Source organism: Natator depressus, chromosome 16, assembly GCF_965152275.1.
Source record: "Natator depressus isolate rNatDep1 chromosome 16, rNatDep2.hap1, whole genome shotgun sequence".
Lineage (NCBI taxonomy): Eukaryota > Metazoa > Chordata > Testudines > Cheloniidae > Natator > Natator depressus.
In genome coordinates, this window is record NC_134249.1 from 16,033,022 (window position 1) to 16,103,798 (window position 70,777).

General features: G+C 48.8%; 2 protein-coding genes across 3 annotated transcripts; one reads left to right on the forward strand and one right to left on the reverse strand.

Annotated features, from left to right (window-relative positions):
• Positions 1–272: 272 nt before the first annotated feature.
• On the reverse strand, positions 273–17,866 carry FAM78A (family with sequence similarity 78 member A). The gene is made up of 2 exons (XM_074973642.1): positions 16,125–17,866; positions 273–5,090 (listed from the first exon to the last, which is right to left on the reverse strand). Exons 1-2 carry the CDS (start codon positions 16,385–16,387, stop codon positions 4,562–4,564), a joined length of 792 nt encoding a protein of 263 aa, XP_074829743.1. The 5' UTR covers positions 16,388–17,866; the 3' UTR covers positions 273–4,561.
• A 715-nt stretch (positions 17,867–18,581) lies between these two features.
• PLPP7 (phospholipid phosphatase 7 (inactive)) lies at positions 18,582–48,983 on the forward strand. Of its 2 annotated transcripts, XM_074973640.1 has the most exons (4): positions 18,582–18,596; positions 20,237–20,432; positions 27,162–27,635; positions 47,701–48,983. In XM_074973640.1, the coding sequence occupies exons 3-4, from the start codon at positions 27,185–27,187 to the stop codon at positions 48,063–48,065; spliced, it is 816 nt and encodes a 271-aa protein (XP_074829741.1). In that variant the 5' UTR covers positions 18,582–18,596; positions 20,237–20,432; positions 27,162–27,184; the 3' UTR covers positions 48,066–48,983. The 2 variants fall into 2 exon arrangements, with proteins under 2 accessions (XP_074829741.1, XP_074829742.1); XM_074973641.1 differs by lacking the exons at positions 18,582–18,596; positions 20,237–20,432; positions 47,701–48,983 and adding an exon at positions 34,076–34,647 and having other exon boundaries at positions 26,994–27,635.
• The last annotated feature ends 21,794 nt before the right edge of the window (positions 48,984–70,777 follow it).

Below are 70,777 nucleotides of genomic sequence, written 5' to 3' on the forward strand. Positions count from 1 at the left end.
CTCCAGACTAGGTTAGCCTGGCAGCTTTATCACAGGGCACATAGCCCAGATGGTGGTATGGGGAAGGTGGAAAGCTCCCCTGTATTTTTAAGCAGTACCTCCACACATTGTGGAAATACACACGCAAACAGCACATACACTGCACGCAGAGTGTTTAATGTAGAGATCTGAGCATGAATGCAAACACCATGTATTCTTTACCTTAAAAAAAAATCCAAACCCTCCTCCCTCTCTCAAAACCACTCCGGCAGACTTGTTTGAAAATTCCACTTTATTTCTCTCCATTACAAAAGCAGGGTTTTGTTTTTACATTTCTGTTAAGTGTCCAGAATGTTTTCGTTATGTTTTCACAGTATCTCTGCAAGACCCCAAGGACGGTTCATATTGCTGCGGCATGAATGTGGGCAGAATGCTAGAGAGGAACCTCTGCTACGGGGTCTAAGGTAACCCTTCTCTCCCCCCAAAGCACCATCCTAATCCGACTGCCTTTCTCTGAGCTGCCCTGGGTTGAACTGGTCTTCCTTCCCCTTGTTCTTGAGCAGCATTGCAGGCTCTCTGCTGCTTCTTGCCATGCTCACTGGTGCATACAATGGAGGAATGGAATCCACGTGCCATTGCTCACGTGGGGTTCTTTTTCACTAGCACACATGAAGTCCTGCCTCCTTTCAGTGTGTGAGAGATGGAAGTTAACGTGAGGGACCCCTTGCTATTTCCATCTTGGTCCCTCCGCAGCTCTGCCCATCCTCTCTCTCCTGACCTGCAGCAGAGACTGACCCAGTCCTTCCCCAGCAGAGACTGGCACATTTCAGCTCATGCAGTGGTTTGGGGCTGTAGAGAATTGCCCATCATGAGAGGAGTAAGATGGGACCACCAGAGCTACCACACTCGTGTTGCGCACAAGATCTGAACAGAGAGTTGCAATGGCTCGTGTTGCAATACCCAACTTTAGCTCTGCACTTTCTTCAGGACACGTCCCCTGTACAATCCCATCAATTGCTTGGCTCCAGAGCACCCTAATAGGGAGGTCGCTGTATTTCCCTCTGCTGATTGCAGCCACTTAATGCAGCATGAGCTGGTGCCCTGAACATTCAAGTACCAAAGGAGAGGCTAAGTGCTATCCACAGCAATTCTAAATATATGGCTGTTGAGTTATTAACCAGCCATATAAATAGCGGTGTGCATAGCACTTTCCATTTCCAGCAGCCACCTCTTTTGTGTTTGGCTCAATCTGTCCTCGGCAGTTTTTGTAATGAAGCAGCATTGGAAAAACATCACTATTTAATCACAAAGCATGAAGCCTCTAAAAAGGCAGTGTCCTTTTTCTACCCCCGCGTCTGACAGCACAAAGGGAGGAGGAAAGGATGTTTCCAACAAGGAAACGGGAGAGGCATTCTTGGGATGGAGTGAGAGTTAAAGGCCTTGCAAAGGTCATGCAAAACTCTGACCCCTGACGTGAACCTTCATTCTCACATTTACTGCACAGCCAGGTCTACTCAGTGCAGCAGGACAGTCTTTGCAAAGAGGTTAATGTCAAATTGCAGGGGTGTATCCAATCCAGCAAGATAGGCGGTGGGAATCTGGTTTGTTTAATGTACCCAGAGACTAAGCCTAACGCCATGCTAAATGGAATACGACCTGAGGATTCCCTGAATGTGATTTCTGGTGAGCAGGAGAAGAAAGCTTTCCTCCGAACACTCCTTCATATAGCTAGTTAAGGGTTCTGATTTTTTGTTCCAGAGGTGCTGAGAACCCACAAGCTGTACTGAAGTCAAAAGGAGCTGTAAATACTCAGCACTTCAGAAACAGGCTCAAAACAATGCCAGGCCTGAAGAACACCTCCCCTCACCCCCCACACACGCACACCAAACTTTGGGGCTGCTGAGAAATGGATGCAAGCTTCACCATTTGGGTCCATCCCAACTATCACCAGTCCGGCTGCAGCAGGAAGAGGTTTTGCTGTATTCAGTGATTTGCTATTGCGTGGTATTGCCCAGGGGAGGATATGGATAAGTCTCAAGGGTCTGTACAAGTCAAGCTATAGCTGGGAGCTGATTAGACATAAGAAAGGGGAACTTAAGAATGGTGGGGGCAGTTGCCGTGCACACCACAAGGTCTCACAAGCTTGATTCATCATCCTCTCTGGATCTAGGGCCTGGGTTTAAGCCTTCTTCGGCTGTTCATTGGCAAACTGCTTCTCATGAATGGCTCCCTGAGTCAAATATCTGCCTGCTGGGAAGAGTGCAGGCATCTGTGGACAATCCCATCCGGAGCAGTCTCTCCCAGAATGCCCATGAACACTGTTGCTGTTGGGAGTAAACTGAGTCTGGTGGTGTGGAGGATGACTATGGGTGCTGTCATGTGGGATGCCGGGGCTTTGAAGCAGGCACTGAGGCCTCTGGTCCCTGGGTGGGAGGGTGGCATTTGAGCATGCTGCCAAAATAAAGTGGTTGGACACAAACTAGGGAGGGTCCTGGTATACTGTAAGGCTGTCTTGCTGGTGAGCTCTTTAAAGAGCGTGCATGGAGGCTGGCTGCAATGCTAGCAGCTAGCCGATGAGTCGGGGGGGGAGAGACAGCTGCTTGGAGCATAGCGTGGGAAATGGCAGATCCAGATGGGAGTCTTGGGGAGTCCCGGTGAAACCAGCTGAGCAGGGACCAGCCAGGTACAGAACATTTGAGCACTCTTAGTCCCTAAGCAATTCCTCCGTAAGGGGAAGTGTCACTATCCCCATTTTACAGGTGCAGAGGAGAGGTGAGGTGACATCCATGAGGCCATACAACAAGAGCTGAAAACAGAAGGTAGGTCTTCTCATCCCAGCCCCTGCCCTGTCCTCCGGCCCACACTGCCTCCATCATACAGGTTCCTCCATTTCTAAACTTCCCTCAGCCACACGTGTCTCAGTCAAGCTGCCTCCTTTTCATGCCTCCAGTCTTTGGAGAAATACTGGTGGTGTCTCTGAGGCCACCAGGAGATCTACCAAATGATTTCTTAGGGCCCTGACTTATGTTCCAAACAGACCTGACTTCCCGGAGCATCCTCCCCGGAGGATGCAGATTTTGCAATATTTACACCTTCTTTTGGGTTGCCTGCTTACACATGTATGCTTCCACCATATCTCTGCAGCTATGTTATCACCTACAACCCTTATCACTGAAAGCCATCTGAATCCGGTGGGACCATGAAGCTGGTTCTCCATCAGCCCAGGTGAGCACTAAAGCTATAGTAAGAGGAGACTTTTTTGTTTTCACTGTTAATAGGAAGGGTGCATATTATTTTCACAGGTATAATTCTTCCTGAGTCAGAGACTCCAGTGGACAACAGCTTTCCTCATTTACACCCATGCAGCCCCAGTGATTTTAGATGGGTCCCTCTGTATCTTGCTTCTCACCCCACCCCGTTATGAATTCATTGGGGTTTCGTGGGAGTAACCGATGGCAGAATTTGACCCCACGTATATTACAGCTTGTGTGTGACCCACCAGTCACGATGCCCTAGGGGAAAATAATTGTGTGCTAGTTTGGAAGGAGAAAGTCATCTCCTCAGGACAAGCAAGATGAAACTAATTCCCCTGATTTGCATTTCTTTTTGAGTACCACATCTCCAGTCGTTCCCACCACTGGCTGGATTGTTCCGTATTCTCGTGCCAAAAGAGGCTCAGCTCAGAAGGCTTAAGCAATGCAAGGTTGTGACGACCCTTTCTATTGAGCAGCGAGGGGCCTGGCAGCTCTCGTCCAAAGACATTTCTATAACAAACTTGTTACTTGCATTGCAACTCTGTGTGCAATACTAGTCCCATTTCTGCTCATAGAGCAAAACAACTGGTTTTGAGCTGGGTTTATTTCCATGCTTGCTTCTTCCATGTTTAAAACCAGGAAGGTTTTCTTTTTAATCTGGTTTCTTCCATTATCATTCCTTCCTCATCCCTTGATAAACTGACAATCTATCCCTCGCTCCAGAACGCTTCCCCTGACCCTCCCTAAAATCCTGTAGAAAAGAGATTCTGCTTGGTGAGATTAAATTTTCTTTCAAACACAGCTTTAAGGCAAAAGTTTGGCAATGCAAAGCAAAGTCTACATAAGGCCGCATGACTTAGGTTTGCAACTCAGAACCTTTTATCATTTTAAAAAAAACCCATAATAAATAAATAGCATTTAGCTCCAGGAACTTGAGTTTCATTCTGGGGAGAAAAAAAAATCCCTTTCCTCCCGCCAAATATAATAAAATCCCAGATAAAAACCTTGTTTTGTTCTGGACAATCTGGGTGAGCTAATGAGACTGAAGTTCAAACAATAACTAAAGTCAGGAAGAAAAGAAAGCTACGGGGCTGGCAATAAAGTTTAGTTTGTTGATTCCTCCCTTAGGAATCAGGTGACGATACAAACCCTGGTCAAGGTCTTCTCTTTAGCTTTAGCACAGTGAGATCCGTCCCAATGGGAGAAGGTAGAATGGTTGCATTTCTGTTGAATGAATAAAAAGTGCATCTCAATTTTGCTTAGATTCTAAAAGTATCTAAGTGCAGGGTTATTTTCTTCCCTTCTGGTGCCAGGATGCCAGGTTGCTATTACCGATATTTTGAAGGGATCACCACTAGTGGTGGCCCATCCTTTGGCCTCCACATGAGTACCTGAGCATCATTGGCATTGGGTTTCACAAGGGCACTGGGTGGTATTGGCTCATTCTTGTTAAGGACCTGGGGCTGCTCTTGAGCAAAGGGTTGCCCCAGCGTGGCACGCTGCCCCAAGGGTCTGCTGGGATTCACCTCTATGCCCAACCTCATGCACCACTTGATAGTCTGCAGGATCACCATCTCGCTGGTGGCTGTGTTGGTGGCAACCAACCAGGTGGTGAAGCTTTGATTCCGGTGGATGCTCGTGAGTTTCGCCACGTTGCTCTCGCTCACAGGTACTGCCCACGTGACGCTTGGGTAGAAGTTATCATTCATACTGATGGTGAACTTGGATTCCTTCCTGGTGGGCCCCACAATCATGCACGTTTCTGTGGTGTTGCCGTACCAGGGGTAGTTCACGCCGTCTGAGTCACTTATAGCCTGGATCTTGCCATCTTGCAGATCCGGGAGCTCCCAACTTGACCTGCCGCAACCAAGAAGGAATCACAGTAATTGATTAGCGCAGGGACTCACTGGGCTGGGTTTTTTCATTGTACGGCCTGAGAGCGGGGGCGGCTCTGAGTGTGGCTTCCCTGTATCTTCCTCTATCGGGATTTGTGCTCACAATGTTCCTCTGCAATGAGAGCTCATCCCTTAAAACAGCATTGCAAATGCCAAGGCCCAATCGTAGAGGTGGGGGGCACCACTACACTGGTATCACACAGGATTGGAAACTCAGTCTCTAGGCTTGGTACCAGTGTGGTCACAACTTAACTACTGGGAGTGCTCTCAAATATATTGGTGTCTCTAAACTCCTACAGATGGCCCTTTATATCACTATCAGAGCCATGAGACCCATCCCAGTTCTCTTTTCTCCTGTCCCTTAAAAACCCTTTATTGCAACCGATCTTGTGCTGCTCCTTACTCAGCCTCTTACTCACTCCCTGCCTCCAGGACAAATAAGCTGCCTCCAGTTTCCTGGCCTCTGCTGGTTTTAAGTAAGAGCAGGAGTCAAACCCAAGTCTCCCAAGTAGGCAGAGCTGCTGCGAAGCAGGCAGGCAGGCAGACTCCCAATCCTAGGGGACAGGTGGAGCAGCCTCAAGTGGTGGGGAGAGGAGGTCCCCAGTCTAATAGCTTTCAGCGGGCCCTGCCGCTTGCTAAGTCCTGAAATAAATACTTGAGTTTAGCAGGGACCTTCCTATCTTCATTCAGTCTCTAACCACACACCACTGTTCAACGTTCTGGACAAGCCACTGTCCTCTCCATCTGCCCCTGCTATATACCAGTCATAGGTAGGGCCCTCCAAATTCACAGTCCATTTTGGTTAATTTCAGTCATAGGATTTTAAAAATCATAAATTTCATGATTTCATATATTTAAATCTGAAACTTCTCAGTGTTGTAACTGTAGGGGTCCTGACCCAAAAGGGCATTGTGGGGGGTGGAGTTGCAAGGTTATTGTAGGGGGGTCTTGGTATTGCCACCCTTACTTCTGCGCTTCTGTTGGTGGGGTGCTGCCTTCAGAGCTGGGCACCTGGCCAGCAGCCACTGCTCTCCGGCCACCTAGCTCTGAAGGCAGCACAGAAGTAAAGGTGGCAATACCATGACCCCCCCCCACAATAATCTTGCAACCCCCCTTTGGGTCAGGACCTCCTGTTTGAGAAATGCTGGTTTCGCATGTGAAATCTGTATAATAAGGGGTAAAAATACACAAAAGACCAGATTTCACGGCCGTCAATTTGGTAGGGCACTAGTCATGGGCAAGGATTGCCTTGTCCAGCATCCGGCACAATGGGGTTCTGATACGGACCAGGGGCTCTGGACACTACTTTAATACAAATTACATTAAATAAGGCCCAGCCTCTCCCTCTACCCCTTCCCCAGTCTCTCCACTTTAATCTAGGGCAACTTTCTTACAGCACAAGACTTGATTGTGCAGCTAAAAACCCAACCAAACCAATAATAATGAGGCAAGTTGTTCCAGTGACCCTTGGGCTGTTACTTTTGCAGTTCAGCTACAACAGAGCAGCCTTCCCTGTGGGGGTGGGGGAGTGGTACAGCTGGGCAGATTGTTCTTAATTAGGCAGCTGGAGAGTGCAGGGAGGTAAATGGCCCCACTGGCAAATTAAAAGGTGAGGTGTGTCTGTTCTGCATTCAAAAGGACCCCCCACCCCCACCCCCACGAGAGCAGGAGTAGGAGGGCAAATGTCACTCAAGGGAAGCCCCACCTCCTCCCCCTCTGCCCCCACCCCTTCACTCCCAGAGTGTTGCCATTTATTTTATTGTGGCCAATCAAAATGCAGAAATTAGCCCACACCCCCATCACCCCATTTTCTCATATGCCAAGTCTGCTAAAACATCTCAAAACTCATCACAAGAGAAGCAACACTAGCATTTAAAATATTACACCACTGGCTGGAGGTTTGCGTGCATGCTGGGTTTTGTGGTTTGTGTGTTGTTTTTTTAAGTCTGTGGATTGACTTACATGTATAGAGGATCTGAGTAGAATACTTTGCATTTCTAAATTCAGGGTGCTCACTGCATATTCCAAACGCTAATAAGCACCGTAGCCCGCCTCCCACCTACCTTGTGTTTTATCCATTTTACAGATGTTGAAGCACAGAGGGGTGAATGGTCTGATTTTCCCCCCCTCCCCCCTCCAAGTTGCAGAGCACTTGCAGAGCCCACTGATGTTAGTGGCGTCTGGGAGTGCTCAATGCTTCTGAGAATCTGGCCCTAAATGCCTGACCCAACATCACAGCAAGTTAGAGCGGTGAGAGAGAGAGTGCGGTCCAGTGGCTAGGCCCCTAGAGTGGGACTCAGGAGACCCGGATTCTGTTCCTCAGCTCCACTGCTGACCTCATGGCTGAGCTTGGACAAGTCCCTTCCCCTCCCACCTTTTTGTCTAGTTAGCCTGTAAGCTGTTCAGAGCAGAGACCTCACGTCTTTGTGGTGCCAGGCACAAGGTGGGTCCAATTTTGGTTGGACCCTCAGGCACTACCTACCAAAATACAAATGATAAATGTTAGTGGCAGAGCTGGGAAAAGCACCTAGAATTTCTGACTCCTCATCACCTGCTGTCACTGTTAGACAAAAGTGCCACACCGCAGACCCAAGGGTTTGGAGGCTATCACAGTAACCGCAAAAGCAAAGGCTAGGTGGTTCAATGCCCTCTAAACTGGGAGGGGGAGGGGAAAGCAGCTGCAGTCTTTCTGATTGCAAGTTTAAACATAATCACAGGACTCCAACCAAAAGGCTCGTGCTTTCTACTGAGAAGATGAACAAAAATGTTCCTTCCCCACCTGCACATCTGACATCAAATGCTGGAGTTTTGACCCTTCCAGCTGGATTTTTCAAGCCCATTATGAGAAGCTGATTATTGGGTAAGAGGGACATGATGCCAGAAGTAGCTGAGCTCAGCTGAGAGCCCGTTTTTTGGCAAAGTAAACCCCACTCGAGCGACCACAAATGCTGACAGGAGCCCAAAGGCCAAGATGCATTCTGGAGGCATGTTTTTACAAATTGGGCTGGCAACGCTGGTTCTCCTGTGCACACTGAATTCCTACTGGCTATCACACGCCAGAATTACTGTGTTTTGGGGGGATTTTCTTGCACTTCAGTACAAGTCCTATGTCCCAGCCTTAAAACAGCCCTTGGAGTAAATCAGAGAAATATGCTTTGAGCACAGCACTGGGAGAGGGAGACTCTACAGTCTAATCCAGGGGTGGCCAACCTGTGGCTCCGGAGCCACATGCGGCTCTTCAGAAGTTAATATGCGGCTCCTTGTATAGGCACCGACTCCAGGGCTGGAGCTATAGGCACCAACTTTCCAATGTGCCGGGTGGTGCTCACTGCTCAACCCCAGCTCTGCCACAGGCCCGGCCCCCACTCGCTGCCTGCCATGCCCTCGCTCCTCCTCCTCTCCCTGCTCCCAGAGCCTCCTGCACGCCACAAAACAGCTGATGGGAGGTGCAGGGAGGGAGGGGGAGGCGCTGATTGGGGGGGGCGCTGGGAGCAGGGTGGGGGAGCTGAAGGGGGGCTGCTGACATATTACTGTGGCTCTTTGGCAATGTACACTGGTAAATTCTGGCTCCTTAAGCTCAGGTTGGCCACCCCTGGTCTAATCCAAGCTTTGGTATTGACTCACTGTGTGGTTTTGGGCTAGTCACTGAACCTCTCCTTGCCTCAGTTTTCCAATCTGTAATGTGGGAATAATACAAGCTACCTCTCAAAGCTGTTCTGAGGACTAATTAGTTTAATTAGAGGGAAGCGATAGCTCACTGGTTTGAGCATTGGCCTGCTAAACCCAGGATTGTGAGTTCAATCCTCGAGGGGGCCATTTAGGGATCTGGAGCAAAAATTGGGGCTTGGTCCTGCTTTGAGCAGGGAGTTGGACTAGATGACCTCCTGAGGTCCCTTCTAACCCTGATATTCTACGATTAATGTTTGGAAAGCCCTATGAGATTTCTCTTTCACTAGTTAGCAGCAGACGTTTGACTCTAACCATCCTGCGGGGTATCTTTTACGATCCGAGGTTAGTCGTGGTCTCCTTGGTTAAAAGCCTTGCACTTGTGGTGCTGCAGCATGCTGTATATGGCGTGGCTGCATGTCTACTGCTGTAGTCTGTACAGTCTACAGGGGTGTTGCAGGATGGAAGACACGACATCAAAGGAAAATATTCAGTGCAAAGCATTATTTTAGGAAACTGCATAGGGCGTGAAGATCTGGGGTCAAGATCTTAAAAAGGGACTAGCAACTTTGGGTGCCCACCTTCAAGGAGCCTCATTCGCAGAAGGCAGGTGCTCATTACTTCCTGGAAATCAGGTCCCTTTAAGGTGTCTCAAGTTGGGCCCCTAAAAATCACTAGTCACTTCTTTCAGAGTAGCAGCCGTGTTAGTCTGTATTCGCAAAAAGAAAAGGAGTACTTGTGGCACCTTAGAGACTAACCAGTTTATTTGAGCATAAGCTTTTGTGAGCTACAGCTCACTTCATCGGATGCATTCAGTGGAAAATACACTGAATGCATCCGATGAAGTGAGCTGTAGCTCACGAAAGCTCATGCTCAAATAAATTGGTTAGTCTCTAAGGTGCCACAAGTACTCCTTTTCTTTTTACTAGTCACTTCTGAACATCCTGGCCTCAAAATGTCCAGGCCACAGAAACCTGGCATCCTGACCCCAGCCTGGTAAGTTCAGTGCCATGTTATGTTATCAGAGCCTGTAGCGGTATATAGCCTGATTCGGTTTTTCATGTGCTACAAACCTACTGGCTAACATACTGTCTGCGGCAGTTCTTGTTCTTCCAAGTATATTGCTAACGGACAGAGGGAGTCCTTTTCCCGAGAGCCACTTCTGACCTAAAACTGTAAAAAGAAAACCCGAGTGGATTCTAGCCATAACCCCTGTGGCACAGGGGAGACTGATTATGAGTGTCTCAAACAGCGAGGAGTCATTTCTCCCCTATGCCCCTCAACAACGGATGAGAAAGAAAAGCTCTAGGGATTTTTCAGTGAACTCTTCCCTGCAAGGGAAGATGAATTGGAGGTCATGTACTATAGCAACAGGTTTAGCCCTTGCAGCAGAGTCTCATCAAGTGTGATCTCTGAAATACTATATGGGAATCCTTTCTCTCCTTTTCAGCAGATGATTTAGGATTACTTTCCAATTAAATCATTGCTGATGCTCAGCTTGATTGAGGCCTGGGGATGAGATGTGACAATTTCCTGGACGTTCCTATACATTATGGATGTGCCCACCGCTGAGACGCTGGGGCTCTATAAACGTGGGCGTGCCACACTGGGACATCTCGTTTGGGACTCCGTCCGCTACTTAAGGTTTGTAACTGAATCCTGAGCTGTTTTGCCCTACCCTTGCCACAGGCCGGTGGAAAAACAGTCTGGCTGAGGATGCCACTGGAACTGTGAAAACGAGTTAATTGGTTCCACCTTAGTGTCTGATGGATCTTTTGTCTGCATCCCAAAACCACGATGTAAGAGTCTCTGGTCAGGAGCAGCTTTGCAAAGGTGGTTGCAAGTCAGGACTGAGAGGCCTAGACAGATCGGTGAGAGGTTTTTCGCAGGGGTGGGTGTGTGAGATTCTGTGGCCTGCGTTGTGCAGGAGGTCGGACTAGATGATCATAATGGTCCCTTCTGACCTTAGTATCTATGAATCTGTGCTGGGCCCTGGATTAGACCAGTAAGGAGTGTTGCCAATCAAGAGGTGCATCTGCAGAGTTTAGGGAGAAGGCTAAGGACTCAAACGGCAAGGGGTTCTATATGGCTAAGGTGCATTGGTTTAACTTTATAGACTGACTCGGGCTCGGGATGGGGGATTAGGAGTGGATGCTGCAGGGCAGGTGAGAGGCTTGGGGAGGAAATTTGCACAAACACCCAATGGCTCCATCCCTAATTCTAGCAAGTGTGACTAATCCTGAGGATTTCAATGAGCATCAAATTTACTCGCAAATGTTAGCGAGGGGAAGAAGTAGGCCTTCGTCGTCATCCTGTTACTGGAGCAAAGGGAAACTAAATAGCATAGTTCGTGAACCACAAACCCTGGACTTCCTGCCCCTTGCCTGCTTTTATCAAAGATCCCTTGCCATGAGGGATCATGACCTTTGCTTGTGTGGCTTGTCCATATGAAGTCAAATAATTCTCCCCCAACCAGCCATTTTGACATGATCAGAAGATGGTGCTGCAGAATGCCCAGTTGCTGCAAACGGATCTCTCTGGGATTAAAACCGTGCCATGGAAAGCCCAGAAACTTGCACTGTAAATTCTTCGACCCTAGGGAAGCTGTGTGAACTCCCAAGCCTGTCTGATTTCAGGCTGAGCTGCTCCAGAATCAATGGTTCTGGCTTGTAATGCTGACAGGTTTGTGGTTTACTCTGCTGCTCGGTTGTCCAGAATCCCCAGAAACTAGGGTAGCTGAAAGGCCTGCTTTAACTTACCACGGGCCCTTTACGAACACACACATACTCTTTCAGCTACATCTCCGTGGAACAATGGTGCCCAGGCTGTAGCCTGTCAAGCCATATTTTCCAGCCTTCCTAATCTGGGTTCTGACCCCCTCCCAATTTCCTTTTGAGGCATGTTTCTTTCTATTCCCTAACGAGGGGACCTAGTCGCTGGCTTATACAATCCCTCTGGATGTTCCCCTGCAGCATAACATGAGGCCATAAGTGCAGCATTGTGTGCAGTGACAGCAAATTCAAGCAAAGTGACCTCCAGCTTTCCGCAGCAAGCAGGATGACATGGGTGCATTAAATTTAACCTTTTCAGACAGGCATAATGTGCCATCAGTAAACACTCGGGTGCTAGCTCATCCTCGGACCTCAGTGCTTGAAGCCAGACCTTAATTAGTCACAGGACATTATGGCCTTGCATATCCTTTTTATAATAAAACGGGTGCGGCTTGCATCAGATCTAGACTTTGCTCTGCACGGATGCTCAAGGAATCCATTGGGGGGGGGGGGCAATGCAAAGCCATCCTGGGCTTTCCACCCATCCTTCCCCATGATTCATTGTGACTAACATCAGCAGCTAACCAAGTCTGTAGCTGGTGACAGAAACAGACTGGCAGCACTGTCCATTAGCAACAAGCGGGAATGATCCTGAACTGGATTTCTATGGATTTATACCCCTGATCCTCCATGTTCAATACAACGCCCTTTATAAATTGGCTTTTACCCTCTACCTCACCTACTTCAGCACTGCAAAGCAATTCAGTAGGGCTCCTGGTAAAGAACAAGAAGTGAATGAGAAAGTGGAATGGGGACAGACTTTCATGCGTGAGAGTAGCAGAGCTGTTACCGCTTTTAGACTTTGGGGGAACCTCAATGCGGGTTTTTTTTTTTTAAACAAACGTTGGTTTGCTGCACTCCAAAAATGTCACCGTTCTTTTAGTGGATTAGTCTCCAATCACATTTCTCCTCCTGGGGTCTTGGAAGTTTATTCTTCATATAGGCCTGTTTTTATAGCAGAGATGAGTTTAATTCTATTTCTGTTGTAGGCCCTGGAAGATATAATCTTTAAGGCATCTCTCTTTTAAAACTTCAGGGGACATTGTAGAGATAAAAATCTATATACAATTTTATTTTGAAAAGCCTTCGCAGATGACTCGAAAAGTCTGATTTATTTATCACAGTCTGTGTTTTGCTTATCACCATCTGTGCTGTTACCTGCACTTTACTCCATGGAGACAGTGAAAATAACCTGGTTAACTTCACATAAATTTTATATTCTTATTTGTATAGTGGTAGCACCTAGGAGATAGTCATGGCCAGGACCCTACTGTGCTAAGCACTGTACCAACACAGAGCAAAGAAACGGTCCCTGCCTCAAAGAGCTTACAATTTAAGTAGGGCCTGACCTTGCCGTCCCTGCTTAAGCAAAGCTTTCACTGCCTGAGTCTGATCACCCCAGTTGAGTAGCACCTTGCTCGATGAGTAGTCCCTCCTACAAATAGTGCTACTCCGGGTAAGCAATGGTATCAGAACCGGGCTCTCAATGCAACCTAATAACCAGTTCAAGTTGTCTGCAAAAGGACAGCAGAATAGGACCAGCAGGCAGTTTCACTTCGTAGTCCTTGTGCTCTGTTGCTCTGCTGTTTGTTTTCAGCTCATGACACTGCAGGAGGAATCTTCATGGCCAAGGAAGAGTTCAGTGACTTTTTAAGCAATGGCATTTCTCTTAGCATTAGGTTTTTCAAAAGACCACCTTTGTCTGTGTGTAAAACCTAAAAATGTGGCACCTAATCCCCGAGCTGCAGACATCCTTTTAAACAAGCGTGTGTTTGAAGGACTGCCTCTCTACCTCTCCTCCATCTAGTACTGAGGGGTACGCACAGCTCAGTCTGTTCCTGCGGTCCCCAGCCATGCCTGCCTTTTTCAGTGCAATGGGCAGTGTATCGATGACTGAGTGACAACTTCAGGATGTAAAAGCAAAAATGCTTCAGAGCCTGGTGCGAAGATGAGGCTCCCATTCTCAACCTGAATCCTTCCCGTGCCATCAGACTTCATTCAGGGCATGGACATTAATTTTTCTATTCAGAGTCATTAGAGCCTGTTTTAATGGTCCGTTGCAACAGTGATTTTTAAAAAAAATCCAGTTGTCCCTATTTAAGAGGGAGTGTTCCTTGAGCCAAATTCTCCACTGCTGTAAAACTCCAAAAATGGAACTCTGCTGATGGACACCAGCAGACGACCTGGCCCATTCTTTCAGCCAGATTTCCACTGGTAAAAAACTCTTGCAGTCCAGTGTACTGCAGTGGCATTAAGAGGTCTTTCTCCCCAAATGCCCTTTTTATAGCTTTATCATGTGGCAAGTCTGGGGGCAACCCTCTAAGGAAATGGCATGGAGAGGCTAACAAACTTTTAATCATGTTTTCATAATGTATAAAATCAGCTAAATATGGCTGACCCCAGAGGAAAGCATCTCTTTGCACACATACAATGATATTTTCATCCCTAAATTTGCATTGTTTACTGAATTATAGTTCATTGTTCCTCTGTATGTGCTGAGCTTAATTCCAGCTGCTCTGATAATACTTAGCTCTTATACAGAACTTTTAATCTACAGCTATAACAGCATTTTAGAAAGGAAGGTCAACATCATTATCCTCAATGTACAGGTGGGGAAACTGAGGCACAGAGACAAAGTGACTTGCCCCAGTTCTGTGTGTGTGAGTGACAGTCGGGTATAGAATCCAGCTGCCCTGTTAGTTTTGTTTTACTGAATACCCACCTATATTTATGTACCAGTGGATTTGTGTGTTTTCCTTCGCACCTGATCATCTAGGCTAAGATTGTCAAATGTGGCTATGGGAGTTAGGCACCCAATTTGTTTCAGCTCCTTTGAAACCCCCGGCCCTAATTTCCTGTTGCTGGGCCCTACCCTGCAGAACCCCATTTTAAAGAGCAGACAGTGAGCCCAACCTTCCAGGGCTCAAGGCCCACTGTGTACTTTAGAATCAGTAAAATCTTACCCCTTCCCTATCCAACCTAACTCCCAACATTTGGCTGTTGCCCATGTGTTGGTGAGGGAGCGCTTTCTGCTTGGGCAATGAGCTGGGAAAGGAAATGGGGACAGAAAGCAGGAACTGTTCTCCTTGGCAATCTGCTCCCCTGGGGCACTGGGCCTGTCAGGCACATATTCACTTCATGCCTGAAATGTCAAACTTGTGTCATTAGGCTGGGCAAATACTGTATGTAAGCTTGCTCTCTCTGGGTCCTGCAGTGCTCCTGGAGGGGAGAGGCACTGGAAGGTAGAGTACAGCAGAGATGCAGTTGGACCTTTTGGGAAGGCAATATGTTAGGTTCATCTGCTCTCTGGTTCTATCCTCTGTCCCCCTTCTTTTCCCTCCTCCCCACCTTTCATTTTGTAGTTGGCCTGTCTTTCCCCCAGCTAGGCAAGCATTTCCCTCATGCGGTGCTTGTTGAATTAGCAATCAGGAAGGTTGCTTAAGCCTGACCTTTCCATCCCATCTTCCTCTGTGAGACTGGACAGCATCAGTGTGTCCAGTCACCAAGCCACCTGCCTCTCCTAGCCTACGCTATGTTCCAACTTCAGGCTCTTGTACTGCTGGCTGGGCAAACCACTTCCGCTGCACCATGAGTCTTCTACTAGTTTTACCCATGAGCCACACACTTGCTATTCTGTGTGGGGGTATGTGTGTAATAGTTATTTATATATATATAGGTGGAGCTGCATTTCCACTTACATCACAATTTGGAGGTAGAGAGGTGTGTGTTTTTTTTTTCCCCCTGTTCTTTTCACTTCTTGTTCTTACGTGGTGTGAATGGGGATGTACATTTTTAACCGCAGCCCCAGGGTGATGCACAGCGTTAACCCTTCACTCTTGCAGCCAAATCCTGCTTGCCTCACCCATGCAGACAGCCTGTTGCAATGAGCAAAGCAAACAGGATTCAGCCCCCTAATGCTGCCATACATTCATAGCTGGTGTAATGTCAAGCACTCAGCCCTGCTGATAGCACATTGCAGGAATAGCAACCCAACTTGTTTACAACAGCAGAACGCTGTAAGTGTCAGCATTTGTTTGCATTCTGATTTGTAAAAAAACACCCTTTCCTTTTTTTTTAAAGGGGGGGCATCGGCAAAGATCTGGCATGGAAGGGACTCGCTTATATATGAAAAGCAACACCCTTGTCTTCTACCATATCTGCAATCTCGTGGCAGGGGTGACTTCTGCTTTCAGGATTTACAGTGTTGCTGGAACCCTCGGACTACCCTCTGTATAAATGGTATTGTATTTGGGTGGCTACCAAACCAAGCGTTTGTTTTAGGACCTGATTTTGTTCCCCTGGGAGTCAATGGAAAAACACCCACTGCCTTTAAGGGGGCAAGTTCAAGCTTTTATCTCTCTTTTAAAGAAGTGTACAGTTTTAATATTAGAGAAGCTAAATCAAATGGGCTAAATGGTGCTTCACCAACCAAGTCTTGCTTCCCCTGCTGCAACACACACATACACACACATGCTCTCGCACTCACTGGAAATACTTACATTCCCTGCTCCCCGTAGTGGTTGTAAAACTCCATATGGCTACACGCCTGAATCCAACCCACAATCCAGGTCTCTTTCTTAGGGATAGGGGGTACCAAGACCTGGGCAGAGGCTCGAAAGTGAGGGGTCCGGTATCGCAGAACCACGCTGGATGACTCGTCAATGCTGGTGGGAACGGGATCGATGGAGGCTTTCACTTCAATCACTGAAATACTTTCCCGGAAAACTTTGGATTTGCAGCTAATACTCTGAATACAGCCCATGGCATACAACACCAGTGCAATTCCTAGGACACTCCAGCAATCCTGGGGAAGATTTTAGGCATTGAAATGATATGGTGCTAGATCAAATATAGATCTTCCTGGTTTGTAATATCAAAATTGATATCCATAGGATAGAAAATTCATCATATAAAGTCTTTATTTGAATTTCAGTATTATCGCTGCTGCTTCGGCTCTTATGGAGTTAGCTGCACTTCAGAAGCAAAGGGGCCTTTTCTTATTCTCCAGTTAATGACACAAGAAATCTTTCATTCATATCTTCTTTGGATTAAAAAAAGTCTTGAGTTCAATAAATAATCCTCTCCTTTTTTAAAGATGAGATATTTAGTCCTTCCTTTTTCTTGAATGCCATCTGTTCACCATGAAACATCGGCAAAGCATTTCCCTTTATTCTTTGGATGAAAAAGCAGAATGCTGATAGACACATCTATATAAATAATAAAATACTTCTGGTCACAGCCCCTGTAGATTTCCACTTCCGGACTTGCAGTTGTTCATAACTTCCTTTTACAAAGAAAAATAGTACTGTAATTAAAAAATCAAGGTGGAAAATGTTAAATCAGCCACATCTCTCTGATTTGCAGGCTTCTGTAGGTGGCGGAGATATGGGTGTTGCTGATATATATATTTTTTTTAAGTAATAGCTTAAATAATAAACCACAGGTCTTTGTCACACATCACATTTCCCCGGCTTTGCATTTAGAAATAAAACAGGAGGGGAAATGACGAAAATGAGAGCAGTTCCCAAGGAGATATTTTAGCTTTTCTGTTGCACCACTTCGCTGATTTCTGTTTCAACGTTGCTCTCCCTTCTTCCCTCAATCACTGCGGATTCCAACTGCAAAAACATCACTGGAAGCCCGGCAGACGCCCTGTCTCCTCCCCTCCTGGGCTTTCCGCGAGCTGTGGGGAGGGGGGCTACCCCGCCTGGGTTTAGTCCTTCCACCTCTCCTCTCCGGACCTGGCTGTGGGATGGGGAGGAGCCGGCTCTGAGATCTCTAGAAGTTTTGTCAAACTTTCTCTGCGGCTACTGGTAGTTTGGAGCTGCTTCCTGGCTGCTCTCTCCCAGGTCACGATCCGCCGCGGTGACCCAGCCTGCAGCGAACAATCGCCCCCCGTGACATCGCCACTCACCCGCCACCTGGGCTGGGGAAGGATGCGAAGCCGGGAGGATACGAGCCCGGCGGTGGCTTCGCAGCTTGCCCCCACCCCTCCTCCTCCTCTTCCAGCGCTGGGCTTTTAGTTCGCTGTTGCAGTGGATCGCATGTCACGCCGCCTGTGTCCTCGGATGTCTCGGCAGCCCTGGCTCCGCAGCCCGCCCTCCTCCGTCTTGTCTCCGGGGACCAGGCTCGCCGTCACCCCCAGGGAATCACCTGCAGGCATCGGGCGAGGGTCCTTTGCATGTGTGTGAACAGAGAGAGAGAGAGAGAGAACAGCCTTCCCCCCAGTCTGTGCTTCCGGATCCTTGTGTCTTCAGAGCTTCACAGCATCCTGCACCTTGGGGGGACTTTGCATTTTCACAAATGCACCTCCCCCCTCCCCCCCCCCCTTGGACAAGTGTCATTCACAGTCTCAGATCGCTTTGGAGCTGCAGCTGCTGGGGGCTTCTTGGTGCCGGGACAGCAGCTTCTTCGTGCATCCGTTTGCGAGGCTTTTCCAGCCAGACCTGTATTTGCGTGTGGGGGGGGGGGGGGGTCGGGTTTTTTGTTTTTGTTTTTTTTGCTTTATGTCTCGGAAGGTGAGAAAAGCAGGAGCGATTCCCCCCTCGCTGCTGCAAGCCTCCTCTTGTTGCAAGAAATAAATGAGGGGGCAGGATCTGAATTGTATTTCAGCCTCTCCAGTGGATCAGTCCCTTGGACGGTGGGGGAACAAAATCCTGCTTCAGTTTCTGCTGCAGCATCAGAAAGGCAGCCAGGTCAAACTTTGCAAGAAACTCATTTTCATGCCCGTGGCATTCTCATGCAGCCCAGCTGTTCTTGCAGGCTTTCCAGGGAGGGAGCTCTGTGCATGACAGCTTCTTTCCCTCCGCCCCAGTCCAACTGCAGTATTAGCAGGTCTCTCTCTCTGCCGCTCATACCTCCCTCCCTCTCTCTCCCCGCCCTCCCCCTGTATTCCTCGCTTAAACTGCAGCTGTTGGAGCTAAACCTCTTTGCAAAACGGCATTTCCTTTCAACAGCTTCAGGCATTCTGGGTAATGTAGTTTTGGTTTTTTAATTCCACCTATTTAAAAAAAAAATGCAACGCATTTTCGGTCACTTTAATTTTGGCCCTTTTCTTTCCTCTGGAATATTTGCTGGCTGAAGTTTGGTAGGTGGATTCAATCAGGGGTACGACATCCCTTTAGTCCTAGGCTCTCTGGGCTGGGTGGGGATTCTGGCAGTGGAAAATCGAAAGCTCTCCCTAGTGGGAAAAGGACTGAGGAGTAGCTGGCACAAACAGAAAATTGAAAGTGGTTGTGAGGAAGCAGTGGCTGGTGGAAAGTTATTACCTTGTATTATTGATACTTGCCATGGTCTTGTTGTATAGCCAATGGCTAAGGTTGAGAGTTTTCCTCACTGTGTTGGGTGCAGAGCTCTGTGAAGATCTGAGCATGAACCCTGCTGGGTGCTAAACACAGCTGCAAACCTGGGGGGGGGGGGGGGAGAGGGTGTGCACACGTGTTTATAGAATTATTATAGGTCTTAGTGCTTTTCATCTGTAGTGCTCAAAGCTCTTTACAAAGATGGTCAGTATTATTATGCACATTTTATTGCTGGGGAAACTGAGGCACAGAAATGTGAAATGACTTGCCCAAGGTCAACCAGCAGTATAGTGTATTATATCAATATAATAAGATGGACACTTGTGTGTTGTTTAAATTCACAATTTAGCTCAGACAATGTGCTTTGCACTGCAATCTACCCAGGTACAATCTCTGCCCTTGATTCTACAGCCTTCTAATAGATACACAGAAGGTTGGGAGGCAGAGGGAAATTCAGACACGCAGATGCCTTCGGGACAGGGCGAGGTTGTATCTGCTCCTCGTGGGCAGTGCTGGAATTGCAATGGAGCCCACTGGATCTGAGACCCGAGTGAGAACACAAGAATTTCCCTGGGGTGTGCTGGCATAAAGTCCTGTCTCCAATGCTCAGTCGGACCAATAATGTTCAGGCTTTCCCCACCCCTCCTTCTTTTCAGCCAGGCTCCCTCCTTCTTCCACCTTTCTGCCCTGGAGAACAGAATGAAGTGCCTCAGCGTGGGTGGGATGCTGAGCCCACGCCCCTTCCTTGGCCTGCTCCCCCTCTTCATGCACCTTCCACTCTTCGTGCAGAATGGAGCAGAACTGGCCACCACACTCAATAGGTTGGGGCAGAAAGAGCCAGGGAGGGACAAACAGGCCCAGAGACCACCACAGAAGGAATTTCCCTAGCTGACAGGGTGATGGGCTGATGGGGAGGGGAGTGGTGAGCTGCTAAGCAAGCCCATGACTGTACAGGAGTGGGGAGTAGAGACCAGCCCCAGATGGAGCAGGCGAGATTGTGAGGTTGCTCCTATTTGACTTTAAAAGTCATTTACAGTCTACTCTCTCAGCAGAGATCACCTACAGATTAGCTAGGCATGAACACAGGCTTCCACGTTTTGCAGCCACACCCTGTTGTCTTGTGAAATTGTCAAATTAAGCTAAGCCGGATCAGAGCTGGTCAGTCTTTGGATGGAAGCTTCCAGGGAAACAGCTGCTAGAAGGGGGATTCATTGATCATTCAGCAAGTGGTAATATTTTCTTGCTTTACATTTTTCAAACTGCCATGCAAACATTGGATTCTTTACTGATTATTACTATCCCTGCAACAGATAGGGAAACGGAGCCGCACAGAGCGTACAAGGGAGTGATTTGCCCATGAGCTCACATCAAGTCTGGTGGAGGGGGAAGTAGAATTCAGAAGTTCTTGACTCCCAAGAGACTTCTTTCTACCAAGTCAGTACTGAACCAGTGCTCTGGACATTGTGATTCTGGGAGTGATGCTCTGCAGACAAGACTTAAAACAAGGTAATTCAAAATCCCATTGCACTTTTTGGAAGAATTGAGTAGAGCTGTGTGGCCAACAGAAGTTCTGTTTTGTGCAGGATTTTAAAATCTGGCTTTGTTCTGAAGGGGAACAGAAACTGAAAATTTCAAAATATATTATAACATAAAATTAAAAAAAAGTTGAAATAAAACCAAAATGATTCCATTGACCCAATCCTAATTTTGGGGGGAATTTTTCTGCACTAAGAATCTCCAATTTTTGAATATCTATTCCAATGCAGAACTATAATTTCAAAACAAAAAACTGAGATGTTTCATTCTGAAAATGTTGACAAGGGGACATTTCTACCTTGTTAGATTTCCCCTCTCCCCCCCCCCAGTGTTCTTCTGAAATTAACCCAGTTTTCAAGAAGCATTTTGATTTCAATAGAATCTGGTTCTGTTACAATTTCGCTGAGCCTGTTTAACTTTGCTGTCTTCGTCAATTTCTAATTTGGGTCATTATAGTCTACTTATAACTCCAAATCATCTCTGCAGCTTCAGTGGGATTCTTCTTCAAGTTTAGTAGTACGTGGCTGCATAGCATGCTGGGGACTGTTAAACAATTGCCACATTCCACTCCAGCAGTGGCTGCATGTGAGGACTGGGTAAAGCAATACCTGTGCTATAGTGTGGAGAAGAGCTTGAAGGTGAAAATGTTCACGCTGAAGGCCGGCCTTTGAGGCCCAGCAGTAACCCAACATAATGTAGCGCTTGGGGATATTTGCTGATCCCTTTGGTTGTCTATGCTTTTCCTTCTTAAATCTGTTTTTGTGTGCCCCAGTCTCACATTATAACATGCCCACTCTCCATTCCTCCTGGGGCTGTTTTCTCCTGGCAGCAGGGCTGATATACTGCACTATCACCTTGTTTCAGCAGAGGATGACGGAAATACAACACCTTCTTTTATGGGGTGGGGGGGAGGAAATATTGCAGTATTCTCCACTAAAGGACTCAAATACTGCAGCTGGAGCCAGCGTTGCTGTAGCATTTCGGGTTAATACTCCAGAATACTGTCGTTTATTTTAAATAAGGTTCCTTCCCCCACCTCCCATTCATCACCACCACCACCTCCTTCACTGCCACCTCCAAATCAAAAGCCTACTGAAAACCAGTCCTATTGTAGGAAGGCAGAAGGTTTTGCTGTTGAGCAGTTTGGCTGCAAGTGTCTGCTGCTGCTTCTTGGCTGTGGCTGCTGGAGCTTGGGGTGTGCTGAAGGTGTCGGTGATGCTGGTGTGGGTGGGGATGGGGAGGTTTCCAGAATCATGGGGACAGAGGCATTGCTGTTCTTCCCTGACTGCATCTCCAGTGCAGGCTGCGCAGCTGGGATTGCCAACTGAGCTGATAGGCAGCAACAGCTATGCAGGGGGTTTGGGCCGTCAGACCCCGCCAGCCCAGGGGAATGTGGGGCCAGCCTGGGAGGACAAGCCTGCTGGTTGGGGAGGGAGCTGGCAAGGAGGGGAAATGTGCTGGGCCTGGGCAGAGGCCACTCACAGCAATCAGCCACCTTAGGCAAAACTTCAGTCTGCTGCCCTCAACCTACTCTCCTAGAAGTTTGCAACAGCCCCTCTGCGCCTCCCCGACTGCTGCTACTCCCCAGCCCTGAGCCTCATGCAGCCGGGTCAGAGGCTGATGGGCCAGACCCCAGCCTGGGCCTCTGGGACAGACCCCAATCTGACATCCCAGTGGGTTGAGCTGGGCCAGGCCACCATGAAAGTCCCCTCAGGCCTGTGCCCTAGGCCTTGCAAGCTGCCAAGACCTGCTCTTTGGGCCCGCAGTATCCCTGCCTGCACCAGTCACCCCGCACCGCCCGGCCCACCCCCTGCACTTTTCTGGATTTGCATCTCAGTGTTGGGCTCGTAGCCGTGTCAGTCTCTCCAGAGCCCACACATGGGGGAGTTGAAGCAGAAGGTGGAGCAGGAGCCAGGCACTGCGTGGGCAGCAGGGGGGTTAGCTGCCAACCTGAAGCCGGGTGGGGCATTGCACTTGTGGCTGAAGGCCTAGCAGAACCTGTGGTGCTGTCAGGAGCAGCCCCAAGCCGCTCAGCACCGAAGCCACTGCTGTGATCACTATCTTACCTGAACTGGGCTCAGGGAATAGCGGAGTGAGGGCAGGAACACTTCCCCAGCAGCTCAGCTGGGGACCGCTTCCTGCTTCGTGGAGCCACGGCTGGTGGCTGCCCACATGTCTGGGCAGCCCCTCTGCCGCCACCACCAGTCTGCCGCCTTCCAAAACCTGCCATTCTAGCTAGCTGCCTAGTCTGCTATAGCTAGCAAGGCCTCTGAACTGTGGCCTCAGAGAAGGGATCTGGGGAAGGGAGCTGGAATCCATCAGCCTGGGAGTTCTCCAAGGTGCTAAAATAAACCCAGTGTGGATCAGATTGCAAGACCAAAATAACCCAGCAGCAGCAGCTTAGGAAATCTGAGCAGAGAGCACAGCGCTCAGCAGAACGTGTGTGAGGGAGGGAAGGCACATTTTAATGGTTTATTAATAATATTTCAAAGCCGTGTATTTCTGGTTAGCTTCCAAAACATGGTGTGCCTCTGTGAACCCTGCTTCACCTCTCCTGACATGCAACATGCAGGTGCAACATGTGTCTGTGCTCAGGGCAATCTGTGAATGATGCAGCCTCAGTGTGATCTGTAGGAAACCCAAAACTTTTCTCTTGAACTCTCCTTCCCCTCCCAGGCGATGGACCATTGCAGCCTTCCTAGTTGTAGGGCTGCTAGCAACAAGCTGCTAAAAGCAGAGTTCCCTGCCCAGTCCAGTCTTACCCCTGAAAAGGGGGGAAAGGGATGAGTTGCCGCCTCTCCTCCCTTTAGGAAGAGTGGGAACTGGACAGATAATTGCCTTCCTCTCCCATCAAGCTGCTAGGAGGAGGACATTGGGAAATAAGCTGCTAAATCTGTGGGGTACCCTAGTTAACCACTTGTGCTTATGTTTAAGGCTGGGACCCTGATTAGAGCTTGTGGAATGTGTGTATGTGTGAGAGAGAAAGAATGTCCCCCCTGTGTACTGGAAAGTAGTTGGCAGGAGAGAGACCTGTCAGATTTAAAATTAACCCCAAGTGTTTGCTTTCAAAGTATTTTTCCCTGTGATTACTCCACTAGGGAAACTGCCCAGTAACAACGTCCTCCTCCTCCCCACCCCACCCCCGCCATGGCCCAGAGAGACAGAACTCTTCCTCCTGATTGTTAGGACCATTGCTACAAAAATAACACTTAATTGCAAATGACCCCCCCCGCCCCCGAGCAACACCCCTGCAGCAGGGAGTAGGAGTGTCTGGGCCATTCAGAGCAAAAGTGACAGCTGTCATAAAGTTAAAGCGGTGACCTGTCTAGCCTATGGCACGTGGGTGGTGATTTTCCCATGCCGTGGAACCTCAGCACAGAGTAACGCAGCTGCATGACTCTCTGATCAAATGGGACCTACTGCGTGCCTGTGGTGTACTACTAACAGCCCTCCTGTGCTGCCTCTTGTCTGTGTCCGCACGAGTGTGTGGTTGTGTGTATTGTATATGCATATAAGTGGTAGCTGTCTTTACAAGCCAAGCTGGGGTGTGGCTCCTGGGATGGGATAGGTGTGTTTGGAGAGGGGAGGGGACAGAAAAGTTTGCTGCAACGCAGTGAAAGAGCTCTGTCCTCAGCTGGTCATCACATAGCAGTGGTTGATCCCTGGGGCAACAGTGGCTGAGAAGCTGCATTAGACTGAAATACATTCCCTCTCTATGGATAACAGGTAAAAAATATATCTGGTGGTCTGAGAAAGAGGCTAGGAGTTGGGACTCCTGGGTCCCTTTATTACCTCTGCCACTGATTTGCTTGGGCACATCATGGGCTAACCTCTCTGTGTCAGTTTGTCTGTAACAAGGTCTTATACCACCTCCCTCCACAGGGCTGTTGTGATGCTTAATTAATTCATGTGACACACTTTGAAAGACTCAGATGCAAGGTGCAATAGATGTGTAAAGTTTTATTATTTATTTTTTTATTTTATTATCCTCCAAAGCCAAAACCACCTCCTACAGATGGTCTCAGCTCTCCCGTGCAATGTATGACTTAATGCTTGTATTGATAAATAGTACTGGAACCAAGGAATGTGTGTGCCATAGGGCAATGGTAATCTGTAATTGCACTGCCTATCATCTGAGGATTTCGAGGCCTGTGACAAAGATGGGTGTGTGTTATATCCACTTGACAAATGTGGAAACTGAGGCATGCAAAGAGGCCTTGTGGCTTGAAGGGCAATCCAGCAATACTGTCAATATTGCTCCTGTCACCATATGGAGGGGTCAAAGTAGCAAAGGCATCCCCTCCAAAAGACTCAGCCTGGCCTACAGGGCTGCAGAGAAATGTCCCTGGAGACACCCCCTGTTCCTTTCCAAGCAGTGCCAGATTAAGCACAGATCCATTGAGCTGTAGATCCAAATCTTACATGGCAAAGGCTCTAGTTCCAACAGCATTTAGATCTACTGAGGTGTGGCTACCACCCGCACGGGGGGAGGAGGGGGGGGACTTGGTTGGGGGCTGGCCCAAGCTGTCCTCTGCTGTCCTGTTTGTATTGCATTAGAGAGCTTGATCTGAGCCCCTATGCAGATGTGGCCTGAAGCAAGAGTAGGGAACTTGCTGTTGACATCTGTCGGTGAACAGGGAGAAGAGCAGCCCAGAGCTGCATGAGAACTCCAGTTGGACAGGAGCTCTAAAGGGCAGGAAGCTCTCTGCTGGCATCTATTGGTGAGCAAGGGGAAATGATTGAATGGGCCAGGCCTCATTTGCATTTCAGTTATGTGACAGGTTGGTGCATTTTGGTTAAGACACAGTTAAGTTTTGAGTTTGGGGGCAGTAAAATGCTATTGTCCGTGATGGGAAATGAAGGGACAAGAGAACTGCATCAAATTTGCCTAGGGTGAGAAGTCACCCTAACCGCGATTGTGACCTGGCACAGCTGAATAGCAGTTACTGGACAAAGTCTAAGTAAGTAATTTGAATGGATAGACTGGGCTCTACCTTCTGTTGAGATGCCCTTCCTGGTGGTAGGGGCTTTGTTTAGGGATGCTATATGTCATTGACTTTTCCCTTACGGAGGTAGCTTCAAGACGGTGGTTGGCTTTGAGGTGGTGGACAGAGGTAAACTGAGGTGCTTCAAGACCGTGCAGGGAGCTGAGGTGGCTTGGGCTGAAGCCACAGAGAACCGCAGCTTACCGGAGGGACTCTGGTGCAAGCATCTCTACCTAGCAATCAAAGCTGAAATCGCTTCCGCTGGGTCAGGCGGTAGAAGACCCTTCCCCCTCCCCCTGGCAACCCAGGCAGCACTTCCCTTAGGGGCTGACGACTGAACTGAACACCTCCAACCCTGGACGCCAAACTGCAAGTGGGGGAGCTGCGGAGGAGAGAAGTGGCCAGAGTGCATTAGGAGGACTGAGTTTGGAACTACTGCTAAGACACCTTGGGGCAGGGGGGAAGAGTCTTGCCTAATACTGTTCATTTATTAACTGCTGCCTTTCCCGAGGTCATTATGTTGCCCCTCTTTCTTCTCTGCCCCATAAAGTACTCTTCGTTTTAAACCCCTGAATTCCCCATCCCTCTCAAAGCTATGCAGCATCAGTTGGTCTCCCAGTAACATGCCTGTTACCTATAACCACTTCAACACACGTCTCCCTAAGAAATCAATCACGTCCTATTCCCTGAGCCTGTCAGTTTTCCCATACTCCATGCTTCCCCTTGAATGTCGTGCCTTGTAGTGTCTCTGGTCACACCTTGCTCTGCTACAGATGCTAACTGCATTGCAATCTTCCACGCTGATTTGAGTTTGCAGGTGTCGCCTGCTGGGAATCAGGGTTCTGTGATTCTGTGTGATGCAGTACAAACATGTGCTACAATGAGGCGGGCGGGAGAGAAGGGGGAAATCATTAGCAATCCAGCATCTCTCTTAGTCCAAAGGCAGGTGCTGCTACACCTACGGCCCGGAGGCGAGCGGGTTGGTGGAGCAGTTACTGCAGGAGTTTAGAAAAGGTGGCTGGGTGTTGGGAATATAGGACTAGTGATATTTGAAGGCAATTAACACCGAGGAGTGATGGGAATTATTTAGGGCAGCACAAAGGGGGACAAGGGGGCCAGTTATGAGCCATGGGCTTGAAACTAAGTGAGGGAAAAGAACTGGAGAAACTCCCTGACAGTGCCCCAAGGAAGCCTCCTCTCCTGAGACTTCAAACCCAGGCTGCACAACAGCCTGCAGGGATCAGCCCTGCCCTGGTAGGGAGGGGGGCGGGAGGTGACGTTTTCCAGCTCTAATTCCTCCATTAAATCAAATGCAAGAGCACGGTGAAAAACTACATTTCCCAGTCTCCCCTGCAGCCCTGGGGATATAAGCAATTGGAAGATTTAAATAGACCAGGCCTGAAGCAACCAACCTTTGGCACATAGAATTTCCCCTCCTCTTCTCTGTATCCATTGGCTGTTTAACCTTTTTTCTGGTGTTGGACTGGCTGCCCAGCCTGGCATTAATTTTTCTTCCAAGCTTGCTAGGCCCATGAAGTAAACAGCCATGTGCATTCCTTGCTCTATATTTAACAGCTGCAGTCTGTGCTGGGGGAGACTGCACAAGAGGGGAATCTGTGTCGCTTACCAAATTCATATCTCTGAAGGGGGGCGGTGGGGAGAGCTGATTGGAAGGGGAGAGGGATTTCTCTCCTGTATGGTTTTTTGAAAGCAGGTTTCATCTAGGGAGACTCCACAATGCCAGCATCCCAAAGCCGGACCAGAGCCAGAGAGCGGAACAATGTCCTGAACAGGGCTGAGTTCCTCTCGTTGAACCAGCCCATGAAAGGAAACCAGGAGACCAGGAGCTCCAGCAGAAAGCAGGGCAGTCAGTCTGGTCTGGCTCCCACCCAAAACGAAGGCACCAAGGAGCGGAGGCAATCTCAGCAGCTTCCTGAGGAGGACTGCATGCAGCTGAACCCCTCCTTCAAGGGAATTGCCTTCAACTCCCTGCTGGCCATCGATATCTGCATATCCAAGAGGCTGGGGGTCTGTGCCAGCAGCGCCTCGTCCTGGGGCAGCGCCCGCTCCATGATCACACTCATCGGGATCACAGGGCATGGTGTACCCTGGATCGGGGGCACACTCATCTGCCTGGTGAAGAGCAGCACGCTGGCGGGACAGGAGGTCCTCATGAACCTGCTGCTAGGTGAGTAAAATACTCCACCTCCTGCACTCAAAGCCCAGCCCCTAGTCACAAGGGACAGCAGGCTTTCCCCCCTCCTCTGTCTTTTTCATCCATCTCCAGGGTTTTTAAAGGAAGAGGGAATGAACTTAAATTCAGAAAACTTATGTTTATGGGGTTCATGGCATTTATTGGCCATCTCTGTAGATCCAGGATGTGCTGGGATACCCCGTTGATGAGTGCAGTAGGGTGCTCAGATACCATGGTGATGGGCGCAGGAAGGTGCTCTGATACCATGATGATGATGGGCGCAACATAAGGACCTAGCGGGCACGTGCTAGGTTCTGTGCCTTCCTGCCTAAGAAGTCCAGCTGGCTTCCATTTGGCTACTCCTGGAGTAAGGACCTGTGCAATGTGAGACTAGCAGAATGAGACCTGGAACGGTTAACGACCAAACCTGTGGGCAGGAAAACCTTATGGCTTTGATGCTGTCAGCCAGATCCTTTATTTAAACTGTATCTGTCTCCCTCAGAGGCTTAGTTGGGGCAGATTTAAAGATGAATTAAGATTTCAGTCGAGGGTGGTTGAAGGCAAAATGGGGATCAGAGTCACCCAAGTTCGGTGCTCTCTCTGCAAATGTTTTGTGTCCCCCTTCCCTCTACCTTGGACAGACTCTGGCTCCTCTTCTCAGCTGCCCCAAGGGGAGTCTCGTCTCCCGCCTGCTCCTGCTTCTTTGATCTTCCTCCCTTCCTTCAGCAGGTGCCTACTCTGCACCATCACCTGCTGCTCTGCCTTGCCTTACTGAGCAGAGAGAAGCCCCTTTTAAAAGACTATGAGGACCAACTGGTGAGGAACTAAAGGCCCCTGGCAGGCCTGTACACATATCCTATGCAAGGCTAGCCTCTGGGGCCCAGGAAGCCTGCGGCTCTGGGCCTCTAAACATTTGCAATCCAATGAAGATCAAATGCTAATTTCAGCTTTCACATTTTTCCCCCCGTTGCTTGCCCTTTTCACTGCAAAGCTACGATTCCAAATACAAAGCAGTCCCTGGGCTGGCCCCCTTCTCACAGGTTATTCACACTTAGCCATGCAGCTGCTAGCACCTGGCCTCTTGGGAACACAAACCCACATTGGTAGGTCCCCTCAGTTCTGAGGTGGTGCCCAAAATAGCCTCTGCTGGGCTTCCCCCTAATCTTAGCTCAGCTCCCAGTGACCCACAAAAAAAATCATTATTTTTGATCTTGTTCTTCTTCATGGGAAACGTAAAGGCTAGTTTCATCCCTTATTGATCAAAGGATGGTGTACTTTGTCTAACACCCATTGCCATAGTAACTAGGCAGTTTCCAAATAGGGGCATATTAGGGAGATTGCAGGAGACTTGGAACAAGATGCACGGAGACATTTCTGTCCCCTGCGTCCCCCTTGTCACATTTCCATCATCTCCCCTCGTAGACTTGCCATTATCATGTACAAGGGGGTGGCTGATACAACAGGAGTGGCCAGTTAAATGCCCAAAATTAGGAGGGCAGAGATCTGCCTATTTATAGAGTGCCATTGCAATAATATCTAAGTGCTGTCAGGATAAAAGGCCATACTGGGGATGTGTGGTTGGTGGACCCAGCCAGTGACCGCAAGACCCATTGCGCCTAAGAGAATGAGACGGGCATAGTATGGCCAGCGAATGTGTGTCTACCTGCTCCTCTGTTTCGTGAGTTGCTTCTCACTGAGAGTCTGGAATTTTTCCCCCAAGACGGATCCTTGAATATTTCAGTGACCTTTTAATTTTCTCAGCTCTCCTTCAGAAGGAGACAGGGCTCCCGTCACAGACTTTACCTCCCCGCAAGAAACTTGGTTTGCTGATACTGTCCGACATCCTCTATCACCCTTTTGTTTTGGCTCAGCCCCATATGCATTCAAATCCAGCAGTACTTGGTGATAACAAAGCCCTTCTGGGTGGGGATGGGTCCGAGGGAATGAGCTCTTCCCACCCTCGTCCTGACCCTTTGGAAGGGGAAGCAGCGAGGCTGTTCACCCCACTTGGCTTTCCTCCCTTCCCCCAGCCCCCTCGGAGTCTGATACAGCGAGCAGAATTTCTGATGCAGTCTCTGGGCAGGGAGCCAGCCCATCACAAAGCGCTTGTTTAGGATTTGTAATCAGGCTTTGCAAAGGGAAGGAGTAAGGAGATTGTTGAAATGGGACTGGGGACCTGGCAGAGGCACAGCTGCAGATGGACAGCGGGCTGCATGCCCCGAGCTGTGTGCTGGGTGAAAACTTCCCGGCGGTATGATGGTCTGTTTGGGTGGGGGTGCTGAAATCTAGCCCTGCATCATCCTCTTCTCCCTCCCCATAGCATGGATCCCAGCTGTGGATCCCCTCCCTAGGCCCAGTGGACCCACGTTGGCCCACACATTTGCTGTCCATGCTGGGATTTATTAATTCACCTCTGTTTCATCCCCAGCCACAAATGCCAAGCAACCAAAGTAAAGAAGCAGAGTCATGGCCTGTGGCTAGGAGGAGCGTATCTGTCCCCATTATAAGGGCTGCGCTGCTAGAACACGCTTTCAGGAGAGCGAGGCCTGGGTGCTGCCAATCTCATCTGTTCAAAAATTACGAATCAGGCCCCCAAAATCATGATTGGCTTAAAAATCATGAGATTTAAAACCGTACAGTGTGGGTTCATTTTATTTGGAGCATTTAGAGGTCACATTTTCAAGTTTTTCTCTGCAATAAGGAGGGCTAGAAACTTACATTTTTAAAATCAGAGCTGAGATTTTCAGATAATCATCTGACTCCAGCAGCTGGAGAAAATCAAATATCCTGGGACTCACAATAAAATTGCCACAGTTGGCAAGTTGGGGCCAGTGCTTCAATCCAGATCCAAACTTTCCCAAAGCTGAAGGGAGATGGGATCTGGTGTTCTGATTCTAATCCACCTAACAGAAATGGGCCTAAGTTCATAGAATCACAGATTATAAAGCCAGAAGGAACCATTATTTAAGCTCAGTACCAATGTGGACACAAGAACAAATGGATATAAACTGGCCATCAGGAAGTTTAGACTTGAAATTAGACAAAGGTTCCTAACCATCAGAGGAGTGAAGTTCTGAAACAGCCTTCCAAGGGAAGCAGTGGGGGCAAAAGACCTATCTGGCTTCAAGACAAAGCTTGATAAGTTTATGGAGGAGATGGTATGATGGGATAACATGATTTTGGCAATTAATTGATCTTTAACTATTCATGGTAAATAGGCCCAATGGCCTGTGATGGGATGTTAGGTGGGGTGGCATCTGAGTTACTCCAGAGAATTCTTTCCTGGGTGTCTGGCTGGTGAGACTTGCCCACATGCTCAGGGTTTAGCTGTTCGCCATATTTGGGGTCGGGAAGGCATTTTCCCCCAGGACAGATTGGCAGAGGCTTTGGGGTTTTTCGCCTTCCTCTGTAGCATAAAGCACGGGTCACTTGCTGGAGGATTCTCTGCACCTTGAAGTCTTTAAACCACAATTGGAGGACTTCAATAGCTCAGACATAAATTAGCGGTTTGTTACAGGTGTTGGTGGGTGAGACTCCATGGCCTGCGTTGTGCAGGAGGTCAGCTAGACGATCATAATGGTCCCTTCTGACTTTAAAGTCTATGATTCTATGTGATCGTCTCGTCTGACATCTTAAGTACCACTGGACGTCCCTGAATTAATTTCTGTCAGAACTAAAGCAGATCTTTGGAAATGTTGGCTGTTTTTTAAGTGATAGAGAATCCAACACTTCCTTTGGCAAGTTGTTTCGATGGTTAATGACTCACTGTTTAAAAAAAAAAATGTACCTTTTTTCTAGTGTAAATTTAGTCTTGTCTAAATAATGTCAATAGCTTCAACTTCCAGCCTTTGTATCATCTTATACCTTTGTCTGCTAGACTGAAGAGCCCTCTGTTATCAAATTTCTCTTCCCCATATAGTTACATATAGATTGTGATCAAGTCATCCCTTAACCTTCCCTTTGTTAAAACCAAACAAATTGAGCTCAATAAACTGATGCTCTTTCTGGATCCAGAAATCTCTTAAGCCTGAAGAGGCTCGGTTCTGCTGCCCAGTGTTGGGCCCCTTTTTGTTCGAATGCAAGCTCTGATTCAAAGGACACTGCCTATTGGGCCCTGATAGTATCCGTTCCATCTTCACTCCTTTCCCCTACTCACAAATCCTCTTTAAGGGTAAGTGCTCCAGCTCCCTGGTAGTGAGTCAGAGAAGGCACTGGTTTTAAATCATTTCTTCCTGCAGAACGCCATACTTCTGAGGATAACAATAGAATAGTAATAGTGAACCTTCTTGTGGCACCATTTAATGCAAGGATGTTCAAATGCTGTACCAATATGAGTTTTAGTTCTCAACCCTGTTAGGAAGGAAGGAGCTGGTATCATCCCCACTTTATCACTGGGGAAGCTGAGCCACCAGAGAGAGGGGAGCTGACTTGTCCAAGGTCATGCTGAATGGTTGTCAGGGGCCCTGTCCATAAGGGAAGTTTGCTTGGGCCCAGGGAATTAGGTAATTCCCCCAGCACCCAGAAGTGGCTGATTCTGCTCTCGTTTACACTGTTGACTTCAGTGGAGCTACTCCTGATTTACACTGGTGTGAGTGAAAAGAGAATCAGGCCTGAGGTGTTGTGAAGGGTCTGGGCTGGCTGGTACCAGGGCTCATCCCTCTTGGAGATATGGAGAACACAAAAGTCCTCTTTTGAAGGACTCAGCCATTGGCTGCACAAAGCCCCCCTTTTGATTAATTTCATTTAGTAACCAGGCTGGGGGAGCCTGATGAACCTTCAATGTAAAACTCTGGCTGTGGGAAACCTGGTTTATTATACTGGGTTCTGTAACATCAGGCAGTTTAGCTTCTGGGGCCTGATTCTCCATTGGCTTGCTCTTGGTGCAGTCCTACACACCTGTGCAAGGCGTGGCAAGTGCTACCATGTGGATTTGGTAGCATTTTGCACTCGGCTTGCACAGGCATAAATGCTTATACAAGATGCATGTCAGTGGAGACACCAGCCCCCAGGTTCTGGGGCATCGGTGCCACATCTGATTGTGGCTTGCTGAACGTGCCACAAAAATCCAGGGTCCTGATTCCTAATCCCTTGCTCTGCCCATTAGTCTACGCTGTCCTTCCCCCTCCTATCCCTCAGCATTTGCCTCTCAGCCCATTAGGAGTCAACTGGATTGTGTTATTCATGAGGTTTGGTGGTGGTGAGAGTTTATTTACCTGGTCCAGAGTGGCATGGCTCCACTGACTTTAGTGACTTTAGTGAAGCGACAACAGTTGGGGACCAGGCCCTCAGATTTTAAATACGATGTTACCATTCGTTACGAGCCCTGCATGTTGTATCTAAGTCGTACGTTGGCTCCTTGGCTTTGTCACAGGGGGTTTATCACTGTCAAAGAAGCAGCACTGAATAAAGTGGACAGATCCTTCGTTTCTAAGGGTATGTCTACACTACGGAATAAGGTCGAATTTATAGAAGTCGTTTTTTTAGAAATCGGTTTTATATATTCGAGTGTGTGTGTCCCCACAGAAGTGCATTAAGTGCATTAACTCGGCGGAGTGCTTCCACAGTACCGAGGCTAGAGTCGACTTCCAGAGCGTTGCACTGTGGGTAGCTATCCCACAGTTCCCGCAGTCTCCGCTGCCCATTGGAATTCTGGGTTGAGATCCCAATGCCTGATGGGGCTGAAACATTGTCGCAGGTGGTTCTGGGTACATATCGTCAGTCCCCCCTTCCCTCCCTCCCTCCCTCCGTGAAAGCAAGGGCAGACAATCGTTTCGCGCCTTTTTTCCTGAGTTACCTGTGCGGACGCCATACCACCGCAAGCATGGAGCCCGCTCAGGTAACCGTCACCGTATGTCTCCTGGGTGCTGGCAGACGCGGTATGGCATTGCTACACAGTAGCAGCAACCCATTGCCTTGTGGCAGCAGACGGTACAATACGACTGGTAGCCGTCCTCGTCATGTCCGAGGTACTCCTGGTCGCCTGTGTGAGGTCGATCAGGAGCGCCTGGGCAGACATGGGCGCAGGGACTAAATTTTTAGTGACTTGACCAGGTCATTCTCTTAAGTCCGGCAGTCAGTCCTATTGAACCATCTTATGGTGAGCAGGTAGGCAATATTTCCTTCTGCACCGTCTGCTGCCAGCCAAAGATGTAAAAGATAGATGGAGTGGATCAAAACAAGAAATAGACCAGATTTGTTTTGTACTCATTTGCCTCCTCCCCTGTCTAGGGGACTCATTCCTCTAGGTCACACTGCAGTCACTCACAGAGAAGGTGCAGCGAGGTAAATCTAGCCATGTATCAATCAGAGGCCAGGCTAACCTCCTTGTTCCAATAAGAACAATAACTTAGGTGCACCATTTCTTATTGGAACCCTCCATGAAGTCCTGCCTGAACTACTCCTTGATGTAAAGCCACCCCCTTTGTGGATTTTAGCTCCCTGAAGCCAACCCTGTAAGCCGTGTCATCAGTCGCCCCTCCCTCCATCAGAGCAACGGCAGACAATCATTCCGCGCCTTTTTTCTGTGCGGACGCCATACCAAAGCAAGCATGGAGTCCGCTCAGCTCACTTTGGCAATTAGGAGCACATTAAACACCACACGCATTATCCAGCAGTATATGCAGCACCAGAACCTGGCAAAGCGCTACCGGGCGAGGAGGCGACGTCAGCGCGGTCACGTGAGTGATCAGGACATGGACACAGATTTCTCTGAAAGCATGGGCCCTGCCAATGCATGCATCATGGTGCTAATGGGGCAGGTTCATGCTGTGGAACGCCGATTCTGGGCTCGGGAAACAAGCACAGACTGGTGGGACCGCATAGTGTTGCAGGTCTGGGACGATTCCCAGTGCCTGCGAAACTTTCGCATGCGTAAGGGCACTTTCATGGAACTTTGTGACTTGCTTTCCCCTGCCCTGAAGCGCATGAATACCAAGATGAGAGCAGCCCTCACAGTTGAGAAGCGAGTGGCGATAGCCCTGTGGAAGCTTGCAACGCCAGACAGCTACCGGTCAGTTGGGAATCAATTTGGAGTGGGCAAATCTACTGTTGGGGCTGCTGTGATGCAAGTAGCCCACGCAATCAAAGATCTGCTGATATCAAGGGTAGTGACCCTGGGAAATGTGCAGGTCATAGTGGATGGCTTTGCTGCAATGGGATTCCCTAACTGTGGTGGGGCCATAGACGGAACCCATATCCCTATCTTGGCACCGGAGCACCAAGCTGGCGAGTACATAAACCGCAAGGGGTACTTTTCAATAGTGCTGCAAGCTCTGGTGGATCACAAGGGACGTTTCACCAACATCAATGTGGGATGGCCGGGAAAGGTACATGACGCTCGCATCTTCAGGAACTCTGGTCTGTTTCAAAAGCTGCAAGAAGGGACTTTATTCCCAGACCAGAAAATAACTGTTGGTGATGTTGAAATGCCTATATGTATCCTTGGGGACCCAGCCTACCCCTTAATGCCATGGCTCATGAAGCCGTACACAGGCAGCCTGGACAGTAGTCAGGAGCTGTTCAACTACAGGCTGAGCAAGTGCAGAATGGTGGTAGAATGTGCATTTGGACGTTTAAAGGCACGCTGGCGCAGTTTACTGACTCGCTTAGACCTCAGCGAAACCAATATTCCCACTGTTATTACTGCTTGCTGTGTGCTCCACAATATCTGTGAGAGTAAGGGGGAGACGTTTATGGCGGGGTGGGAGGTTGAGGCAAATCGCCTGGCTGCTGGTTACGCGCAGCCAGACACCAGGGCGGTTAGAAGAGCACAGGAGGGCGCGGTACGCATCAGAGAGGCTTTGAAAACCAGTTTCATGACTGGCCAGGCTACGGTGTGAAAGTTCTGTTTGTTTCTCCTTGATGAAACCCCCCGCCCCTTGGTTCACTCTACTTCCCTGTAAGCTAACCACCCTCCCCTCCTCCCTTTGATCACCGCTTGCAGAGGCAATAAAGTCATTGTTGCTTCACATTCATGCGTTCTTTATTCATTCATCACACAAATAGGGGGATGACTACCAAGGTAGCCCAGGAGGGGTGGTGGAGGAGGGAAGGAAAATGCCACACAGCACTTTAAAAGTTTACAACTTTAAAATTTATTGAATGACAGCCTTCTTTTTTTTGGGCAATCCTCTGTGGTGGAGTGGCTGGTTGGCCGGAGGCCCCCCCACCACGTTCTTGGGCGTCTGGGTGTGGAGGCTATGGAACTTGGGGAGGAGGGCGGTTGGTTACACAGGGGCTGTAGTGGCAGTCTGTGCTCCAGCTGCCTTTGCTGCAGCTCAACCATACACTGGAGCATACTGGTTTGGTCCTCCAGCAGCCTCAGCATTGAATCCTGCCTCCTCTCATCACGCTGCCGCCACATTCGAGTTTCAGCCCTCTCTTCAGCCCGCCACTTACTCTCTTCAGCCCGCCACCTCTCCTCCTGGTCATTTTGTGCTTTCCTGCACTCTGACATTATTTGCCTCCATGCATTCGTCTGTGCTCTGTCAGTGTGGGAGGACAGCATGAGCTCGGAGGACATTTCATCTCGAGTGCGTTTTTTTTTCTTTCTAATCTTCACTAGCCTCTGGGAAGGAGAAGATCCTGTGATCATTGAAACACATGCAGCTGGTGGAGGAAAAAAAAAGGGACAGCGATATTTAAAAAGACACATTTTATAAAACACTGGCTACACTCTTTCAGGGTAAACCTTGCTGTTAACATTACATACATAGCACATGTGCTTTCGTTACAAGGTCGCATTTTGCCTCCCCCCACCGCGTGGCTACCCCCTCAACCCTCCCCCCTCCCTGTGGCTAACAGCGGGGAACATTTCTGTTCAGCCACAGGCAAACAGCCCAGCAGGAATAGGCTCCTCTGAGTGTCCCCTGAAGAAAAGCACCCTATTTCAACCAGGTGACCATGGATTATATCTCACTCTCCTGAGGATAACACAGAGAGATAAAGAACGGATGTTGCTTGAACGCCAACAAACATACACTGCAATGCTTTGTTGTACAATGATTCCCGAGTACGTGTTACTGGCCTGGAGTGGTAAAGTGTCCTACCATGAAGGACACAATAAGTCTGCCCTCCCCAGAAACCTTTTGCAAAGGCTTTGGGAGTATATCCAGGAGAGCCGCGAATGCCAGGGCAAAGTAATCCTTTCACATGCTTGCTTTTAAACCATGTATAATATTTTAAAAGGTACACTCACCGGAGGTCCCTTCTCCGCCTGCTGGGTCCAGGAGGCAGCCTTGGGTGGGTTCAGGGGGTACTGGATCCGGGTCCAGGGTGAGAAACAGTTCCTGGCTGTCGGGAAAACCGGTTTCTCCGCTTGCTTGCTGTGAGCTATCTACAACCTCGTCATCATCATCATCTTCTTCGTCCCCAAAACCTGCTTCCGTATTGCCTCCATCTCCATTGAAGGAGTCAAACAACACGGCTGGGGTAGTGGTGGCTGAACCCCCTAAAATGGCATGCAGCTCATCATAGAAGCGGCATGTTTGGGGCTCTGACCCGGAGCGGCCGTTCGCCTCTCTGGTTTTCTGGTAGGCTTGCCTCAGCTCCTTCAGTTTCACGCGGCACTGCTTTGGGTCCCTGTTATGGCCTCTGTCCTTCATGCCCTGGGAGATTTTGACAAAGGTTTTGGCATTTCGAAAACTGGAACGGAGTTCTGATAGCACGGATTCCTCTCCCCATACAGTGATCAGATCCCGTACCTCCCGTTCAGTCCATGCTGGAGCTCTTTTGCAATTCTGAGACTCCATCATGGTCACCTCTGCTGATGAGCTCTGCATGGTCACCTGCAGCTTGCCACGCTGGCCAAACAGGAAATGAGATTCAAAAGTTTGCAGTTCTTTTCCTGTCTACCTGGCCAGTGCATCTGAGTTGAGAGTGCTGTCCAGAGCGGTCAAAATGGAGCACTCTGGGATAGCTCCCGGAGGCCAATACCGTTGAATTGTGTCCACAGTACCCCAAATTCGACCCGGCAAGGCCGATTTAAGCGCTAATCCACTTGTCAGGGGTGGAGTAAGGAAATCGATTTTAAGAGCCCTTTAAGTAGAAATAAAGGGCTTCATCGTGTGGACGGGTGCAGGTTTACATCGATTTAATGCTGCTAAATTCGACCTAAAGTCCTAGTGTAGACCAGGGCTTAGCGTCAGGATGAGGATTCACTGTCTGCCTGAATGAGGGTGAAAGGCTGGGGTGCAGGGATTTCCTCCTTCATAAAAGTAAGCAAAAGGTCAGAGCACGCTCGCTTCAGTCTGTTCCCTGTATGCAGAGCCAGCCTTAAGATCTGTGAAGCCCCAAGTAGCCAGGACGGGTGGGGAACCAGGCTGTAATGTCCTGGGGAAATCCCCTACAGATTCCTGACCAGGACTTTGGAACAATCCTACAAATCCATCCCTGCCTTTATACTGAGCCCAGTACATGCAGGGACAGGACTCTGGGAGTTTAGAGAGTACTAGGTGAATACCCATGCGGTGCAGACAAGCTCATTGTTCATGTGTCTGTGGGTATGTCTACATTGGAATCAAGGGGTGTGATTGCAGCCCGTGTAGACATACTTTTGCTAGCTTGGGTGCTGGTAGCAGTGAAGCCACGGCCACACAGGCTCCAGAAACTCATCCAGAACCCTGCGTACTACCCTGGTTTCTCTGCTCCGGAACCTGAGCAAGCTCAGGATGTCTACGCAAGGTGGAATCACGCCCCGTGACTGCAATGTAGACGTATCCTTTCGGTCGAGTCTCAGGGCTCAGTAACCTGGACACATCCCAAGCAATGAGTTACCTCCTCTTCTGCTCTAAGGGGAGTTGCATGGCCAGATGGGCCAAGTCTACACTACAGACCTATGTCACTATAACTACGTCACTCGGGTTTGAAAAATCCACACCCCGTAGCAACGCAGTTACATCAACCTAACCCCTCATGGAGACAGCACTATGTTGATGGCAGTGCTTCTCCTGTTGATTTATAACCACTGTCTTTCGGGGAGGCGGATTAACTCTGCTGATGGGAAAGCTCTCTCCCATCAGTCTAGGAGCATCTTCACTTAAGCACTAGAGCGGCGCACCTGCATCGATGCAGTTGCACCAATGCAGTGTTTTTAGTGTAGACCTGCCCAGCATCAGTATATAAGCAGCAGAGTTTGTGGGCCCCAGGTGGGATTGCCTATAGGCCAGACATATTGATGATTATTTTTTAATTAACCCACCGACATGCTAGGGAGCATCTGAATTAAGCAGAAACAAATTATGTTCCAATGGTGGAGGAAACCGCTTCTGAAGACCCGGCGGCTTGCATGTTCGTTCCCTGCTCAGACACTCTGTTCCGAGGTGGCCCCATCCCCGGCTTGTCACCCTGGTATGCAAGGGAGACCCTTGCCTAGCCTCCCCTCCTGGGATCTGCTCTGCCCGCTGAAATCTTGGCAAGTTTGCAGCCTGTCTGTGCAGTGAGGTGGAAATTTTTAAATGTCAAGTGGGCTAATGTGACTGGCCCATGGTGGGTGTTGATCAGAGGTAACCTCACACACACATCCACCTCCAGTGCTCTCTGCATCGCACATCCACACCGCCTCAAACTGGGAGTGAACATTCCTCTTCATCACTCGTCATGCTGCAGATCTCTCTCATTATCCTTCTCAGGCAATGCAGTAAAAGCCCCAGGTCCTTTGCCACATGTCTCCCTCCCCTCTTGTCCTATCCTCAGTGATGAGTTCAGGCATTGTGGAATGGCAAATTGCATCCAACTTGCTGGCTTCCCCTCCTACTTCTCTCCCCGCCCGCTTCAGTTAGAGCAAATATGTTCTGTTAAAGAGCAACTCTGCAGTGTCCCTGCATATAGTGGCAGGCCTGGTGACACACTGGAACCTGCTCAGCTGCTGCAGGAGCAGAAACGAGGACCTATGTAGGACCCCTGCCAGAGCACTGGTCCAGCTAGCTTAGTCAGCTATCTCAGCCATGACTAAGGCCCAGCACTTCAGAAGAAGGTGGTAACGCAGGAGCCTTAATAGCAAGACTCCCAGGGAAAGCTAGCAGGTAAAATGCCCTGAGGCCGAATGTGGATTCAAAGCAAAGGGAAGTGCTGTGGTTGTTAAATGGGGGAGAGGGAAATTGGCTGTATTTCTGTGCTACCCTGCAGGGGACAGCTGTCTGGATCTGCCTCACCCAGCTCTGAACTCTAAGAGGCACCCTTGGAAGTAGGTGTTCTCAGCTGAGATGGATCCTGCTCCTGCTGGGAGAAGCCTCAGTGATGGCTCCCGCCCCAGGGGCAATGTGTGTGTGTTTGCCTCTAATGCAGCTTGACAAGAGAAGTAGTTGGGGGAAAGGAGGACAGGAGTGTGGATTCCGGTTGCTTTCTTTAAGGCTGCCAGAGAGTTGGCTGGGAGTGTTGAGGGGCAGGAGAGAGGGGCTCAGGGACTCTTGCTGTCAGTCTGGAGTAGGAAGTAAAGACAGTATTAGAGGTTTTCTCCTCTTCCTGGCAGAGCCAGGCTGAAAAGCTCCACTTTGTTAGAGGATTTCTTAGATGTGATTTCAGGTTTCTGCTCCTGGCTCCCCTTTATCACTCTCCCTGGGGCACTGAGAGGCCCAAGTCCTCAAGGTTCATAAAGTGCTTTGAGTTCAACAGGTGGGAGGCACTGTAAATCCTCCAAGGCTATAAAAAAAAAAATCTAAGAGGCTGATTCCACTTTCACTGAAGCCGATGGGACTTAAACGCATGCTTAAGTGCATTGCTGAACAGGGATAAGCTGAAGCATGGCTTCATGTTGAGCATGTGCTTAAGTACTTAGCTGAAGCTGGGCCTTAATCATGACATTATGGGTTGCCCAGGCGCTCGGCGTTGCATCGCCAGCGGGTGAGCAGCACAAAGTGCTTCTCTTCCTTCTCCCCACAGGCAAAATGTTCTGCTTTTCTTTCATTTCCACACCTGGCCCAAGCCTTCCCTCCCATGAGAGACACGGACCACAAGTCAAATCTAGTTACGCTGATGCAATGGTCTCATGCGATATGCTGTCGTTACGGGTTGCCTGTGCACCATGCTGTCTCATGCTGTATGGTGCCATTACAGGATGCATTAGCACTGTGTTGGTATGGTTGCCATTATGGGATACACCGGTACTATTCTGGTGTCATTATGGGTGCCTGGGTGTTATCAGTGCAGTGTTTGTGCAATCTCTATCCAAGCTAGTGGCACAGTTGGGAGAGAGGTCTCCTGGCGCGTCAGCTCGCCTCTGCACATAGCTAGCAGGATTTGTAGGCAACAGATCCGCTTCAACCCAATAAACAAGATGTTCAGAGGCAAGTGCCCCGCAGAGGCCCAGCTCCTGCATAGCACAAGGTTTTTTCACTGTGCTCACCCTTTGCTCTTCGCTTCTCCAGAATAATTGCAGAGCCCATGCATGGCAGAGCAAATTTGGGAAGCAGCCATGCTAAGTAATTGGTTCTAAGATACAAATTGCCCAGCTCCCAGGGGCATCTTATATCCAAGGGGAGGCTCTCTAGGCAGCCTGTGGTTTCACTCAGGGCTGTTTTCTGATAAGCTAGGAGAGGGATTTTTAAATTCCAATGACCCCAAATTCCTCCACTATATTATCCTCCTGGGACCCCATGTTCCAGAATCCTTTGTGTTGTTTTGACTGAAAAATAACCTCCCCAAAATGCTGCAATATATCATTAATTATTGTTTAAGTTCATTGTGCGATCTGTGGCCACTGTCTCCATTGATGTGTGTAGCAGGTGAACCTGATCATTTCACATGTCAGAATATTGAGAAGTAGTGGGCTGGACTTTCAGAGTTGCTGAGTGCCTCCCACTCCCACTGACCTCAGGGCTTTAGAACACCGGGCCCATCAATTTATATCCTTGTTGGGAATGGTATAACTTGCACGTTCCCCAGGGCTACATGTTCAGGGAAACTAATTTCTACAGCAGCTTACACTTGTGATGTTTTCCACACAAGCAGTAGGTGCTATTGAAATGCTGTGAGTTCCAGAAAACAGCTTCACAAACCATCTTGGAGCCACAACTTCCAGGAGACGAGAATCACAGCCTTGAAAGTGCTTGGTTTGAGCTCCATCTTCGACCCTGTGTATTACCATAGGCGTGGCTCCTGTGAGCTCTCCAGGGGGGCAATTGTCTTTTCCTTTATGTTTGCACAGGGCCTAGCCCAGTGCGGCCCTGATTCAGATTGGAGCCTCTGCGTTCTAGTGTAATACAAGGAATAAATAGGGGTTAGCCATAATGCCCATGCCCTAACATCTGTAGGGATTGGTCTGAGGATAGGGTTTTGTCTGTGGAACTCCCCGGTATTACTCTCTGGCTGTTGTCTGAGCTCATTGTAAGCTCTCCTGCTTGAGTGAGTTTCTCTCCACCCATTTCACTTCCCCTTTTCACATCTACCCCCATGACTGGCAGGTGGTAATGATGCCTGGGGTTACTAGCTGAACCATTAGGTCCTGGCTTGTGATTTTTAGTTTGATATTTATCCTAGAGCCCTTACTGCCAAGAGTTGTCCTTGTCATTTGAGTGGTTCCATCTGAGTATCTGCAGGAGCAGCCGAAGCAAAAGGCTTTGGGACTGTGTCTTTTTTTAGTACTACACCAAGGCTGTTCAGCAGTAATCATTTGAGAACTTATTCATATAAACATCTCCCTGGCGCATCTGCCGCATCCCTGGAGTCGCTTCTCCAGCTCCAACCTATGGGAGTCAGCCAGCCTTCCTGCACAGTCAGCGAGAGCTGCTGCCCCTTTAAGATCATCACTCCTGAATCTACTTCAGAACCCTTTCTTAAAGGGACAGCAGCAGTGTTCACACCTCAGAACACCAGAAAGGAAAGAAAGGACAAAGAGGGAAATCCTTTTATTCAGTCTTCCTTTAATGGTGATATTAGAGGTATAGTTTTTTAAGACATAAATGGAAGTATTAACACTTCTAAGTTTGTCCCTAACCTGTCTCTGCAGGAGGTTACCTCTCTGCTGTTACTGAGCTGTAACTTTTAAGTGGTTCCTGAATGCAGTAGGAACAAGGTAGATATATTTATCCTTTCTCTGTTAGCAGAGCTAATAGCTACCCATGTGACTTCCGTTAATTTCAGTGGGAATCCAGTGGGTGAACATCAGAGGCCAGACTTTAGCAATTTAGATACCACCGTGACTTATCGTACTAGAACTCCCTAGATAGGTAAGATTTGGCCCTCGGTTTTATGTGCTGAGTAGAGTTGTGAAACCATCTCGATTTGCACTTTGGGAGATTTTTTGCCCAAGAAATCTTAGGTTTTCACACTTTTAAAAAACATTGGGTCACAGGAGAAATTGAGCACACACCATTTAAAAAAAAAAAAAAAGTGGGGGTGGGGGGGGAGCAAGGGAAGGCTTAAACCTAAAGGGAAGAAAAGGAGAATTGATTCCTTCCCTTGAAATATTTGATGTGCTCCTAATATTATGTAGTGGCACCTAGATGTTCTGCTGATAGGCGCTGTTGCAATAAAAATTCAGCTCTGCAGCCAATCACACTTTTGCCTCAGGTGACATTTTGCCATTTTTGCTATAAACCCGAAAAACTCCTCCCTCTGTAGGGAGCAGGGGCAAGTGCAGTCTGGAGAGCCAGTTTCAGGCTCTCTTCAGAGACCTCTGCCTATCCTGGATAGGGTAGAGTCACAGGGGCCAAATGTTCTACAGTCATCAAGTATCTGGGCCTGAAGATTTTACCTGTGTCTCCATATTGGGTGCACAGGACAGGTGAACTGGGTATGCGGATGCCAGCTTGTAAATCAACAAGTACTCACGCAAAATGGATGTGCTGGCGAAGTGTGCAGGTGCAGTTCAGACAGTCTGTTAGAATCTTAACCCTTTATTTTTGCATTTCCTGTGAACGCAACTGGCCAGCTCTGGAGAGAGAATCCTACTTGCACTGGGCTGCAAGATTGAAACAGTGATGGGGGAGGGCAATTCAGCCAGCCCACAGCCTAGATCCAAACAAGTACGTAGGTTGGGGAATTGCAGGGGCATATGGGCTGGAATATGTGCTCCCTGAGTGACTGCACCATTTGTATCTATTTCTGAAGGCTGGGCTGTTTGCTGACTCTGTCAGAACTGTAATAATACCACGCGCTGATTCCCTCTGGCGTAGTGTTTCCCCAGGGCAAGCAGTGGAGGATAAGAGAGCCAGGGAGGGCAAGGTTAGAACCTTTGCTTTGGTGTGTTGTTTAAATGCGCTGATTGGGTATGTGCTCTAGCGCTGGGGTGAGCCGCCCAGCATTGCTTTCAACCCCGTGTGTGGTGCTTCAGAGCCAGGGCACCGCTGAGGCTGCTGCAGGCGCATCATGGAATAAGCTGCTCAGTGGTGGTGACCATGGTGCAGGGGAAGGGGAACCACGCTGTAGTATCTTGTGATAGAGAAGGGACAGGGGTTGGTTGTAATGAATATTATTGAGGCTGCTGGAGAAGGCACAGACAGACCCATTGGCTCTCTGAGGTTCTCTAGCTCCCAGGCCGACTCTCACAACCTCTGCTGCCTAGGTCATTGCTAGGACCTATCAGCTATGGGCCACGGACTGCATTACAAACGTCATTTAAATGTGTCTAACTCGCCTCTTCATTAAGTCATGCATAAGTCCAGTGAAGCTAAAACAAGTGTCCATTTCAGAACAAGACAACCCTATCCCAGAGCCTCAGATCTTGTGGCTTTTATGCCCAGGGAGAGAGATGGCCACTTTCTTCGTTCATATGAGAGATCAGCTCTGAGAAATTGTATAATAGGCCCTGATTCAGTCTGTGCTTCAGTACTTTGCTGAATCGGGGCCGTAACAGGCACGATGATAAGGGTTCCCAAGCTGGTGGCCAGCAGTAGCTCATGAAGCAAAATAAGAGTCCGAGAACATGAGACCACTTGGATCACAGTCAGGGCCAAGCAAGACTTCCCCATAATGACTAGCCAAGCTGAACGGTGGCCCTCTGCAGCTGTTAGCTTTGCTGACAACGTTTGGTTTCTTAACAAGAAACAACAGTGAATGGCTTGTTCAAAGATTGCTGGCCTATTTTTAAAATTCCTTCCACCCCCATGAAAAATCAGTCTTAGCAAATCTTGAAACACAAAGGAAACCCCCTTCTATTCAAATACTATTACAGAAAGAACAGCGACAGACCTGACATTCTATCCCTAGCTCCCCTCCTGCCCAGCTAGTGCATCACATATACCAGCAGTTCTCAACCAGGGATCTGGGGCCCCCAGGGAGGCCGCGAGCAGGTTTCAGAGGGTCCCCCAACTAGGGCTGGCATTAGACTTCTTGGGGCCAAAGGCAGAGAGCAGAAGCCCAACTGCATGGGGCTGAAGCCCGGTGCCCCAAGGCCCGCTACGTGAGCTGAAGCCCTAGCAACTGCCCCACTTGCTACCCCCTAGCGCCGGCCCTGGCTTTTATATGCAGAAAAACAGTTGTGGGCCGTGGAGTTTTTATAGCATGTTGGGGGGGGGCCTCAGAAAGAAAAGGGTTGAGAACTCCTGACATATACAATAAAGGAGCACCCATTGTTGCGTTTCTTCTCACAATCTCACCATTGTTGGTGCAAGATCTTTCTCCTGGGAGGACCCCTGCTGTTGTGAACAGCCTCTCTGCATCACTCTTCCTCCTTGAATCGCTCCACTTCCGTTCAAATCTTGTCTGTAAACCTCTCCTCTTCCTCCCCTTTGTCTCCACCGCTTGTGCTTAGGAATGGAATACTTTTGTTCCCTGTGCTCTACAGTGGATTTACAACACTGTTGCCTCTCATTTATCCTAAAGATGAGCTGGAATCAGAATCTTTTATCCCAGTCTAGTGCCCTTTGATGGTTCTGATAACACGGGATCTGGAGCCAAACCACCCCTCATTTGGGCTTTGCAGAAACAAATTCCAGCCTCTATATGCTACCTCTAAGTTACGCCATTGCACTGTCTATGATCTTGTGGTGCTTAGCTTTGCATGGGCTACAGTTTGCATGGAAGATGCTATTCAAGCTGTATTGAAATGTATATTGGGAGGAGTGTGTATACAAGGTGCATGTATTCATGGTAGACACTATGCAGGGAAGAACACAACTGGCAAAGATGCCATCTTTGCAGGTATCTGGTATAACCCGTGGGTCAGAATTCGCTAGCTAGTTGTGACAAGAATATTACAGAGCAGCAATAGAGAGTCGAGACCTTCTTATTCCCAATTATCTGAATGTATATTGTGATCCCCTCCGTGTGCATTACTGTTTTACTGTCCCTGGACTAACTAACGTCTCTTAAGGAGAAGCCCCATTTAACCAAATAAATCTCCTGTCCCCTATTCTATTTGGATAAAGAGGGTTTTGTTGTTCTTGTTACTAGGACTGTAGTACTCATCATTCCTACTCAGTGGGATTACTCACCCAAGTAACACTTTGCAGGATTGGGCCCTTGTTTTTGGCCTCATGGCTGAGGTCTGTCAGTATCTGGGATAACTGCTTACCTTGTTGTTTGCCATCTCCTGTGTACAGAAACCCCCTCCCTCCCCCCACCCCACCAATCTCGGCAAAATCTTGGCAGCTTCAAATAAGAATAGTCTTAGTCAGTCCCTGAGAAAATAGGCAACTGGCTCTCTGACATTCCTGCGGATGGAGCAGGCTGTGCCTGCTATGGTATATATCTGCTGTCACTGCAGCTCCTTCCCAGCAAGGAGTTGAAATCAGCACTCTACCTAATTAGAAACGCTGCAGAAAGGCAGATGAGGGGCTTAAACAAATTGAAGAATAAAATCAACAGCACCTGTCTGAGGGAGGGAAATGAGTGAGATGAGGATAAGCTCCACCGGAAATTACTTCCGGACAGGAGCAATTAAGGCAGAGGAGCCAGGAATGATATAGAAACCACCTGTGTGGCATTCGGAAAGCAAGAGCTGTCTGTCTTTAACATTTATACAGGGGAATATGTGTGTGTCACACACTCTCTCTCTTTCGGGGGGGAGGGGAAATGTCTGTCTGCATCCTCTGGACCATCTCACACTCGTGTACATGAGTTTGTCCTTTCTGTCCTCCAGGCTAGGCCTCAGAAGAAGCAGCTTTTTCCAAATCCAGCACAAATGTCACAAATATTTCCTTTCTTCCTTTCTTCCTTCCTTCCTATAGCGAGTTTTCTAAAAACCAAAACAGCCTGACGTGTAAAATTTGCAGCCCTTGCACATGGGACGCAGAAAGTGGAAACGGACTAGAAATCGCAGTGATGTGGATTGCTCTTTTTCCATTGCTCCAGCTCTAGAGAATGCGAAAAGAAAAGTGAGAAGTCAATGAGAATTGTGACCACATTTCATTTTCAGTTCACCAGGGTGGTGTGTGTTATGCAGATGAGGCCATTTTCTCAATGATATAATTTTTAACCTGTCGCTATCCCTTAATGTCCTCCCACTAGCGGAATCCACCAGTTCACTAGAATTCTGTGGGTGTGGGGAGGAAGAGGCTGTTGTATTTGTGAGTGTGTGTTGTTCTTTTTAAAGGCTTACGAGAACAAGGAATTAAATAGCTCTGGCATGAGCTAAGCCTACTTTAAGGCAGAGATTGTGTAAACTTTCCCCAGCCAGTTCTGCTACGGCAGTGCAGTCCTCCTGACTCGCAGCCTCAACCATCTGTACAGCAGAATGTGCAGTACTGTGGGATAGTTTCATTGGCACACAACTGGGGACAAAGCTAGAGAGCCATTGTCTAAGCATAGGGCTAGGAACTCTGGAGTTTTAATCCCCGCACTACCACTGACTCGCTCTGTGATCTTGGGGTGAGTCCCTTGTCTTCTCTGTGCCGCAGGCTCTCCCTCCTGTGAGAAGGGGATAACACAATATTTGCCTACCTCACGGGGGATTGGGAGGGTCAATTCATGTTTGCAGAATGCTTTGGCGATGACCAGGGCTGAGGGCACCCATACTCATTTTCATCTAGGCTGAGATTTGAACTCAGGTCTTCTGTGCAAAGACAATTATTGCCCCAGCACAGATGCTGCCCCGAGATCCTCCCTTTCCTTTGCTGAACATCTCATAACAGTGACCTGTCTGCTTGTCTCCATGACCTTTCCCGCTTTCTCCCTTGTTTTGCAGCCTTGCTCCTGGACGTCATGATTGTGGCAGGATTGCAGAAGCTGGCCAAGCGACGAGGCCCATATGATGTCCACCCTGGCCTCTTGGACTATCTGACCATGGACATCTATGCTTTCCCAGCCGGCCACGCCAGCCGAGCTGCCATGGTGTCCAAATTCTTTCTCAATCACCTGGTTTTGGCCATCCCACTCCGGATCCTGCTGGTCCTCTGGGCCTTCTGCGTGGGGCTTTCCCGCATCATGATTGGACGGCACCACATCACAGATGTCCTCTCCGGCTTTGTCTTTGGCTACTTGCAGTTCAGGCTGGTGGAGTTGATGTGGATGTCTTCCAACACATGTCAGATGATAATATCAATCTGGTGAACGCAAGAATCCCTGACGGAAACTAGCAGACACTTTGAAGATTTTCTCTCTCTCTCAGATTTTTTTTTAAATATAATTCTTCATATTTATTGGAAAAAACTTTAACTTCCATGAGTAGTAGTAGTCTTTTTACTGTTGCTCCCCTGCCTGAAAAAAAATGTTTCTTGCAGATGGTTAGGCTTCAGCAATCAAGGGCCAGCCATCACAGTATTTTGGCCACTTTTTAAAATCCCATTTGGATGGTAACCAAACTAAGCAGTACAGATAACAAAATGTCAGGTTTCAGAGTAGCAGCCATGTTAGTCTGTATCCACAAAAAGAACAGGAGTGCTTGTGGCACCTTAGAGACTAACAAATTTATTAGAGCATAAGCTTTCATGGGCTACACAAAATGAGTTCTCTTTGGGTGGTGCACATCTGACGCCCAGGTGTGTTCTCAGAAAACCTGTTATCCCTTTGGGATGCGTTAATTAGCTTCTTGGAGGCAAAATGTTTTGGGGCAAAGTACTACAGCACTTTTTCTGTCTGCTAGCCCAACGATTGTGTCTTGTACCGGGCCAGGCGCACTGCTGATGCCTCACAGATAATAAATAATCATAAAACTTCTGCCATGTTTGTTTCTTATCATATATTGGGGAAATCTCCTAAGGGAAAGTGGTGGAAACCCATCAATTGTGACTTTTAAATAAAGGCTGAACAATGCCATGTAGGGAACAGTTCTGCACTGCCCCTTGGGTAACACAACAGTGGCCCTGATTAGAGCACTTAAACACATGCTTAACTTTGAGTGTGTGCTTAAGTCTTTTTAACTCCAATGGGACTTAAGCACGTGCTTACATGTTTTGCTAAATAGGAGTGAATTTCTGCACATACTTAAAGCTAAATGTTTTCTTAAGTAGTTTGCTGAATTAGGCCCTAGACCAGCTATTCAAAATTCTACTCAGCTAGGGAGAATGTGTGTGTGTGTGGGGGGGGGGGGTTGTTTTTTGGAAGGACAAATAAAATGCACACTTTCCTCATGGTCAAGGGTGGGTGATTTGATTGTGTCTGTTCATGACAATTTTGAAAGACTGGACTAGATGAGACCCCATGAGTCTTTTCTGTCTCTTAACTGTATGATTTTAGATTCATGCCAATAAATAAAATATGATGAGGTGATTTTCATGGCAGCTCCAGTCTCAGGTGGAATGCAATCCAGCACATAGGTGTACTAGCCAGAGCAAGGGATTGGGAGCCTAGAGTTGTCATTTCTACTCCTGGGCACGGCTTACTTCCTTTGTGACCTGGGTAAGTGATTTCATTACTCCATGCCTCAGTTTCCCCATCTATAAAATGGGGGTAATGATCTTAGCCTTCCTGGGTTGTGAGGCTGAGTTAACTGATGTTTGTGAACTCTCTTGAGATTATGGGATGGCAAGTGCAGCACAAGTGCACAGCATTGTTGTTCTGAGCTATCATTGTGAAAACTGGCCAGTTCATCTAAGAATTGACTGTATTTGATAAATGTGATCCATCTCAGATGCATAATGCAACAACTGTATGGGGAAGCCCCAGGTTTTGAAAACTGTCTCCTTTCCCTTCAGAAAAGGGGTCCTGGCATTTGGTGGAGGACCCCACCAGAACATCAGGGTTTCTCGTGGTTGGGTGTTTCTTCCCTGCTCCAGGTTGGGGTTCTGTTTTTCTCCCACTTCTGAGTCCTTGATGGCCCCCACCCTTCATTAAGTCATACAAGCCAGCCAAACCTGGCCCGCATGGTGCTGCATTCCCATCCGCTCCTGTGCGTCACTATCTGTGGGGAAAATGTGGGGTTTGGATCCCAAAGATGTAAGTATCTGCCCACTCCCTCTGACCCGCCTACCAAATGAGAGACCAGACCACTGATTCCATAGGATCCAGGTAAGAGTAGTGTAATTTGTGTAGAAACTGCCTGGTGAGAAAGAGAAAGCATTTTAGCTAAATGCTGTTGCTGGTGTTTAACATTTGTTGTTGTTGTGTGATAATTCGTATGAAGCACCTATCCCAGGCAGACATCTCTAGCTGGGGAAGACCGCAAAGAGCCTTCAAAGGCATCAACTGAATGCTCTCCCCATGCTGAAATTACATCAGGCAGAGCGTAGCGAGAGATACATTTAAAGATGATTGAATCTTATGGAGCTTTCCCTGTGAGCAGTTCCTAAGGAAGTCTCTTCTGGGAAAGACCTGTGATTGTAGGGAGTGTGACAGGGAAGGGGAGGTGCAAATGCTGAGTCCGGATCCCGTTTCTTTTCCAGGAAAGCAGCACCCGTGTTCTTGGAGAGCACCCAAGCGGCTGGAGGGTTGGTCTGTCGTCGTTTGAGCAGTAGTGAGTTAGGTGTGTATAGGGGATGGGGAGATAAGGCCGGCTTCAGCTCCCATTGCGCTCACTGGCAATACATCTGTTGATTTCTGTGGGAGACCTTACCGCACTTTGGAAGAGAGGCTCTGATCTGATGTCTGGTTTTGCTGCTGGGTGAGGAAGGAGAACCAGCATTTCCTATGCCTCCCAGGACTGGAAGGGTCTTTGCAAACACCCACGGGTGCTGATTCATGCACAGAATTGAGCTGTTGTGTCTCTCACCTCTTATTCTTCCAGGTTTCCCTGCTCTCAAGACGACTGACCTCCACCTTCAGGGAAGATTGAGGCATGGGTGGGAGCATCCCAAGGTGAGTGTATGTAGCTGCCTGTCAGATGGACAATAGCTGTCTGAACAGGAAGGGAGCAGTCGATTCCTCTGTCCTGGTTTCCATGAGGAAACTCATCACTTTTAGGGACATTTAATCCCAAGCCCCAGATTTTCTCACCCCTTTGCTAATGGGCTGGATGCTTCTATAGCTGCACTCCAGGCATCCATTGCTAGGGCCTGAATCTCTTCTCACTTACTCCAGTTTCATGCTGGAGTCTCTCTGCTGGCTTCCGCAGAGTGAGATTCACAGTGGTATAAACAGGAGGCCTATTAGGCCCCGAGAGTGCAGCACAGACTTGCTGACTAACCTCCGTGCCCAGGCTGCTCTCCAGCACCCTCTGGATGGTCGTGAAGTGAGGAGGGGGACAATTTGAGGCCCCAGCTGCCTCCGGGTGGACACTTATTTCCCTGTGAGTGGCTGGCACAGCCTGGCTGGCCCCTTCTGTTGCCCAGGTGGGAAAATGATTTTGGTCATGTGACAGGAAGGCAGCTCAGGCCAGGCCTCGGGCTCTGGACACTCCAGCGAGGATGGGCTGGGCGTGCCAGGTGGGACAAAAGCCCGGGAAGCTGCAGCTGGACTGAGGAAGCAGCTGCCGGTGAGGGCTGAGGGGACCAAGGCTGGCTCTGGTAGGGAGCAAGGGGCTGTCTGGCACTCTGGGAAGTGGGGCTGAGGACCCCTGACTCAGGAGGAGAGAACTAGCTGAACTTTGAAATGGGTGCCTGGGGCCAGCCGGGTGAAGCCGGTGTGAAGTGCCACATGGCTTGGGAAGCAGGGCTGTGGGCTCCCTGGATTAGAGGGAAGGGCTGGGGCCTGGAGAGCCAACATGTGTATGGACTAACTAGACTGGGTCCCCCTCCAGAAGGGCAATGTCATAAAATGATAGGGACTGAGTGTCGTTTTTGAGGAGCTCTGTGAGAGATGCAGAGCCATCCCAGGCCACGAGGGGGCGCTCTGGGGGTGACAGCCCGTTTATAGTGGTTTGTTTTGATTTCCCTTAGACCTTCCCCAATCAACCTAAGCTAAATTGAAATAAACCTGGTTTATATGGAAATAAGTGTCCACACAGGGATTTGCACCAATTTAATTAAATTACTTCAGAAATCACACCTTTGGTGAAGCTGGTACAGCTCTGTGAGGAGGCCAGCCCTAAATCAGTTTAGAAATCAATGTAGCTTGATAGCGCCATGCTGACACAACAAGGCCAGAGGGCACAGAGCACTGGGAGGAAGGCGAATTTGTTCTACTCTGCTCTTTATTTCCTCATTGTCCTGAGGGATGCAGGGATACAGGGCCCCCACTGGCTGAGCTGTCATTAGCCGAGGGAACACAGGGCTGCGACTGAACTCAGGGACACCCAGAAAATCCATTTGCAGAGGCTAAGTCAGCTCTCGAAGGACGTGATCGTGCCGCTCGGTTAGAAAACAACCAGTGGAGCTGTGTGCAGTTCTAGCCTCCGCGGAACAAGAGGATCCTACCTTTGTCACTATAGCAACAGACCGGGATCGCAGGATACCCAGGTGTTCCCTGGTCAGTGTTGCTCAACTTCTGCACCAGGGCTGAGCGGAGCTCCTTGAGCTTACTTGTCCAATGGCTCTGTCATGAGCTTCAGCGGGCACCGGGGCAGGTCTCTTCCAGGAGAGCCACTCCACTGCAGCCCCTTGGGAGGCAGATGCCTTGGATCGCCATTATAAATCACTGCCATCTTACAAGCGGGCATGCAGGGCAGGGAATGGATGGGTTACTGATTAGCTCCTGGGGGCGAGAAGGGAGGGAGGCATGAAATTCACAGACTTACAGAAACAGCTTTGAAGCAGTGTTCTCTGATTGTAGTTTAGAATTGTGTGGGTGGTGGTGGCTGGGAGACCACAGTGCTGCAGCCTATAAGATACAATCTAAGGGGATTTGTTGTAGCTCTAAGCTTTGGTATAAATAATACAGACCTACTTTTATGATGATTGCTGTTTGTGCTAGTGATAAGCCAGGATGGCAGTGGGGAGATGGGATTGGATGGCGTGACACTGCAGTCACAGAAATTCAGGGCCTGATTTGCCCCTCATCCTGGTGTAAATCAGGAATCACTCCACTGAACTCAGTGGGGTTTACACTGGTGTAAGTAACAGGAGAATCCGCCCCCCCACTCCCCCGCATTTGTATTTCATACACCACAGGCGCTTACTTCTCGCTAGTGTCTGATTTCTGCTCACTGCTCAGAACTGAGATACAGGCATGGTTGTTTTTAAAAGCAGGGCTTTCCAGTCAGGGGCAGAGTGTGAGTTTTGTTGCCTCTCCGCAGGTCTCAAAGGGCTGTCAGTAGCATATAGAGCCTTTGGGCCTGGTTCTCCTTACAACCTGTGTTGTCATTCACACCTCTGCAACATGGGGGTGAAGGCCACTGTTCTGGTTTGGTAACATCTGACACCCACTGTGCACAGGTGTCAACATCTCTACAAGTAAAGGACGGTGGAGAATCAGATCCTTCAACTGCTAAATCGTAGGTTCAAATCCAACCTGGGTGCATAATGTCCAGCAAATTGCTGCTCCATGGCTGTGTGGAAAACAAGTTTGGTGTCCCCAGTCCAGTGTTCGGAGGGTAGGTGTCCCCGTCACACCAATCACCCCAACTGGCACCTCGGTGGGGAGTTTGAGTAGAGGCAAAGGGCTGAAGGAGCCACAGGAACTGAACTCCTACAGGTCATGGTTGATGCCCATGGATGTAGGAGCCTGCCCTGCAGATGCCCATGCACTCTATGGTGGCCTCCAGAACAGTGAGACTGGCACCTTTCACCAGCACCTAATTCACACGTAAAGCGTTTTCAATACATGGGAGGGAGGAGGGTTGGTGAGGCCTGATCCGTGGTTAGAGACAGACTCTGCTCTACAAGACAAGGCCAGGAAGCCAGGCTGTTCTGGGCTCTTCCTGTTTCCTGAGCTATTTTTCATCTGTGCTGAGCAGCAGCGGTGTTTCTTGTGATAAGAGCAGGGGAGGAAAGGGTGTGTGTCAGTCAGTCAGTCACACCCTGAAAGTGTTCCCTCAGAAGCCCAGGAGGGCCCAGGCCTCCCTGGATAATTGAGAACCACCAGCCCACAAGAAGTGGGGACAGGGCTGTAAAAGCTGGGCTGTACATGAAGCCCCTGTGGGGCTTTCCTCGGCAGAGAGGCCGGGTGGGGTGATGTGCTGCCTCTGTGTGGGATGGAGAGGGTTGGTGCCAGCTTCGGAGCAGCAGAATCATGTGTGAGATGTGGAGGCTCCACATACGGAAGGGATCAGAGGGTAGAGCTCGGGACCTGTGCAAGGTGCCTGCTGGGACTGAAGGACAGAGATCTTGCTATCAGTTGAGGCTTTAATAAGAGGAGGTGTGTGTTGGTAGCATGCATCGCATTGATGTGTGGTCTTGTGGGCCCAGCCCGCATGGAGTAGCCGAGGGCTCTGCAGTAGAAGTTTCCCAACAGACAGCTTTGTGTCTTGGGGGGGTGCGGATCCATTCACGCAACACCAACAATCTGGTGACACCCATGGTGCTACTGTTTAGCCACTTGACCCCATGGTGCAGCTGCTTGACTTCTTTTCCAGCCTAGGCAGAGTAGCTTGGGGTGGGGGGGTGTAGGAAGCCACACAAGCATGAGGCCTCCAGCTGGAGGCCCTCGCCCCCTTCCCCTCCCACCAGAGCTGGGGGTAGAATCGCTGCCCACACTGCAGGGGAGGAGGCGTCCCCTGCCACCAAACAATTTGGAGTGCAGTGTTTTCCTGTAGATTTATCTGTGGGAGGGGGCTGTTCTGGGCGAGCTGCCCGTCCACTAGAAGGGGCTAGGACCGTGGCTGTGGAACAGTGCAGGACTCCTCGTTACGGGTAGTGTCGCCCTAGCGTCGCCAGAGGGAATGAGTCCCAACTGCAGCCAGGCAGCGCCGGCATCTTCACTGAACACACACTCAGCACAACAAATGCCCCAGAGGAGGCAAATTGCTTCATGCCGAGCTGTGGGCGTGGGCTGCTCCCGCTGACACTGAGCGCCTCCTAAGGAAGCCAATGCGTTGTGGAGATGAGGAGGAGGAGGAGGAGGAGGATTTCATTTTTATTTTTGGTGGGAGTGATAACATGCCTCCAAGCTTTTAATGCTGATTAAATTCAGCTGCAAAAAGAGGTTTTAATTTATAAAAATGAAGAGCACTGGGTAAGTAGCAAATCTGGATTATAACCTCAGGCATATGGGGGAATCGGAGCTGGGCTGTTTGTCTCTCTTTCCCTCCCGCACCCCCTAAGCTTGTGTTTTATTTGAACAAGCTGTTTGGTTTATTTTTGGCCTCTGATGATTGGAACTGTGGGGAAGAAAGAGGGAGACCCATCCCTTCTCGGTAGGGCTGTGTGGAGTCTCGGCCCTGGTCTGTGCTTTGCTCTCTCACCGCCCTCTTTCATGATGGGTCCGTTTCTGTTCTCCCCCAAGGCGGAAGGGGAGAGGAAGAGGGAATGGGACCCCCCTGAGACCAGAGAAGGTGGTTTGAGTTTGGTGAGGAGAAGCTCAGGCTTGCAGAATGCTGGAGTGATATGGCTAAAGCTGACCCCTCTGGAGGGGGCAAAGACCCAGCAGGTGGGTGGGGTGAGGAGGGAAGGTTATTTTCCTTTCGCATGTCATTGGAGCTGGGCGAAGAACAGACTTTTTTCAGTCACTGGCAGTAGTTCTGAAAAACCAGGGGGAAAATTGTGTTGGGTTGTACTAACCGTTTCCTTTCCATTTTGAATGTTTGCTCACACTTCTCATTCTTCCAAATAAAATTCAAAGCCATTTCAAAATGAAAAGTCCCTTCAAATCAGAAAATCAAAATGTTTCCTTTCGAAATGGTCCAAACCAAATATTTTGATTTTATTTGGAATTTTTTAAAGTTGTTTTTTTTAAGGTGGTTTTTTTTTCTTTTTTTTTTTTGCCAAACCAATTTGGCAAAATCAGCACCAAGTCATGAAGCATTTTGTTGTGGCCAAATCTGCACTTGTCACCAAAAAAAATGTTTAGGTTGAAAAATTTCACCTCGTGCTGTGTGCAGTGGAGTCAGCAGAGAGCTGGAGGAGCAGTGAGCATCTTGGAACTCTGAAGGGCCGCACACAACCTCCTCCCACACCTGCTTGTGCTGCAGCTGATTGGGTTTTTGTATCTCGACAGTCACAAAACAGCTTCAGACAAGTGTGGGTGCATGTCATGGGGTGTGCATGGTGTTTGTGCATGGCATGGACACGTGTGTCAAGAGTGTGTGGTATGTATTCATACATTGCATGTCTGTGTGGTGTTTGTATGTGTGTGGCATGTATGCATAAGGGGGAGGGGCTTATTTTGTGTGTGCGTGCGTGCAGTTGTGGTGTTTGTGTGTGTTCAAATGGCAGACAGTTCCCCCTACATCTGATTATACTGTTGAACTGGGGTGTAATTCTGCCTCCTACAGAGACACCATAATCCCATAGAGCTGTTCTGCGGATTTGAGGACTCGGGGGTGTTATTAACTCTGTTATGCAAGACTTCATTTCGGTAGAGCTTAAGGAAAGGCACCTTTCGGTGCCCCTTTCCCCTGCTGTGTTCAGCTGGTGCTGGTCTCTCTGCTATGGCAGGACCAGCTGGCAGGAATGCCAGCAGCAGGAGAGTAGCTACACAGGTCTAGTTCTCCGGCGGGATGGCCAGCCATTCCCTAATGCCTGTCTCCTAGAGTCAAGATGTGATCTTGGAAGAGTCTTTCCTGGAATGCCGTGATGTGGCTCTAGCCTCTTATTAGATTTCCTTGGGAAAATGCTTCCCCTTTATTAATTCAAGAGAGAGGCTCTAAGAAATTATAAGAGATCCATAGACCAGCTTAAACAGCTTTCAGCAGCTCTCTGAATCCAGAAGAATCTATCAAGGGTAGCTGTGTTAAACTACTTAAACACAGGTGTGTGCTAGAACATCTGTTGCAACAATACACTATCTTCTTCTATGCTCAGAGACGTCTAGCCCACAAGGACAATAGTAGTTCATGTGAACTCCAGTTTAGCCTATGTACGTAAATTAGGTGGTGATTAAGCCTTTAGTCACTGGACTGAAAAAAAGATGTATGCGCACAGCACATATATCTAAGATGGCACATCCCCTCTCAGAGACTAGACCAGTTACTGGCAACTTGGTGGCAGAGGGAGGCTTCAAATAGGAGATAAATGACCCTTTCCCCTTGACACACAGACCACAGTAACCTGGTGTTGCTGGGCTGTCAGGGTCACCCAAGAGCGAATGCTATAGACAGAGTCCTTTGTCCTAAGACCTGCTACTTTGTGGGTGTCAGTATATCTGGGAGTGTGTCTCTGTTCTGCACTGTGGACTGCATCCCTGTCTTAGCTTTGGGGGAACCAGAAAGTCAGGAGAGTGAGCCTTGACTGCAGTCTCTGATATTGCGCTTTCATGCTGAAGGACTGGGGAGGTGTTTTTTCTCCCATGCTGACCTTAGTTACCCAGGAGTCCCCCTTTGACATCCTTTGTCAGAGGTAGGGCTGGCCCACGGATATTTCTCATTAGTGCTTTTGGGCAATATTAGGGTATGGGGCATTATTTAACTTGGCATTTCCTCAGCTTTCATCTGAGGATTTCGGAGCACTCTATGAACACGCTGATTTCCCCTCTCAACACCCCTGTCTTTTTAAAGGGGTGGGAAACTGAGGCACACACCTTTCTCCAAGGTGAATCAGTGGCAGAGCTGGCCATAAAACCCAGGTGTCCTGACTCCCATTTCACTGATCCAGCCATCAGAATACACTTCCCCTCTGCAGGTTTGAGCATGTTAACCTGGCACTTGGTGTGCATGGGCCCTCTGCTGGATGGGCTCCTATCATTGGCTGATTGGAACTCCAAGAGATCTTTGCTGCTTTCTGAGTTCATTCCCCAGGATGCAGGAATCAAGGCGGATTAAGAGTCCCTTAGCTGATCACATTTATTTCATTATTTGAGTGAAATCCCTTGGTAAATACCTTCTTTCCCCGCTCCTATCCCCTTTGCCCTTCATCAGAATAGAAGGCAAAGAAGAATTGCAGAATTAGGAGAAGTTAATCACAAAAGTGGCATTAAAATCACCTAGATGCATCCTTAACCTCTCCTGGCCCAGCTGCACAGAGCTGGAAGGGAGGCTTGGCTGTTGCTGGGAGATGCTAAACAGGCAAAGGATACCAGCAGATTCTGCCTGCCTGCACGGTCCTCCTGCTTAGTAGGAGAGATACGCTCCAGCAATTAACGAGGGATTTCCCAGCAGCCACTAAGTGGAGCTGCAGCTACTTCCTTTGCAACAGCATCGCAGCAATAAACCTTGGTGGTGGTTTGACAAATTGGCCCACATGCCATAGTAATTAACATCAAAGGCCATGGATTAGGGCAGCATTTGGGTCCTCAGTATTGTGACACGCATCATATGCAGGGGGCCTGAATAGGAGGCGTTTACATCCAGAGTTTGGAGTCGAATACAATTAGAAATGTCATTGCCCCTCGAGTTCCAAGGTCTTGGATCTGCAGTAAGGTCTGTGCTCTTGAGGGCATGAATACAAAGACATTGCTAATACACCTGGTGCTTGGACAGGAACCTCCCCAGGGACCTTCAAGATGTACAGAGTGGGTTTGATTTTCTGTGGCCTTCAGATTCTGGGCTGTTACTGGAGCGAAACAGCTCCCAGCACATGTTACGGCAGCTCCCTGCTTATGGGCAGCAGCACAACATGGGACATGTATAGCCCCCAGGTAGGGACCTCCCACCCTAACACCCCCCCACCCCCCATGCCAGGGCTTGGCAGCGTGTAGGGCTGTGTGCCTGCATTGGGGCATTCTCCCTGGGCCACTTCCAGGCCCCTACATGACACTGGAGCAAGGGAAGGACAGAACTTGGTCCAATACATCCACTGGTGCACTGGCTTGCAGTTCGTTCCTGAGGGCAGTTTCAGGCATTGGTTTTCACCGGTACAGCCCCTTGTGGTTTAGACCCTGGCTCCCTTAGAGGTGTCCCTCTGTGTTTGCGCTGAGGTCTGCGGGTGCACCTGAGCTCACAGCCCCCACCCGAGCTTCCTCACTGAAAGGCAGGCCCTGTGCTCTGCCCAGCAGCTCCCCACCCCAGCCTGCAGCCCTTGAAGGCAAGCTGCCGTGCCCTGCTATTGAGAGACGCCTGTCCATGAAAGGAGAGTTCGGGTTTGCAGAAGCCCTTTCAGGCATGGGGATTTTTATAGGAGGTTGACTGAGCTCTTTAACTGATGGGATGTGTTGCTCCGAGATCCTGTTTAGTGAGATTTAGAAGCAATTTCAGATAGATGCCTTGACCCTCAGAAACTCCCCTGCTCCTCCAGACACCCCACACACCCACCCTTCCACACACATGGACAGCACTTGATAGCAGGGAGCAGACATGGAGAAACTCCCTCTTTTCATGGTGCTTATCCTCTTCATCGGGTCCTAGCCTGCATTCCTTGCACAACCAAGGATCCCACTGAAATCAGCAGTGAACAAGGGTTGCAGGATCAGACCCACAGGATTAATTCAAATAAAATAGTGGGGAAGAAAAGCTCAGATAATTGCAAATAGATGATGGATGTAAACTAAACATTCCCCTTGAGACACGGGTGCATTGTCCTTATACTGCCTCCATGTCCCTGCCTGGCAGAGCAGCAGTGAAAGCGTTTTCCTTGACAGTTTGTTTAGGAATTAGCTTCTTGCACATCTGGCTGCAGAGGTCAGCTGCAAAAAGACATGATCCGGTTAGTGCTGATTCCCCAGCCTTGTTGAGATTTTGACCTTGAAGCTGCCAGGCTTGTTATTTTTAAAGGGGTTTTTGCGGTGTGTGTTTTTGTTTTAACCCAGTTGCTAAAGATGTACAACGGCAGCATATTACCACGTCGGTTTTGTGTCCGGCACACATGGGGGGTTACATAAAGCAGATTAATGGGATAGCAGGAACAGAAAGAAATACATTGGGCCATGTGATGAGAGTTGCGTAGGAAGGGATGCGGCAGGAGGAGCCGTCAGGTACCAGATCAAAAGTATGGCTGGTCTGATGGTTTGGATGATCTGAGTTGAGCCAGAGCAGTTCCTGGAAGTATTCAGCTATTCCTCTATATTCCTTGTTTCAGGATGTTTCATATATTCTTTTCTCTTGCTCCTAAATCAGCATGAGGTCATGTGTGCTTGGCTGATTTCTCTAAAGCCCTGTCCAGAGCTGAATCAGAACCAGGCTAGATGTGAACAGAGAATTTCAGTCTGCAGGGCCCTCAGCCCAGGAGCATTGAATTAGTCCATTTATTATATACTTCAAACAGGAGAAATAATATGAACTCTTCCATTTTCAACTTCCCTGAGTTTGGTTGGTAGGGTGGGGGCAGAATGGGAGGCACAAGCTAGAGAGCGGGCAGGGAAGCTTTATATTTTGGATCCTGGTGACCTAATCTGCCAACCTCCTGTTTCCACCCTCCCGCTAAAACAAGTCACTACAATATGTCTAGCACTCAGAGAGCTCAGCAGCTCTCACCTGGGGAGGTGCCTCTACTGCTATGGGAAGGTGCGGCTGGAGTCTGACCAGAAGTGTCTAGATCAGAAAAGGAATTCGGAGGGGAAAGATTTGTATGGTTCACAAGATTTCCGGTGTTTGTTTGGTTTTTTTCAGTCTCCTGTAACAACAACGGCAGCTGCTCAGCTTCCTTTCTAGATAACCTTCTTCCTGTTACCCAGCATGCTTATTATCTACTACAGACAGACTGGCAAGAGTAACCGGAAAACTGATACCTTATCTCTACCTCTCAAGGAGCTTATTGAGGAGTTGGAATGTGTTGCAATGGTAATTGATTGTATAAATACAAGTGATATATATATGGATATGAGGCTACACCTTTGACAGAGACAGCACCTGCTAGACAGGAACCAGGCTGTAGGCACCAGGGCTTGTGCCTACAAAAAAACCACCATTTAAAATCAGAGTCAGAAAAGCAGCAGCTCAGGCTTAGCAGCTGATTGGGGGTTGGCAGTCAGGACTCCTGGGTTCTATTCCCAGTTCTGCCACTGCCTTGCTGTGTTGTTAGCCAAGTCTTGACCCCTTTGGGCCTGGGTTTCCCCATCTGTGGAAAAGGGTTCACCATACATACCTGCCTTGCAAAGGATGTTATGAGGAAGAATCGGTTTGTTTGCGTGGGGGTTTTCCACGAAATGTCTTTTTAGTCTGGGCGTGGATTTAGAACAAGGTAATATGTAAACACAACAATAAGAGTAAATAGGATTTTCAAGCTAATAGACTAATTGAAATGAATGGACTCAGCAGTGAAGGCAGGCTGTGAGAGCTGAACCAGAACTGATGAGTGACCGGAGTCAAGCAGTGCTGCAGCACTTCGCTCATTTCCCTCTCGGTAAGTTACAGACATGACTGTAGCAGTTGCAGTAGCCCTGTCTTGGGGTGATGAAAGAGGAGGGAACAGAACAAGCCAGCTTGGCAGGGGGGATGAGGGTAACAGCTGCTGGAGAGGGGCGGGGGTGGGGGTGTCTATTTTGGTCCAGTTCTGGTTGGGGAAAATAGACAAGAGGCACTTGTGAAATGTCGGCTCTTGGGGCCAGCCTTGAGGAGGAACCTGATAAATAATCAGCACTTCCACTTGCCTGCAATTTAGAGAGCTGGGGAAGGTGCAGAGATGGAGCTGGGTGAGCCTGGATCAGCCAGGCAGGGTAATTCCAAATGGCCAAGGGAGCAAGAAGCCCTTTTGCCCAGGTCACTTTCTAGGGCCGTCATTCAGTTGTGCTGCCCAGCTGCAGCTGTTATGACTGCATTGTCTTTGACCGTATCTGGACCAACTAGTAAGGAGACTTGGATATTGACTATAACGTTGCTATCTGACTGTAACTGCTACTGCGTCCCTACCTGTACTAGTAAGTCACCCTGCCTACATGTGCAATATCCCAGCACTTGAGACTTCCACCATACTGACTCTAGAGACTAAGGCCCACATCTTCAAAGGTCTTATGCTCTTAACTTTCATTGGGAGTTAGGAGCTTAAATACCTCTGAGGATCTGGATCTGTGACTAGAACTGTTCTTCTGCCTATACTTGCACTCTCATTGTAGTTGCCAGAGTAACAGTACCTTGAAAAGATACTGCTACTACTGATGACTGGATCTGCAAAATAATCTGTTCCACATCATTGGCATAGGAATTGCCAAACCAGATCAGACTCTGGCTCATATAGTTCAGTAATCGTGTCTCTGACAGTGGCCAGCACCAGCAGTTTCAGAGGGAGGTGCAAGAAACCTTGCAGTCAACTGATAGGGGATAATCATCCTACTCCCTAACAGGGCCTGTTTTAAACCCTGAAGTTTGAGGCTTTATATTTTTTCCAACACTCTCGTTTTGCATTAACAATTAAAACCCTGGCTATTTCTGCTATCTCTATGAACATCTGAACTGTCTCTGAATCATGCTAAATTCTTGGCCTCAGTGACATCTTGTGGCAATGAGTTCCACGGTCTAATTACATGAGTACTAGATCCCTGACCACTTCTGATGATGTGTGTGTCACCACAGGGGGATTATGGTCATATGGACCAGGCGTGACAGCTGCTAACACAAACACCTAAAGCCAGCAGCACTTATTTCTGCCCGCCACTGTAATCTGGATCACTCCTGGGGTGGGGTTGTGAAGTGAGGGCGTTAAGTAGGGGCTAGCTGCCACCAATGATCTCTACCTTGTTGACAGCCTCAGTGGAGTCTAATGATTGAACGGGCCATGGAGGCTGAATTCCTCTTTTCCCCCAGCAGAAGGTAGAAGCACATTAGCAGGGCAATGTGCCATACATTGATACCTGTGGATAAAGGGAAGGCTTCAGTTTGCAGGGCTGTCAATCCTGCTGCTTTTGCCAGCGCTATATTCACTTAAGAGTTGGGAGGGAAAGCAATGCATTACTGTAATCAATTCTGCAAGCCAGCTTGCCTGTCCATGGACCAGCTGTAGCTATATTTGCTTAGCAGCTTTGTTCCTATTGGCTATTGTTTTTGGAGGCCTTCCAGCCCACTGGAGATTGGGATAAACCCTTGTGCTGTTTCCAACACTTGTATTCCTGTAAGCAGACATCGCTCCCTGGATCAGGACAGAGCAACCTCTGCGCCTGGCTGGCTGGGGAAGGGCACCATGCAGCCCAGCTCTGGCCAGAGCTCTGGCACGGTGTCACAGTTCTCTCCGTCAGTGTTTTAAGAAAAAAAAAAAAATGTGAAGGAGTGTTAAAAATCTAACCAATCCACCCGGCATCTGCATCTTGTGATCCTGAAACCCAAGAGCCTCCCTGACTCAGCAGGTTAATAATAACACCCTGGCTGTCTTCCCAGGGCAGCGACTGCCAGCCCCAGCTTCTCCTTCCTCTCCTCTGGGACAAGGCAATGCATACGCTAGGCAAGGTTAGAGGTTCCTGCCCACCTCCAGGCCCCTGGGCGTTGTAGTGTAGCCAGTGGGCTGCTGGCTTTCCAGCGCTGCACGGGCCGAGCCCTAGCGGATGTGTGTGGTGGCACGAGTTATTGGAGGCTTTGCTAGTCAGGGCTCCAGAGAAGATTTGAGGGTCCATCTGTGCCCAGCAACCCTAATGAGGAGTCACTCTTGAAATTCATAGCACCAGGATCTGTGCCTGTGAGAACACTGTGCAGCCCAACCCACTGCTTTGGGACCTAAGGGGTTTTGGCTAATGAGGTCACAGGAGCAGAACAGGGTTCTTGGGCCCCTGTCCTCTGTCTCTGTGCATCCCCTTGCAGGCAGGGCCATCCCTAGCCATTTTGGTGCCCTACACAGCCCCCCAGCCTCCGTGGGGGGGAGCTGGCCCCAGGCCTCCATGGGAGGGGGCGGGGGGAACCGCCCCCTGTCCCCAGCCCGCTCTGCTCCCCTGGCTCCCAGCCTTGGGGGGGCAGAGGGGAACCAGGGGGCGAAGCAGGCTGGGGCTGGGTTGCTCCACTTACCAGGTGGTGAGTGCAGGCCTGACCCCTGCAGCAGTCCTCAGGGGAGTGGGGGCGGGGCTGGGGCGGAGCAGGGGTGGGGGCTTTGGGGAAGGGGTGGGGGTAGGGCAGACAGGGTGGGGGCTTTGGGGAAGAGGTGGAGTGGGGCTGGGGCTGGGGCAGGGACCATGGGGAAGAGGCGGAGCAGGGGCTGGAGCAGCACACAGCTGTGCAGGGCACCAGGAAAGGTGGTGCCCCAAATTCCCTGGTGCCCTACGCAGGTGCATACTTTGCATGTGAGTAGGGACAGCCCTGCTTGCAGGGCCTTGCTGTGTTCGTGCCCCTCACACCCTCCCTTTGTATCTGTGACCAGGAGAACAAGACAGGCAAACCTTAGGCCCTGGTGCAGGCGTGACCCTGCTGTTACCCGTGTGAACCTGACAGGAGGGGATGTTCGTAACAAGACCAATGCAACAAAGACCAAAAAGCCCTGCCTCCACCCCTCCAGCTGTGGGGAGATGACGTAACCTGGGGTTGGGATACTCTGGCTCTAAGCCCCAGGTGAACACAGTCTACTGAGGCACCTGTATTCCCCAGGTAAGTATTGTACTGGGGGTTGTCACTAACAGCCTCACCGATTTCTTGGCCTATAGAAATATGGCTATATCCTAGGGAAGCCCATTGCCAGCCTGTGCCTCCAGTTTGCACCCACGCTTTGCCCATTGTCAGGTGACATGGACTCCAGTGAATCAGGTCCTATCTACAGGGCACAGAGACCCAGTTACCCCATCATCGCATTCATGGGCAGACAGCACCATTCAGCCTGGCAGTGAAGAACACATTGTGATCAGGCCCCAGCCCCATGTTAAGGACTTTGGCTTTGAAGGGCTGCAGCATGATTTGGTACCATGGGTCAGTCTGGTCCAGGCAGCAGGAGTGCCCATCCTGTTGGTCCCCAGCTCCCTCAACCCATTGGATTTGAATAGCAAAGAGGAAACCTGGCTTGTGCCTGGTTACACAACCATCCTAGCAGCTGGAGCTCTGATTTCTTTTCTTCCCCTTTTCTGTTTTGCCCTCCCCGCAATGGGTTCCTCTTTTCTGCTCTCCCTCTAAGTATTTTACAACATGAGGGCAGGAGAGGGGGGGCAGGAGCTTAGGCTGCAAACCACAAACAGGAAAGGAACAGTAACCTCCTACTAACCCCTTACGCAACGGAGATGAGGTCTGCACCATCTCGAGTACCTGATGGAGGGCATTATTAGTCACATGCGGCTAGGAATAGAGCCCAAATCTCCTCATGCTCTCCCCTCCCAAACTGTCAAGGTTCCTTCCCCACTCTGAACTCTAGGGTACAGATGTGGGGACCTGCATGAAAAACCCCCTAAGCTTATTTTTACCAGCTTAGATTAAAACTTCCCCAAGGTACAAACTATTTTACCTTTCGCCCCTGGACTTTATTGCTGCCACCACCAAGCGTCTAACAAATATAGAACAGGGAAAGAGCCTGCTTGGAAACATCTTTCCCCCCAAAATCCTCCCAAACCCTACACCCCTTTCCTGGGGAAGGCTTGATAAAAATCCTCACCAATTTGCATAGGTGAACACAGACCCAAACCCTTAGATCTTAAGAACAATGAAAAAGCAATCAGGTTCTTAAAAGAAGAATTTTAATAGAAGAAAAAGTAAAAGAATCACCTCTGTAAAATCAGGATGGTAAATACCTTATAGGGTAATCGGATTCAAAACATAGAGAATCCCTCTAGGAAAAACCTTAAGTTACAAAAACAGGAATATACATTCCATTCAGCACAACTTATTTTATCAGCCATTTAAACAAAACAGAATCTAACGCACATCTAACTAGATTGCTTATTAACCCTTTACAGGAGCTCTGACCTGCATTCCTGCTCTGGTCCTGGCAAAGGCAACACACAGAGAGAACCTTTGTTTCTCCCCCCCTCCAGCTTTGAAAGTAACTTGTCTCCTCATTGGTCATTTTGGTCATGTGCCAGCGAGGTTATCCTAGCTTCTTAACCCTTTACAGGTGAAAGGGTTTTTCCTCTGGCCAGGAGGGATTTAAAGGTGTTTACCCTTCCTTTTATATTTATGACACAAACACAATGCCCTTTCCAGCCCAGCAAGCCCGTGCAGGCTGCTGTACCACTCTGCAATGTTCTGGCTGTTTGCTGCGCTCTGCTTTCTGAAGAGGGGACCTCTTGGCCACAGCAGACGTTCCCAGCAGCCATTGCTCATGGGGATTGTTCGGACTCTCTCAGTGAGCCTCATGCCCCCTTTTGTTTCCTGACCCTCCCCAGTTCCTTTCCTTTAGCTTCTGATTCTCAGTCCCCCGCCCCCCCAACCCACTTCCCTGTGGTTGGGGCAGGTGCAGGGGAAGAGGGCAACAGTGGGTTTTAAGTCCCCTTTGTGCTGCCTGTATTCTGGGGCCTGAGCAGCTCCAGGGCTGCTCCAATTTATCTCCTGTCTCTGCCCCATGGGCTTGTGAACACAGTAGATCCCAAACGCAATGTGTTCTGGCCTCAGCCTTGACATGACTGGAGCAGGGCTTACACCAGCTCTACGTTGCCTGTACTAAGGTCATTTCTTCACCTATAGGGCCTCTTTACAGTAACAGCATGGTGTAAGGGGGCCTTACAATGACAGAGAATCCGACCCGATAGCTTCGTCCTGCCCTTCTGCTCCCCTGCTTCTCTTCTGCCTCCCTGTCTTGCCACTCCTGCCACATCTTCCCCAGTCTCTCTCAGCTTCCCTTCCTCTTCCCTCTTGCATCTGTCTGCTCCCAGTTTCCCTTTCCTCCTCCTCCCTACCCCTTGGGCACTGCCCCCTGCTCTCTGCCTCACTGTTCTGCTTTTCTCTCCTTCTCCTGGGCCTCTCCAGGACAGGATTTCCCAGAACACTGACTCAGTCCTAAGGTGAGCAAAGGGTATTTGGTGCCCTCACACTAGCCATTTCAATGGCTCCCGCTTCCAAGCCAGAAATCCCTGGAGATACCACTTGACTGACTCATGGGGTATCCCCTCAGGTGCTCTGGTATTTGAAGCTGTGGTCGGGTATCTGAGGCTAGCTGAGGCAGGCGCTTTTCAGCAGTGTCTACTGCTCCCACGCACTGCTGCAGGCCCCCCACAAATGCCACCATGCTGATGTGGTTATAGAGAGGCTTCCCCTCGGAAAGGGAGGGCGGGAGGCTGTGCCACACCATGATGTGAACGTAAAAATCCTCAAGGCAGGCAAGCCCCATGTAGGGCTAGTAGCTGCAGACCAAGGAAAACAGCATGTTGGCTACATTTAGACGATAATGCAAATCCCAGAATGCTCTACAGAGCGTGAAGCGACAGGGGCGGGGGTTACAGTCTCGAGCATCTGCCTCTCCCTTTGAATTCAGCTAGAATTCTGGAAAATAGGTGCAAACCCAGTGGCACTTTGGGAAACACTGACTCCATTGGCTGGGCTTCTGGGTAGTGTTTACCTGTGGAGATGGACATAAAAGCCTTTCCTTCACGCCCATCCTCCAGAAATCAACACCCTACACCAGTGGTTTTCAACCTTTTTTCGGTTGTGGACCCCTAACATATTTTGAATGGATGTGTGGACCCTTTTGGAAATTTTAGACCGGGGTCTACAGACCATGGGCTGAAAACAACTGTTCTATGGTAACGACAACCTTCCACAGACTCTTTAGACATAGTCCGCGGACGACCACAGGTTGAAAAACCACTGTGCCAGATCCAGCCTTGATGGCTAATGATGCAGGCTGAACTGCTAACTTTCTGGGTTATTTTGTGTGCTCTTAGGATGTGATCCCAGCCACCTCTTTATGGATGGTTTTTGTCACACAGTACCCTCTGGTGGGGAAAGTGTGCACATGTCACATAAATAGACAGTACGGTATCCAAATCCCACATCCGTTGATGTGACATCTCTTGGAAATGGTGTATTAAGGTGTATTTATTGATGACTTTAACAAAAATGTGTACATCATATTTTCTCTCATATACACACACAAATTATATGTATTGGGCTGCATCCTCGACCCCCCCCTCTTTCAGATGTCACTTGTCTTCCTAGAGGGGGAGTTCATCCCTGCACTGTTGTCAGAACATGGCCATCAGGGAGCCATTGCATCTCTCCACTTCCAAAGTTGGCAGGGGTAGGTCAGCCTCAGGCTCAATTTAGGGCAGCCCTGAAAGTTACCCTAAATTGCACCCCAGCTAAAGAGTGCAGAATAGCTGGGGCATAAGAATGTTCTGGTCATTCCCCCTAGAGCCCTTATGGCAGAGGAGGGGGCAGAGTTGGCTCTGCAGCTCCCACAGAAGCCCTTTTGTGCCCAGATTATTCCTTGTTGGTCCTAGGCAGCTGCCATGCAGCCCCTTTATGCCAGTGCCAAAGGGGCTGCAGGGCAATAGTGAATCTTACCCTTAGATTGTAAGCTCCTTAGGGCAGAGACTGTTTTCGTGGCTGTATACAACTGGGAGTATCAGCAGGCACAATCTTTAGAGATTGCATTAATTAAGGAAACACTGAGTTTGGAACAGAAGCTTACTTCTCACTTTATTAAAAGTGGACAGTTTGTGTGTCATGGTACAAAACTACTGCTTCAAGCATTCCTTTTTAAAACATGGGTACAGAAAATGACTTACAAATCTGAAAGTTCCAAACAAAGATCTTTGCCTTGGGTTTCCTGAAGTGAGTTCTGTACATCAGTCTTGTCCTTGTGTACATGTAAAATCACATGCTGTCTGAGCTGTGATTGCCTACTTGAGGCCATGATTTACTATGATGTAGAACACTGAAATGATGCTCAGCTTCACCCCTTTGGAAAGCAGCCAGTGTTCACGCTGGCTGAGTGAACTGAGATATTTCTGAATGGACTTCAGTGATCCTTCTGTAAGCTGACAGCTGGCTTGCGAGAGATGAGGCTGAGTAATCAGTTGATCATGGTTGAACTCGAAAGCCTACACCTGAAGGAAGTCTTGAACTTTTGTTTCTATTGCATTTGGAGTTATGAGAGTTTCAAGATTTTGAATAATTTTGTAGCCTTTTTGTTCACGTCTTGATTGAATACTGGACATTGTAAAATCAGTTACTTATAAGATTCCTTTGCTGAATTTGGGAAACTGGGTTCATGTGTCCTTATTTACATTTTCTTGGGAACTTTTCCCTGGAAGCTCAGGCGTTCCATCTATCTCCAACTTTACTGGTGGATTTGCTCCCAGAATAAGTCATAGCTTTTATCTGATTGGATGGATTGAACTAAACTAAGTGTTGTTTTCATACTAGATTGGCCTTCTGTTGATTAAATGTCTGACCTTTGCAGAGTTTCAGAAAGTTTCTCTCGTGTTTAGGACTTTCTGACCTAGTTCAAATACCAAACAGGTAGCTAAACTTTTCCATTTGAGCTGCTATGCCAACGATTTAAGATCTTATTTCAGTATCTTTTTCGTTGCGTCCTTCACAACTTCCCAAGTTGCACACAATCAAGGTAGGTCTCAGAAACTGAAGCCAATGCTGCTTCGTGGAGAGTCCATTTTCTTGGACAGAGGACACAGATACCTAGTGGTGTATTTAACACTTCATGTTTTGTCCTGAAATATTGAAATTGTTTGGGTGATTTATTTATATTTTTTGTAAGCAGTTCCAAGAATATATCTTAGAAAAGCATTTTGAATAGTGTCCTGCCATGCCAAATTCAAAGCTTGTCCATAGCAATGAGTATATGTAGCTTGGGGTTCCTTCTGGTGCACTCTGCTTGCTACATTTGATACTCAGCTAAACTTCACAGTCATAGCCTTGCCTGTGACAGTTGTTATTCCCCAGAGTTAGACACAATGATATATAGCTAATTACTGATATGATTACCTCAGTGGATGTACAGGCCATATTGTTCATGAAGAGTTGATTGTACAAGCCATTCGTGTCATCATCCACATAACAGGCAAAAACCAATTGCTTTTTGTTGAAGAAGAATGTTATTTATTTTACCATAATTGTATAGCCTTGATCCTTGTATAGCACTTCCCAGAAACTCCCTCAGAAATCCCCCTCAATGCCATTGAAACACAATTTCCATTGTTTCATTTTGAATAACTGGACTTGTGAATTTGTCTTCACTCTTTTTCAGCTATTTTGAAGTATCGATCATAATCTGCGGCAAACAAAGCAGATTAATAAAGTTGCAGTCAACCTCTCCACTTAAAGGTATATTTTCAGCTTGTTTAGTATAATGGCCTCTCAGTGCAAGTCCTTGGCTGGCAAGACATGTACTACTATAATTTTCATTAGGATATTCCTGTTTTCTTCTGAGAGAACTGAAAACTTAGCATGTCACCAGCATTCTTTGTGGTCATTTCATAGAATCATAGAATCATAGAATATCAGGGTTGGAAGGGACCCCAGAAGGTCATCTAGTCCAACCCCCTGCTCGAAGCAGGACCAATTCCCAGTTAAATCATCCCAGCCAGGGCTTTGTCAAGCCTGACCTTAAAAACCTCTAAGGAAGGAGATTCTACCACCTCCCTAGGTAACGCATTCCAGTGTTTCACCACCCTCTTAGTGAAAAAGTTTTTCCTAATATCCAATCTAAACCTCCCCCATTGCAACTTGAGACCATTACTCCTCGTTCTGTCATCTGCTACCATTGAGAACAGTCTAGAGCCATCCTCTTTGGAACCCCCTTTCAGGTAGTTGAAAGCAGCTATCAAATCCCCCCTCATTCTTCTCTTCTGCAGACTAAACAATCCCAGCTCCCTCAGCCTCTCCTCATAAGTCATGTGCTCTAGACCCCTAATCATTTTTGTTGCCCTTCGCTGGACTCTCTCCAATTTATCCACATCCTTCTTGTAGTGTGGGGCCCAAAACTGGACACAGTACTCCAGATGAGGCCTCACCAGTGTCGAATAGAGGGGAACGATCACGTCCCTCGATCTGCTCGCTATGCCCCTACTTATACACACTTCAGCTACTTTGTGGTGACACAGAGAAGCTTGGTGCTTCTCAAATTTGTCTCAAGTCTTTTTCCACTTAGGAAATTCAGACTCAGTGAAAGTATCACCGGTGCACTTAGTCAAAA

Coding starts and splice junctions, on each gene's coding strand:
- FAM78A (XM_074973642.1), bottom strand. CDS start 16,387: ATGGGCTGTATTCAGAGTATTAGCTGCAAATCCAAAGTTTTCCGGGAA. Junction 5,091..16,124: donor CACTACGGGGAGCAGGGAAT/GTAAGTATTTCC, acceptor TGGTTGCGGCAG/GTCAAGTTGGGAGCTCCCGG.
- PLPP7 (XM_074973640.1), top strand. CDS start 27,185: ATGCCAGCATCCCAAAGCCGGACCAGAGCCAGAGAGCGGAACAATGTC. Junction 27,636..47,700: donor CCTCATGAACCTGCTGCTAG/GTGAGTAAAATA, acceptor CTTGTTTTGCAG/CCTTGCTCCTGGACGTCATG.